General features: G+C 41.7%; 1 protein-coding gene and 1 long non-coding RNA gene across 8 annotated transcripts; one reads left to right on the forward strand and one right to left on the reverse strand.

The window, feature by feature from the left end:
• Positions 1–17652: 17652 nt before the first annotated feature.
• On the reverse strand, positions 17653–36789 carry C1D (C1D nuclear receptor corepressor). Its single transcript, XM_055328210.1, has 5 exons — positions 36702–36789; positions 23285–23432; positions 22502–22568; positions 22130–22185; positions 17653–19257 (listed from the first exon to the last, which is right to left on the reverse strand). The coding sequence occupies exons 2-5, from the start codon at positions 23420–23422 to the stop codon at positions 19093–19095; spliced, it is 426 nt and encodes a 141-aa protein (XP_055184185.1). The 5' UTR covers positions 23423–23432; positions 36702–36789; the 3' UTR covers positions 17653–19092.
• Positions 35594–47325, forward strand: LOC129511482 (uncharacterized). Of its 7 annotated transcripts, none has more exons than XR_008664838.1 (3): positions 35594–35797; positions 38543–38711; positions 40718–47325. It is a non-coding gene; the product is annotated as an uncharacterized LOC129511482 (long non-coding RNA). The 7 variants fall into 7 exon arrangements; XR_008664834.1 differs by having other exon boundaries at positions 35740–35810; XR_008664837.1 differs by lacking the exon at positions 35594–35797 and adding an exon at positions 36564–36577.
• Positions 47326–60948: the final 13623 nt, after the last annotated feature.

A 60948-nucleotide genomic window follows, 5' to 3' on the forward strand; every position in this document is an offset into this window, starting at 1 on the left:
TCCTTATGTTTTAGATGGATCTCTCAAATTTTTTATACAACTGATAATTTTAGTCCATTTATTTTTGATGCAATGACTGATTCTTTCCTATTAAGTCTACTATCTTACTAAGGATTCTTTACTTGTCCCGCCTGTTCTGTGCTTCTCTTTTTCTTCTTTCCTTTCAGATTCAATCTTTTAAAATATTTTTTATTATTCCAAATCCTTGCCCATTAGTTCAGAAGTTATGTACTCTTTTAGTGTGACTCTAGATAGCAACCTGCATCCTTTGACTTACCAAACTCTAATACTAATTGCTGCTCTCACCCTCCGATGGACAAAATACCTTAGAATACTTTAATTCCATGTTTCTTCCCTTAACAACTTACATGCCAATTTGTCGTGTATTTTACATGGTTTATTTAATTAATTTATTTATTTAAAACCCCATAAGACCATTTAATTATTGCTTTATTTTTATTTTTTAAATTTTTTATTATTATTTTATACCATTAGTATTCATTTATATTTACCAATATACTTTCTTTTGGGAGGAATAGTCTTCATTCTTCCCAAACTTCCATCTGAATTAATTTTCTTCTGCCGAAAGAAAACCCTTTAGAATTTCTTCCTGCATGAATCTGCTGACAAATTCTCTAAATTTAGTTCTTGCCTAGATTCTCTATATTTTTATTCATCGGTGATCTTTTCAAAAGGCTTAGAATTCTAGGTTACTAATGGGTTTTTTTCTAGCACTTTAAAATATGGTGATTTTGTCTTCTAGTTTCCATCATTTGTCAGCCATCAGTTTAATTGTTGTTTCTTTGAAGACAATTTATCTTTTTTTAACCTTGCTTTCCTTTTTTACCCTTGGTTTCAGTAATATTATCATAATATGCCTTGTTTCAGAGTTGTAGGCAACCTTTGTGGGCTGATGAATTTCATCAGCTATGGGAAATTCTTACATCTAGTTTATTCAGATTTGCTTCTACTCCATTCTCTTTCTTCTCTCCTTATTGAACTATAATTACTCATAAGTTAGAGCTTTTCACTCCATCCTCCATGTCTTCTATCCACTATTCCAATTTTCCATTCTTTTCGTTTCTACATATTTCACTCTAGAGATTGACTTTAACCCCTCAGGCAGCTCACTAATTCTCTCATCAGTTGTGTCAATCGACTGAGATATTCCAAATTCATTATTAAATTTTCTGTTCCAGATTTTCTATTTGGTCTTTTCTCGTATAGGTTCCACATCTGCCTAACTTCTCCATTGTGTCCTTTACCACCTTCTCCAAAGTAGGTATGTTTATTTTGAATTCTATATCTGAAAATTCTAACATCTGGCACCCTTGTGAGTCTATTTCCATAGCGTTGTTTCTGTTGGCTTTCATTCACGTCTCCTGTCTGTATATTTTTTATTATGCCTTAAATACCATTTTTGCAAAATTCCTTTTAGAAGTAATTTGAGGCATTGGATAATGATATTGTTTCTCCAGGACGGATTTATATTTTCTTCACTGGGTGCCTAGAAATACTAGCACCCTGGGCCAACTTCCCATTCACCCTTTTCTGCTCCTAGAGTGCAACCCTTTGTAGTCCCAAATCAATGTGGGGCAGGAGGCACTAGAACTCTTTCTCAACCTTGATGGGCCTTGGACACCAATCACCGCAGCATTAACTTCATAGGGCATCAAACTACTGCATGACCCCTGACCTCTTGGCCTCCTATCTCCAAGAACTGGGAGAAAAGCAGAATCAGCTCCAAGACCACCCTCTGAGTCTTGCCCTATCTCTAGATTCTGGCATTGACAATCTTTGCTATTTTGTTCACTTTCTGGGATTGTAACACAGTTTTTGTCTGTTTGTTTGCTGGTTTGGATCCAAATTTTCAGGTTGGACTCAGCAGGAAGGTCAGTCCGAATGACTCTGCCCACCATTATTAAAATAGAAGACATTTAAACATAATTTCCTTTTCTTTTTAGTCTTAAATAAGAGGAGCTAGGAAAACAAAGAGCTTGCTAATTCCTCCTATTCCCAAGTGGTTCCTCAATTTATAATCATTTAATCCAAAATAACCACAAACTCACTTGACCAAAATAATGTCTTTTAAAAGTATTAATTTAAGCAAATGGTTATATCATAATATTATTAATGTGACTTCCATTTTCTTCAAAATCTAAATAAAACTGTGATTCATAGCCACAAAGTTTATCATAGTTGATATAACTACAGGAATAACTAGATGGACACTCCATAGGAAGAACAAACTTGGAGTTCTTCATTGAGAGTACAGTTTTAATAAAATGGTTTAAAGATATTCTAAAGCTTGCTGTAACTTTTGCAAACTTCTCAAAATGATTATTGTAAGTTATTAGCCCAAGCACTGTCTAATTAAAAATTGCCATTTCTGCCCCATGATGTTTGCCCGGTTTCACCGTACTCAAATTTCAACCATTTAAGAAAATCCAAATCGAAAACATATTTTATGACCAAAAAAACGCCAATCTTTTAAAACCTCTTCAAATGAGTACTTGAGACTGAGAAATTGCTTTTAACCTTTCAAATTCACTCACATTTAACAAATATTTGTTGGGTACGAACTATATATCAAATATATAAGTATATTGCTACATTCTTTTTTAAAGTATGTCAGACTCTTGCTCATGTACTTTACTGATTTATGTGTCATATTAAACATTAGTGTCTATAATATAATCAGTGAAAAGAATATTTCCCAGCTCTCTGTGTAATGTGTCTAAGACAGTCTTGAAATTTAATCCAATGTCTGCATTATCTTCCTCATAAAAAGGGACAAATGCAATTGGTAGTAAATGACATCAATCTTCTTTTCTACTCACCCAGCAAATATTATCACCTGTGGTTAGAATTTTTCTAAAACAAGGCTATAGTTAATTGGAACTTCAAATCTCTTTGCAGCAGGGTTGATTTCAGAAGTGGATAAGGATTGTAGAAGTAGCAAATAAGATCTCCCAACTTGCCAGAATCATAGATGCAACCCCCTTTTATAAATAAGGAAACTGAAGCTACGTGAGGATAAAAGAAATGTTTAGGGTCCCAGCTAACCACGGCCAACCCAAGTCCAGAATCCCTGTCTATCCCCCAGGTCCACATAATGAGAGACTAGATTCTACAACAGATATCCTGCGAATGTGTTTTTGTTTGTGTATATATACAATTATCATTATTTGAATGTTTTGAGGAGGGCTTATTTTCCTTTCTTTTCTTTTCTTTTCTTTTTTTTTTTTTTTTTTTGATCATTTCAGAATAGAAAAACCACCAATTTGTTCAAACCTGTGGCAATTACTGAATGGGTTCATGTTCAAGTTGGGCAAAAGATTTCTTTCATTTTGTGCCAATACCTAAGAACTTTAGCAGTGTCTGAGACAACTCAGATGAATTTTATGTTCGTTTTTAAGCTCCTTTCAATGGCATGGTGAAGGGTAGGATGGAAGGAATCGCCCCATCCCTCACGGTGGCAGAGCCAAGTTGGAATTGTCCCACGAAGGACCACAGTTAACTGACAAGATGTGTGGACTCCGAGCACATTTTTGTTACATATTTTTGTTTCTCTTCAAATTATACGTTTGCTTTGAAAAAGTGAGATAATAAAAGCAAGAACAAAGGAATGGATGTTGAAGACTGTCCTCTCGTTTAAGACTTTTGCAAAATTGCTACTTTCCATTACAGTGTCTAGATCAGTGCTTCTCAACCTTGCATAGTCATGATACATCCTGAGGAGCTTCAGACAATACTAATGCCTGGGCCCCATGCCCAAAAGGCCTGATTTGTTTGTCTATGGTGGGGCCTGAGTCCAAGGTGGGGATTTTTTTTTTTTTTTTTAGCTTCAAGAATGATGCCCATGAGGAGCCAGTGCTGAGAGTAGCTGACTCCAGACATTGCTCTGAAGTCAAAAGGAACAATTTTCATTTGTAACAAATATAGGGAGAATCTCTTCCTTGTGGTGTGGCCTTCTTTCTTCAAATGAATTAGAGGAAGGACTGACACTTTCTCATATAATACACTGCCTTTTCCTTTGTTAGAAATTCCTCACTACCTGATTCTAAGGATTGGCCCATATTCTCAAACAACCTAGTAAAATCTTAAGTCTCCAGAGTGCGTAAGGCTCCAGGGTCAGGCTTCAAGCAAAGAAGCTGGCAAGTGCAAAGTCTGGGAGCCCTAACCTCCCCAAATGACCTCTTCAACTATTCACTTAGAAACCTTATTGGTACAAAGAAAATAAAGAACAGACTAGAAGAGAAACTCTCCGTCAAATCTGCCCAGTTTTGTAGTAAAATGTCATCATAATTTTAGTGCTGCCCATGTAGCATTTTAAATAGCATTATCTTCCAAAAACCTGAATCCTTGTCATTTGGATGTGTATAGTTGATGAGAAAAGATGGGTATGGCTGTGCCCACTTTGTACATGGAGATTTATACGTATAATTTTAGTGATTTATTCAAAGTCAACTGTCAGTGACAGAATCAAGAAATGGAAGCTGTGTTATAATATTCCTTTTGATGTTCTTCAATTCACACTAAAAAAATATTCTATTCAGATATTTACTTCAATTTTAAGAATTGGTGATTTAACACTGGGTTATCAAATTCCACAAAATGTAAAACAGCCGTACAAATGCTAAATCTGGAACAAAACAAATCCCGAAAACTCAAAGAGAGGGTCTCTATAATCTGTAAACACAACTACAAATTATGTTTCGCTTCAGCCTTTACTTTTACTATCTCTTCTTTTCAAAACAAACTTTCTTTCATCATATTCATAATTGCCCTTAGTATATTGAAGAACGTGATTATGAATTTATACATTTTATATATAAGAAGAAATTTATGGCCGATTATTACTGAGCAAGTGTATAGAACTTTCTTTCCCAGAAATTTCCCAAGAGGATTCACGACCCTCTGGCCCTCGAATTCTGCGGACTACAAGAAATAGCAAATGACTCTCATCATAGTGACTCTACATAATTTCTGAAGAAGAAACTAAGTACATCTCACGCAAACCTATCTTGCATTGGGACAATATAAATGCTTCCCCTTCCCTACTCCCACATCCCCCTCCAGCAACAACAACAAATCTGCTCCAAGGGGAGGAAATAGTGAAAATAATTATTTCTCGGTCCTTGTTATGGGTCCACAGCAGACACTGATGGCCAGAGTCCAAGCCCAGAAGCGTTATCACCTATAGTTTCAGATTGGGGTTTCGGCACCCACAAATAACCGCAGATTTCCTTTAACCCCTCCTTTGAGTCGTGTTAAAGGAAAAGTGAACATCAAGACTCTGGTGGCCCTATACTCAGTGTGGGGGAAAACGTTCCTATTTTTCCTAAACTTCATTTCCACTAAGGGTCAGCTAGCAGAAGCTTCACTGATCTATGTCATACACACACCAAGAGGCAATGGTCATGCTGCCAACAAGAAATAAGATCGAGCATGGCTCAGGCTCCAAGCACAACCGGAAGATCCGAAGCTCAACGGGAAGAAACGTACACACTGTTCTTCCAAGACCCTCTGGGAATAAGCCCCAGAATGACACCCCGTCTTGCTCAATACCCAGCCCTCTGGACAAAAGCAAACTTTTCATTCTGCACTTAATGTTTTGCATAACTCATTGAGAAGCTTTCAGATAAGCTAAGCATATTTTTGTCTAAAATTCAAAGAACAAGATTCTTTTTTTAAAGTATCTTGCCTTAAAACTTTGGGGAGAAAAGGGAAGCCGTGTTTTTCACCTAAACAGATTTCAAGTATACGTATAAAAATGAAAATAAAACAAGTGTTTGTTCCCTTGCCCCTGCCTCGGGACCATCTCACATTTTTAGCCAGAGCCTGTGCATCATACGTAAGGTGTGCTCAGCTTGGACCTGAGCCATTTGTGACTTTATAGGAACGGACGAAATCCTCCAAAGAGACCAGAACTACTAGTTAAAAGCTGCTTGCTAAGTGATTTTTTTCCCCTCTTTTTGAAAAGAAGAGGTAAAACAAACTTTTGTCTATGAGCAAGGACTCCAAATTCAATTAGTCTTCTTCCAAGAATGTTCTTTAAAACACACTGTCAAGAAAATGACTCCCTCCCATTGTTGTTTGACATTCGAAATCTCTGTTCACAAGTTTCTCACAAAACAAGTTTTTCTTAGTATCTGGCTTGGGTTTTTCCTCTTCACCCTTATAAACAGAAAAGCAACTGCATAGGAATCTTGAAAGATATGCTCATGACTAAAGGGAACTGAAAGGAGGATTTTATAACGTGGCTTTGGTAGCAGGAAGCACATATTTAATGTTTTCTACCTACAGTAACATACGTTTCGTGGTGAGGTGTGCTGGTGCGTCGCCTGCGTTGGTTACACGTCAAGTTTTAATCACCTATTTCTCTCCCCATCGCCCATGAAATTCAAAGAAAAGCTTTCACTGGATTTTTGTGCACACAAAAAGCAAGATAGAAAATCTTCTATGTTCTTTTGCTGCCACCCAGTGGTTCTGACCGGCCAACGCAACGATGACAACTGTGGAGACAGAAGCAACATCTCTCAGAAAATTCTCAAAGGCATGAAAATCCAAATTATTAACAGTGAGACATTTTCGGGAGGGCAGCTAAAGCATTCCATCGTGTTGCATGAATATTGAAGGGAAACCTCACCTAGTATGGAAATTCAAGCAAGAGTGGGGGGCACTTGGCTGGTTGGGCCGCAGCGGACGTAGCAGGCACCCAATAAACACCTGTTAATCTCAACCAACCACATGTTTATTTTTTTAAAACCGGTTACATTTTTTAATTGTTTCGTTAAAATCCTTTTTTTTAAAAAAATTGTGTATCTATGTATTTATTTGACAGAGAGAGAGTATGAGCAGGGTGGAGAGGGAGAGGGAGACACTGAGCAAGGAGCCCTACACCGGACCGGGCTCCATCCCAGCATCCTGGGATCACGACCTGAACCAAAGGCAGATGCCCAACCGACTGAGCCACCAGGGGCCCCTCATTAAAATTCTTATCCAAAAAAAAAAAATCTTATCATCAAGAGATAGAATAAAAACATGACTCAAAAACTATTCGCAGCTGAATATAAAGGGATAAGGGGCTGCAAGAAAGTATTTTAAATGTTAGCCAAGGGATCCCTGGGTGGCGCAGCGGTTTAGCGCCTGCCTTTGGCCCAGGGCGTGATCCTGGAGACCCGGGATCGAGTCCCACGTCGGGCTCCCGGTGCATGGAGCCTGCTTCTCCCTCTGCCTGTGTCTCTGCCTCTCTCTCTCTCTCTCTCTCTCTCTGTGTGTGTGTGTGTGTGTGTGTGTGACTATCATAAATAAATAAATAAAAATTAAAAAAAAAATGTTAGCCAATTATTTCTCGGCCAGGGAGGGGGTGCAATCTCTCTTTAATTTCTATAAAGAGCATGTTTTACACGGCCAGAGGGGGGATTCGATAGGTTAAATCAGTTAATTTAAGGAAAGAATTATTTTTGAGGCTTAAGCCAGGTGTAGCCGTGGGGGCTCCGGGACTAGCCTGCGGTGCTCTGCTCGTCCCACCTGGGCAGGTGCCGGCCCGGGGCGCACCCCTCCCCTCCAGGACCTCCTTGCAGGAGCCCGCGGGGGGCGCACCCCTCCCCTCCATGCAGGTGCCCGCGGGGGGCGCACCCCGCCCCTCCAGGACCTCCAGGCCGGTGCCCGCTGGGGCCTCCCTTAGAAGCGGGAAGAGGTCCAGGGGTGTCCCGGTCACCGCCCGGCCCGGCCCCGCAGGAGCTGCAAACCCCCTGGGCGGCGCTTCCAGGACAAGGGCCCGCGGGAGCCCGCGCTGAGCCCCGCCCCACCCGAGCCTCGCGCCAGCCGCCGCCCCCGAGCGGGTCCCCCCCATCCCGGATGAGGTGCCCTACGACGGCAGGTGTCCCGGGAGGGGCCCCGGCCGCAGGTGCCGAGTCCCCGAGCACCCCGGCCCGGCCTCGCGACTGCAGGTCCCCCCGGTGTCGCCGACCGGGTCCCAACCTCGCGCAGGAATACGGGCCGCGCGCCCCCGACGCAGTGCGCGGCTCCAGGAGGCCGGAGGAGACGCAGGGATGCGGCCGCGCTCAGCACCCCGCGCCCTCCCAGCCCTCCGCGCCCACCCCCCGCGCCTGCGCCCACCCTCCGCACCTGCACCCACTCTCTGCATCCACACCTACTCTCTGCACCTGCACCCACCCTCCGCACCCGCACCCACCCTCTGCACCTGCACCCACCCTCTGCACCCGCACCTACCCTCTGCACCCTCACCCACCCTCTGCACCCACCCTCCGCACCTGCACCCACCCTCTGCACCTGCACCCACTCTCTGCATCCACACCTACTCTCTGCACCTGCACCCACCCTCTGCACCCTCACCCACCCTCTGCACCCACCCTCCGCACCTGCACCCACCCTCTGCACCTGCACCCACCCTCCGCACTTACCCTCTGCACCTGCACCCACCCTCCGCGCCCACCCTCTGCACCTGCACCCACCCTCCGCACCCGCACCCACCCTCTGCACCTGCACCCACCCTCTGCACCCGCACCTACCCTCTGCACCCTCACCCACCCTCTGCACCCACCCTCCGCACCTGCACCCACCCTCTGCACCTGCACCCACCCTCCGCACTTACCCTCTGCACCTGCACCCACCCTCCGCACCCACCCTCCGCACTTACCCTCTGCACCTGCACCCACCCTCTGCACCCACCCTCTGCACCTGTACCCACCCTCTGCGCCCACCCTCCGCACCCGCACCCACCCTCCGCACCTGCACCCACCCTCTGCACCTGCACCCACCCTCCGCACTTACCCTCTGCACCTGCACCCACCCTCCGCGCCCACCCTCTGCACCTGCACCCTCTGCACCCACACCCACCCTCCGCGCCCACCCTCTGCACCCGCACCTACCCTCTGCACCTGCACCCACCCTCCGCACTCACCCTCCACGCCCACCCTCGGCGCAGGCCGCGCGCAGCCGCATCCACCTGCCGGTGCCCACGGGGCCTCGAGGGCTTCCCGCCTCCTGGACCCCGGGTGGAGGCCCCGCGCCGCTCCCTCAGGTCCCTCGCGAGCAACCAGGCCCGCGGCCGCCTCGGATGCAGGACACGGGACCCGAGGCCCGACCTGCAGCATCCGCAGCACCTGGGCTCACGGCCCCACGGGCACGGGGCGGGGGGGGGGAGACACCCGCACGACAGCCCTTCAGGAAGGGCGGACTGCGGATCCTTCCCATTCATCTGTGAGCGTTTTTTACATTGAATGACCTTCGGGCGCCCCGGCTCGGCGGTGGAGCTGCTGCCTGCGGCCCAGGGCGTGACCCCGGGTCCTGGGATGAGTCCTGGGTCGGGCTCCCTGCATGGGGCCTGCTCCTCCCTCTGCCTGGGCCTCTGCCCCTCTCTCTGTCTCTCATGAATAAATCAATAAGACCTTTAAAAAATAAAAAAAAATAATGAATTGAATACCTACGCTTTGGTTACAGGTACTAGTACAAAAAAAAGTGACCACTGAGCCCGAGTTCTAGGCGTGAAAATCACAATCCAGTAATCAGTCTATCTTGATAAAAGCAAGAAGATTTAAAACAATTGGTAAAGATGCCATTAAAAACAAAGACATAATAAATTCAATTGTATTCCCCAACTCACATACTCTAAGGTTACATTCATTCATTCATTCATTCATATTATTCATTCACAACACTTTGTCTTGTATAGGTTTAAATATGTTGAAAATGCTTTCCAGTAAGTCAGGAAATTTAAGGAATTTTAAAGATGCACTTTAAATTAGAGCCCAGGTTTCATCCTGAATGAAATATTCTAGTCGCCAGCTTTTCAGGATGTAGATCCTAGCTCTGTTCTAGTTTTATCATTAAGAAATTTAAGATTTGGGGCGGCCCGATAGCCCAGCGCCGCCTTCAGCCCAGGGCGCGATCCTGGAGTCCCGAGATCAAGTCCCACGTCGGGCTCCCTGCATGGGGCCTGCCCCTCCCTCTGCCTGGGTCTCTAACCCCTCTCTCTGTTTCTAATAAATAAATAAAATCTTAAAAAAAAAAAAAAAAAGGAAAGAAATTTATGGTTTTCTACATCTCCTTTGATCACTTTTTTTTTTTTTGAACCACAACAAAAATGTATGGCAAAATCTGCAAATAAAAGCTTTAAAAATAAATCACAACACCGGCAATTGTGGAATAGCAGGACGTGGGCCAACGGGAACCTTATTCACTGGGCACAGTACAGCTACTTTGGGACAGTGGGCAGTTCCTCACGACCCCAAACATACCCTTACCGTATCCCCCAGCAATCGCACGTGCTGGTCTTCACTAGACCAAAGGAGCTGAGAACCTGTCCATGGGAAAACCTGCACGTGGATGCGTATAGCAGCTTTATACATAAATGCTAAAACTTAGAAGCATCCAGGACGGTGAGTGGATAAATAACGTCGGTACATGCAGACAATGGGATGTTACTCGGCATCAGAAAGCAGCTGTCAAGCCACGAAGACGTGGAGGAGACAACCCATGTTACAAGCGAAAGAAGCCAATTAGAAGAAGCCACGTACCTGTGTGATCCCAACTAGGTGGCATTCTGGAAAGACACAGCTAGGGAGCCAGGAAAAAGATCGGGGTTTCCCAGAGGTTCTGGGGACGGAGGGAGGGAGGAAGGGATGAGTGAGCGGAGCAGAGAGGATTCTAGGGCCGTGAAACTATTCTGTGTGATGCTGTAATGACACATACCTGCCATCGTATAGTTGTCCAAATCCGTAGACTGTCCGGCACCCAGCGTGAACCCTAACGTAAACGATGGACTCCGGGTGCTACGGGATGTGTCTGTGTAGGTTCACCAGTGAGAGCGAATGGGGGATGTCGATAGTGCTGGGGGTTTACACGCTGGGGGGCAGAGGGTATGTGGGAACTCCACGCTTTCCACTGTGAATCTAAAACTGCCGTAGAAAATAAAGCTTATCAGTTGATTTGAGATCACATCTAAGCGGGGGGTAGAGGAATACAGGCCATGAGTGATCACACACAACTACAGCTTACGACGATTATTGCAATATTTCTATAAATTTCAAGGCAGAAGAGTTAAGCTTAACAAGTCATAGTCTAAGAAGGCATGTATTAAGGGCACATAGCACTTCCCTTCAGGGGATTAAAATACACATTAACTAACACTATTTCCAAAAGTTGCTTTGAACATTTCTTTTCAACGTTCTATATTTAAATTATTTTGTTACCTTAAATGCCTAGATAAGTGAGAGAATGAAATTTAATCAAGGGTTATTTCTAATGGTATGTATTTAGGTGATATAGGGAGGTAACGTTGAATATCAACTTGTGCTAAAGTTGTAAGCATCAATAATTAAGAAAACCACTGTTTAAATAAATAAATAAATAAATAAATAAATAAATAAATAAATAAAATTAAAAGTTAAAAGTTAAAAATTAAAAATATATAATTAAAAATTTAAAATTTAAAATTTAAAAAAAAAGAAAACCACTGTTAGGTCAGTCTTTATAATTAGTGTTTTCTACAAATTTTAAAAGTGGTAGATAAAATCTAGCCATTCCAATTCCTTAAACCCTGATTGTTGTTAGGAGAAACCCTAAAAAGATTTTACGCTTTGCTACACTTCTGACATGTATAACTTCTGTTATTGAACAATCAATTTCCATATATTTAGACTATAGCGTGAAATAAGGCCTTGAAAAAAAAATCTCTAAGGGCATTTCTCCTGAAGTTTCATTTTTTTAGTGGAAATTAGGCACAAGAGGGACACCCGGGTGGCTCAGGGGTTGAGCGTCTGCCTTTGGCCCAGGGCATGGTCCTGGGGTTCCGGGATCGAGTCCCACATCGGGCTCCCCACAGGGAGCCTGCTTCTCCCTCTGCCTGTGTCTCTGCCTCTCTCTCTCTCTGTGTCTCTCATGAATAAATAAATAAAATCTTAAAAAAAAAGAAAGAAAGAAAATCAGGCACAAGAAAACGTTCACACCATCACTTACTTATAACCCTACGGTTGTGCTAACGTTACCTTGAATAAAACTCGGAAGTTGAGAAAGACCAGGGAAGGCATGCTAGGAGAGCCACTTCAATGTAAAGACTCTTATTTTCTAGCTATAGCTGGAATGAAACTTGTCTAAAATGAAAATTAAAAATAAACTGAATTCAAATGTAGGAAAAAATTTAAATGCCTACGGACATTTTTATATACAAGTATTTAAGGGTTGTTTTTTTTTTAAAGACAATGAAATATATGCATGCACACTTAGGCATTCTGGCATCATTTCACTGATGTATTTATTTATTGTCTAACGTTTCAAAAACTGAACTACCATTCATTGGGTTATCCAACTGTTATGCTGCTTCTTTGAACAAATGTTTTGCTCATCAGTACAACTTTCTCACATCTTTTTACCAAACCATGTAAAACAAAACAAAACAAAACAAAAAAAAGCCATACTCTCACTTCATCTCCAAGTGAGGAATTATCACTTTCAAATCATTTCTGTCTTTGATTCTGGCGATTACCTTCATAATGTACATCTACACTACTAATTTTCATGGGACCTCATCTGGCTCCCCATCCTAAAAATAAGGATTTAATTTATACTACTCCTCCTTACTCCTTCCAGTTTTTCATTTAAGAATTTAAAAATAGCAGAGCTATTACCTTTACTCCTGACATCAACGCAAAATCATATTCATCCACCCGTGTTGTGCAGCATCTGGATTGCTCCCCGTATGAGGATGTCCTCTTCTCCCCATTTCAAACTCACTTTTATTCTATATGCTTTGACTTTGACTTTTTGTCAAGGCAGATTCTTTTTACATTCTTGTCTTCCGTGTTTGACCTACTGATTGATTCTAAAAGCTGAAAATCAATACACAGCATTTAAAATATTGAAAAATATTGGGACGCCTGGGTGGCTCAGTGGTTGAGTATCTGCCTTCGGCTCAGGTGTGACCCTGAGGTCCTGGGATCGAGTCCCATGTCGGCTCCTTGCATGGAGTCTGCTCTTCCTGCCTCTGCCTCTCTGCTTTCATGAATAAGTAAATAAAATCTTTAAAAAAAATAAAACATTAAAAAATATTAAACCAGGCCCAAACCAGTAAGCATTAAGTTCTTTAAAGAAAGAAAACTGAGGGATCCCTGGGTGGTGCAGCGGTTTAGTGCCTGCCTTTGGCCCAGGGTGTGATCCTGGAGACCCATGATCGAATCCCACGTCGGGCTCCCGGTGCATGGGGCCTGCTTCTCCCTCTGCCTGTGTCTCTGCCTCTCTCTCTCTCTCTGTGTGACTATCATAAATAAAAAAATTTAAAAAAATTAAAAAAAAGAAAAAAAAGAAAGAAAACTGAATCGCACATCACGCGGTTTAGAATTTGAAAAAATAATGATGTCTTTAAAAAAAACACTATCAAAACTGAATTCAATAGGAGACTTAAGTGGTTTGTGTTCTTGGATGAGCACAACTTGGGTACGATGTTCTAAGTATTTATTTTCACTACTTGAAGCTGACTGCTGCATCGTATTAGGGAAAGGCCACATAGCACATAAGAGGCCCGGTGAAAGCATCCTCTCCTCCGAAACCTGACGGGGCTTTCCTTCCTTCAGGGAAATGAGTTTCTTCAAACCAAGTTTAAGAGATGGCACACGCCATCAGAACCGACGCCTGCTAGGAAAGTCTGAGCGCCCAGGCTTCAGGAGTGTCACAGACCCTTGACATTTCAAAGCCTAAGCCCTGAGATCTCTGCCCAAGTTGAAAAATACTCCTGAATGAATTTATACAGGTTCCCGGTTTTCTCTTCAGAATCACACTTTCACCTTGTGTCCTAAAGGTTCCTACACCCACTTTCACATGCCAACCATTGACCTGACCCCCCTCATGGCAGGGCCTTCGTACTGGCCTGCCGGGCCTTGTGCAACGAGGCCTACGCTCTCAGCTCTGGAGGCTACGAATCCAGCATCGCAGTGCTGGCCCGTTTGTTCCTTCCAAGGGTCGTGACAATCTGCCGTGGGCCGCTCACTCCGCTTTTGGTGGTTTGCGGGCAATCTTCGGCGCTCCCAGGCTTGTCTAGTCATTACCCGGATCTCAGCTTTCATCTTCTTGTCCGTGTCTGTGTTCAGATTTCCCCCTTTTTATAAGGACACCTGTCCTTGGATTAGGGCCCGCCCCAAGGACGTCATCTCCATTACCTACACCTGCAATGACCTGATTTCTGGGTTTCATGATGAGAAACCATGCTGGGAGTCAGGACTTCAACGTACCCATTGTGGGGGAGCACCCTTCAGCCCACAGCAGCCATTTTCACGTAATAAAAGCCTGACACCTCCCAGTCACTACATACTGTCTGAATAACTGCTCGACTTCCCATGCCTACAACAGAACCTGGCACACAGGAGAGGCTCAACAAGTATTTGTGGAATGAATGGGTGAACAAATGCATGAGACCGTGAGGGAAGAAACTGTGGCTGCGGAGACATTTGCTAGGCCACACCACCAGCTGAGCGATGCCATTCTGCATGGCATTTAGTGGGAATTAGGACTATGCCTTGGCAAAATTGCAAAATACCATATACCCCATGGACCTGTGAGGTCACTCGTGAATAGTCAAAATCACGAATGTTAGAACTCAAGAATGTCAAAACCTATAAACCCTAGCAACTATTTTTATTTTAAGATTTTATTTATTCATGAGAGACACAGAGAGAGAGAGAGGGGCAGAGACACAGGCAGAGGGAGACGATCCCGGGACCCCAGGATCACGCCCTGGGCCGGAGGTGGTGTTAAACAGCTGAGCCACCCGGGCTGCCCAACCTAGCAACTGTTATACGTATTCTTAAATGAATTCTTTCTTAAGGAAAGATAGTAGAAAAGACAGTATCAGAAAGAGGGTAGTAAATGATCTCGATTTAAGTCATGGGATGCGTTTTTAGAGAGCAAAGGTCACTAAATGAACAATGCAGCACGGTTTACAGGTAATCCGTTGATGTCCGGTGAGTCCTTGTTACAGTAACTCTTCTGCTATTTTAATAACTAAACCTCTTTGGACAAGGTCCAAGATGAATTGTACACGCTCCAGTAAATTGTACGTAACAAGCCTCTATTCTTTTTTTCTTTTTTAAAGATTTTATTTATTTATTCATGAGAGACAGAGAGAGAGTGAGAGAGAGAAGGGCAGAGACAGGCAGAGGGAGAAGCAGGCTCCACGCAGGGAGCCTGATGTGGGACTCGATCCTGGGTCTCCAGGGTCACGCCCGGGGCCAAAGGCGGCGCTAAACCGCTGAGCCACCCGGGCTGCCCAGCCTCTATTCTTTTTACACTAACATTTTCAACACAGACTCTCAACAGATAATACCCCCCGCCCCCCGTAACAAGGGGCTGAAGGTATTCTTCTCTGTTTCTCCTAATCATCTCATTCAAATCATATCATTTCCTGGGTACTTGGCTTTAAAACAAACAAAACTGTATTACTGTAAACTTTTAAATTCAAGCCCTGAATAGGTCTAAATTCATTTCAGCAGAAGCATCTCGAAATGTTGAATTATCATCTTCAATTCCCTTCATTTATTGTAGCTGCCAAACTGAAAGGCTGCACCTAAAAGGCAACGCTGAACTGAAAGCAAATAATAAAAAAAAGTCTCTTAAATGTTTCATTTATAAAAGCTTGTTTCCCCCACCATCAAATTTTGTACACTGTCTGAAATATATCACTTTACAAAAGTGACATCTTGCATGCAGTAATTCTGCTACAATATACTTGCTTGACTTCAAGGTTTATGGGCTTTGGAGGGGGAGCTAGCATCTTTTCTCAACCTTTTATGAACAGAAGAATAAGAATAATACAGAGGTGGACTGGTTTTGGTTTCTGGCCTTTTGGGGGTAGGAGGGCAGAATTAAAATTAAACCTCAACTGCCAGTAGATATCACTCTAGGCATCTGCTAAATAACTTTACGAATCCTTCCTGGCTGTATTAAAAATTATGCCACAAAATAAACACTTTTAAAAGGCACATCAGGTCAGAGGGTGGCTGCTCCAGAGTACTCTAGGACAGCTCACTCTGACGGGAAAACGTATCTGCAAACCAAAAACATTCAAAAAGCATTTGCTTGAAATCCTGCTCACAAGTAACTTAATAGCAAATTAACCAAGTAGAAACAATCTACAGAATTCTACTATGAAGTCCTATAGATTTTTCCCCCAGCATAATTGTTAATGACAACTGTAAAATGCTAGTATACAAAATAAGTAAAATGTAGTTTGTGTTCCCAAAACTGAAGAGTTTTAGACCAGGATAAAAGGAAAAGGAAATGCTTTTTATTAGTAAAGTACATTCAGATCACATTTATATAAAATAGGTTGCTATCAAGGTCATTTGGTAAAAGAGCCATTGAATATATTTGGGCAAGGGCAAATTTATGAACGATGCTATGAGGGAAGAAAATGAGACGCCAGTGCTTCTTATTCTTCCCTTTACATACCAGACTTAGCTATTACATGAGGGTCAGCATCACTGTTCAAATCTTTCTCAGTTAATGTCACTTTGAAAAGCCAGAATTTCTGATAATTTATTGCAAAAAATTATCGTTTAACTATATCATAAACTGAGTGAGTCCTAGAGCATCTTTTTCTCCAATGACCTACTTAAGAAGTATCTATATTCAATACCTTGTCCATTTTTGAAGCATTTCCTACATCTCTAGTCAATTTTAAAAGCCTTATTTAGAAATAATACCAATCCATTTCTAATAGCTAGTAGGCCAATTTTTTAATCTGCAGGGTATCTTAAAAACCAATCAACTTGACATAACCTCCTAATTCCAGGAATGTAAACCATAATTCAACCTTCAATTTTCCTCTTAACATATTCTACTTTACTAAAATGAATTCCCATCTTGCAACTATGAACAAGAAAATTGTACTTAAAATAATATTAAAAGACAAAATCTCATTATTTAGTATTAGATTAATAGTCTATAATTCCAATCTTAAAAATATCTACAGCTATAACCTCTCCAACTTGTTAATTCCCAAAGAGATTAATAAAAGATGTGATTAACATCTAAACTTAGAGCAGACTGTCATTTGGAAAAAACTATGTTAACAATAACTACACTCTAGTCAAATAGATCAACCCATCACCCTTTATGGTTCTGACTAAGGTTAATGAGCACAATTTATCATCAATTTTCTAGTAACACTGAAAAAGTGAACAAAAAGACTACTTTTTTCCTAACACTTTATAAAAATAGAATAAAGACTGGAGTTGTCTTCCTTGGAACCTGCATAGTATTTGCCAATGTAAATGTCATTAAATATTTGTGAAATAAACAAACAACAATAAAAAATAAGCACCCACTGCACTACCACCATTCAACTCCTTATTATGTGCCAGGTAATAAGTATTTCAAATCCTACATTATAAAATGGAATGCACTCAAACTATTTTTAAATTTCTACTACTAAAATACTGAAATTTCTACTAATTATTCACCAAGAAACTTTAACAGAATTAAGAGTTGGATTTTCACAAACCGGTAACTTTGGCTAATGATTTTCTGCAGCTGTAGGACCTTTCTCATTTTTTTTTTTTCATGAAATAAGAAAATATACAGAAATGCAAGTTATTAAGTTTCTTTGTAATAAATAACACATGTACACTACACTTGCTCATAACAACCTTTATTTCTCTCATGAAGTTACTTTTTAAAAAAGCTAGAAATTTGAGAGGATGAGGCTGAAACGTTCTTCTACTTCAAAAATGGCCTGACATCTGAGCCAGAAGACTCTCTGCATCTATCAGTGACTTCCTCTTCGTGTGTCATAAAAAGAGTTCAACGTGCTTTACAAAATCCATTACATTTTAAGACCATTTCCAATATCTTCTACCATAAATCAAGAAATCCATTTATTCAAGGTTACTTATGAAGAATTAATCACACAGAAAATTTTAACAACTTCTTTTTCAAAAATTAAAGTACTTTACTGTAGTTGGCATTCCTATACATAATGATGTGGATTCAAAGACTGAAAGCATTAAAAGCATATAATTAAAATTCAAGGACTCATACACTAAAAAAATTTTCTGACACACAGAATTCTCTGGAACAAATATTCCAGAAAAATAAGAATATAAACACAATATGATCTCCTCTGGACTTGTCCTCTCCTTAAGTGGTTAGCATTACATAAACATAGAAAGTTATTTCAAAAAACTTGTATGTACTTGATATCACCTCATAAAATGTGTAATCAAGAGATCTGAAAAGATTAGACCAAGAGGTCTATGGGCATGATGCATAAGCAACAAAAACTCATGAATTTCTCTATTCCTAATGATTTCTAAAAACTATCTTCCTAATTTCAAGAGCAAATTTACACAAATGAGAAAAATAAACAGTCAGCTATACAACCTTTACAGTCTTTATTGACAGGGTATATGAAGCCAAAATTCAGTCATCAATATACAGCCTCATTTCCCATCTAAAGCTAATGAGAATATATTTTACTTTAAATGGGACATAGAGGCAAATTGCCAAGAACTAAAATATAACCCGAACGTCTTAATTTCACACTTTGAATATCAAAAAAAGCCATAATTCCCCAAATCATGAAAACATGATGAAGTAGCTACTTAGAAAAAAATGGACATTTAAGTCATTTCTTTCTTAATATTATATAGTGAAAACAGATGTATTTATAACTTTAGTCTTCAGATAGCATACTTCATAAAAGTCATTATTCATTTAAAATAGACAAATGTTTACAAAGAACATTTAACTTAAATTTCATAGTTGCTTATAAAATGGTACTTGAAAGATTGACCTGTATAAGGAAATAAGAATCTTGTCAAGAGAGATGATAAACTATAAATATAAAATATATCAGTGTTAAAAACCTCATAGTGCTCCACAGGAAAATCAATAAAGATAACTTAATCTTTCTAGGGAAAAGAATATTTAGCATTACAAATTTAAAATGTAAATTTTATATATGAATTCAATAAGGAATACATTTAAACCTTGCATTGCCACAGAGTCATCTATTGTGTGGAAAACAATAAAAATGATGTACTTTTTCAATATGTGTACATCAAAACCAAAAGGTTAATTTTTACTTTTTCCTTTATTGGCAACTTTGGATGAATTTTTAGGCTTTGGTTCCCAAAGGGCATTTTTCACAAATCTTGAAGCTGCACCTTTGTCCAGCTTGCCAGCCTTTTTCTTGTCTGTTATTTCCTTGACTCTGTTCATGTATACTCTGATTCTTTCCTTAAAGATAAAAAAAAAAAAAAAGCAACAGATTTACTAAGCCGTTCACCACCACTAAGTTTTATTATACTATACCTCAGTTAAATTCAACAGATAGATATTTATTGCCTATTGAGTGGTGCTAGTGAACAGGATAAACATGCTCCATGCTCTCCTGGAGCTCATAGTCTGGGGGGAATAGACATTAAAAAGTCATTTCAGAAGTGTTTGGAGTATTTCAAAAGAGGAAGAACAATACTAAGACATCACTACACAGATAAACACTGAATTGTTTACATGTGGTTATACATTTTTTATTTTAACATTAACCTAAGTCCACATAGTTAACTCTTCTGTATCTGAAGTCTATAATCTAAGCTAGAGCTTTCATATACTTGTATGCAACATAAAAATTAAACTCTTGGAATTTTTCTAAACAGGAAATGGAAGTAGTACTTAACTATTTTTTAAATTTTACCTTCTAGTATCACAATTAAAATAAGCAAAATGAAAATACAAGATTTTTTTTTGAACTTCAAGTTTTGATCGATAAGCACATGATACTTTCTAATGAAATATACAGTTCTAATCAGCCTTTGGATGAGAAACATAATAGGTTGCCATACCACTTCAAATCTTCTGAGACCATTAATCAAAATAAAGGGCTTTTTTATACTTTGACTAGAGAAATAAAAGGGATGAGAGCCATAAAATAGCATAGTAAATGATTGATCACTGACAAAAGCAAGTTTCATTAAAATAATCAAAATAGTTACAGAAAAATACACAGAAAAATGCAGACCCATAGAACTTAATTGTGAAAGGCTGACAGCTCTGCTCAAAATCCACTCACGGCTTTCTACTTCCCTTAGAGTAAAAGCCCAAGTCCTTCCAACACAACCTCTCCCCTTACCCCCACCAGCCTTGCTTGGAATGATCTTCCTCAAATATCTCCACAGCCACTCCCTCTTTCCCTGCCAGTTGGCTCAAACGTTAACCTTGTTCATAGGCCCAGCCTTTACCACTTAAAATGGCAATCCTACTCAAGCACTCCAACCCCTCTCATCCTATGCTATTTTTTTTATCCTATGCTATTTTTTTCCCATAACGTATAACTTTCTAACATACTATACATCTATATACATTTATTATTTGTTTATGTTAATTGCTTGTCTCCCTCCACTAGGTAGCCTGGCATCTGCCACAAGGGCAGCAGTATTTATCAGCTTTATTCACAGAGGAATCATCTCACTTGGATATAATGCCCGGCTTCTAATAGGCATTCAATTATTTGTTGAATAAATAAACTATTTTCTTTTTTTTTTATTTTTTTTTAAATTTATTTATGATAGTTACACACAGAGAGAGAGAGAGAGAGAGAGAGAGAGAGAGGCAGAGACACAGGCAGAGGGAGAAGCAGGCTCCATGCACCGGGAGCCTGACGTGGGATTTGATCCTGGGTCTCCAGGATCGCGCCCTGGGCCAAAGGCAGGCGCCAAACCGCTGCACCACCCAGGGATCCCTAAATAAACTATTTTCAATGCCTTTCCCCACTCATAATATATATGATAAATAGATTTCCTCTCACACAGTAACTCTGTGATCAATTAGTGATGTCTGTCAAGGTCAGAAAAGGGGAATAGGTTTATATGTGCTTTTTATGTGCCAACCATAATCCAGAATATGAATGTACTCCTCCATAAAGTGGGTTCTAACACAGAAAAAAGACAGATGATGATTTTATCCATTTCCAATGACAGAATCAAGTGCTAAGAAACTCCAAATAACTTTGTGTTAAAGGAAAAATGAGAAACTTTATAAATGTAAAGTCCATATTAGAAAGTTTAAAACAGATGATACTGGGCACACTTCTTAAGGTTTTAAAGTCAGTATCACTGGTCAATCAAGATCTGTGCCTCATGTTGTTTTACATTTTTGCTTGAAGTATTTTTTACAATTTCTGTATTTAAAAATAAATTTGTTTTCCCCCAAGAGCTTTCAAAGAAGAAAATGCCTTAATCCATATATTTATAAAACTGGTTTACTCATTTTTTTGTAAATAAATGACCAAATATTCTACTAAATTGTAAATAACATACATATCAGCCACCATAAGACTTGAGAACACTACTACAATGTCAAGCATATTTCACATATTTACCTTATATCTTATAAACAAAGAATTTATTAATATTCTTATTCATAAGGCCAAGTCAAGAAGGTAACCATAAGTTAGATTTCTAATTTTTTCCTTCATATTGAATGATTTAATTTTTGAAGTCAGCAAAAACTCCAAGATACTAGACCTTATATACTGTACTTATACATCTAAATGGAATACAAAGACAAACCTAGAAGATTTATTACAGGTTGTAAATATGTCACTAATGCAGAATTACTGGACAGTACACATACAACTGGTGCCAAAAAAGCTTTTAGCTTTGTTGCTGAACTGGATTCTTTACTGCTGAGAAAATGAATTAATGGAAGAATTGAAAAGGTGGGGGAGAAACTTTCCCGTCTTTGCTAGTAAATCAACTAGAATATACTTTTTTTAAGAATTGTGTAAGAGTTTTTTTTTTTTTTTAAAAAGGCAGTTGTAGGGATGAACAGGATTTCAAGAATTTATAGAAAAAATAATATGGAGGTTATAAATAATTACTTGAATTGTAACATTTTCCCATCCAGAGATTTATATAATATATGGAACACCATTTCTCTGACAAAGGAAAAGAAAAACTAAAGACATGATGAAATCTGGCTCATTTTCCTAATTTGGACTCTAAATAATGCTGTTCTCCATAACTAGTATGATAAAGGTACTGTGACTCTGACTTCAGGAATACCACAACAAACAGATAGTCAAATAAAAAGAAATTCACTGCAATCTTACCAATTCCTGCTTTACTGGATGTTCCTTAGGATTAACTCCCTGAGTTGCCAAATAAACTACAAGACAAAGATTTCATGGAATAAAATGGCATATATATTAATTAAGAGCATTAAATAAAGAAACTCTAGTTATAAAAAAAAGAAATGTCACCAAAAAAAATGATTTCTTAAATCTTAAATTATTCAACTTCTGTGTAATATTAAATGTTTATGTGGCTCATGGACATCTGGTATTCTCACTTAAAAGAAATAAATAACTATTAATATTGCCATAATGTATAACTAAATATAAATTGCTAGCATTTAAAAAATAAATTACCTTTGACACAATAAATAATATGCTTTCTAATTAACTCCAAATTAACATACATACCCCAAAACATTGAATTTAATGTGTAAGCAGAAACTAAATCCACTTTGGCTTGTTCAAGAGGGTCCAACTATTTAAAAAAGAGAGAGAGAAAAAATACACACAAACTTTGAGCACCATCACATTATTTTAAACTTTACCAATACAGTATATCAAAGAGACGTTTCTTTCACGTCCTAAAATCCAATAACCAAGTGATGTTGAAATAATTTGCAAAAAGAAGTAGTTTTGTTAACGGGTGATTTTTGCCCACAAATTTTCACGTCAGGGTATCATCTTTAGTTAGACAAGGAATGTGTATAACCCAAGAAAAATTCTTTTCAATTATTTTAATTTCAGGAGTTACGATCTGGGCTTTGTATGTCAAAAGTAATTTATCAATATAAACATTGTACATGATCCATTTATGTATAAGAGGCAGGCTAAAATGCTTAGGCAATACCAAAGACAGAAGAAACATAATGAGATTTGTTTTAGACTGTCAAAGTCAATTTACTCTTTTTGTCCTATAGGGTTTCCAGAAACCCTGATAACATCATTGTAATATTTAGAAGGTCAAAGATAGAATCCGTCAAAAAGAATGTTGTGAGTGCTACTTTTTTCTCAAAAACCAGTCAAAATATAGTTAGAGTTGTTTGTTTTTCACCCCCTAAAAATACCCACTTATAAATTTGAAATTAAGGGGGAAAGGAGCGTATGTCATTAAACTATGACTTCTTCTGTATATTTTCATAACACAGCACTGTTTTACAAATTACATTTTTAGAAACTGCATTTTTAAAATACCTTCTGCAACAACTCATTTCTAGAAACAGACATCATGGTCTTCAGCATCTCATCCACAGCACCAATGGAATTCTCAAATGTTGATAAATACTCATGAATTTCTACTGGGTAGTCTTCATTAATTTCTTCACTTGCCATTATTGACCAACTGGAAAAAAATTAAATTCTTAGAATTTGTGGGAGACAGACTTCTCTTTAAGTTTACAAAAACAAAATCAACAAGTTATATCATGTATTTAAAAAGTTATAAAAGAGTTAAAACCTGAAGATAATTAAACAAATCTTAGAATATAATTCTAGAGCAACTACACTCAAACCTCCCCTCTTCAATCTGTTTGAGGTGGTAGGGGAAGAAGAGAACCCACCATTCACTAATGCGACACATATCCGAGCCTCAATGCCTTTCAAGAACAAAAGACCAAATATGGATTATCAGTAATAAAAATCTTACATTTAAAAAAACTTTCAAAAAGAAAATCCTTTTTGTTGAAGTTAAAGTTCAAGCGAAGGGGGGATCCCTAGGTGGCTCAGTGGTTTAGCATCTGCATTCAGCCCAGGGCGTGATCCTGGGGTCCTGGGATCCAGTCCCACATTGGGCTCCCTGCCATGGATGGAGCCTGCTTCTCCCTCTGCCTGTGTCTCTGCCTCTCTCTCTGTGTCTCTCATGAATGAATGAATGAATGAATGAATGAATGAACAAATAAAATCTTTAAAAAAACAAAAAGATCAAGAAAGGTATGAAAGTATGAGTATATCCTATCCTCTATAATTGCTGAAAAAATAATAAGTTCTTTTGTTGAAAAACTTATGTATTCTGGCCCTTCTAAATTTAGGTGTTGATCTAGAAGCATGGTATATTAAACTAAAAAAATTAGAAAACCTAGGTCTGAAACAGCTTATGACTATCACTAAAATGATTTTTAAGCTCTATTTACATTTATATATATTCTTTAAGCCCCTTTTAAAATATTAACAAATTCAGAGAGTGCACAAATCATAAAGTCTACCAGCAGAAAAGAGGAAACTGGGGAGAAGTAAACTATATGATTTTCATTTAGGCTACAGTATATCTTGACAGCATATTCTTTTAAAATTCACACTTACATCATTATACTTAACATCTATGTGAGAAAAACCAAAATCTACAGTAACATATTTAATATGATATCTAAGGCCAAATTTTCAGAAGCAATTCCAAGCCAATACATACATACCATCTGTAGGTTTAAAAAACAAATATTAGCTGAAAATACCTCTTTCATTTCAAAGCTAAGTAGAACAACCAAGAACGTATAAAATACCATAGTAGAATTGAAGGAAAGAGACATGGACTTTAGAAAGTCTTGCTTGATCACCACTGACTTTGTCACCTGATCAATCACTGAAAATCTCAGGGCCTCAAATATTTCATCCATAAAATAAGGCAGTTGGTCTAATGATCTGTAAAGTCCTTTATAGTTCTAAATGTTATGACGTCACTTAACTTTAAAAAGTACTACTGGAATATTTATTGACAATATACATTTCTATTCAACAAGTATATTCTGCTAAAACATCTGGTTTCATTTTAAAAAAGGAAAAATAGCGAAGCCCATCTGACTATCACTGCTTGGGCTGTAAAATTACTATCAAACTACTGTGCAACCAGCAACTGAATAAAGGACTCTGATAAAACCACACAGGAAGAACTGTGACTCTCTATTTCAAAAATCGACCTAAGAGTATGTATTTGCCTCTCATCTCTCTCAAAATCTCTCCAAAATGACAGAAGAAATTGAAAAAAAAAAAAACAAAAAAGTCCACAGTAATGTTGGAAACCAAAAAGGGCATGTATCCATCGGGAGACCTCGACAGCACAAATTTCTGTAAGCTAAAGAGCAAAGGGGATCAGAGTGATAGGAAAGAGAGCCAAGGAGCCTGCAATCTCCCCAAAGGGAAGGAGAATATATGAATAACTCCAGGATGAAGGGCATTAAGAGGTGGGCTATGAAGGCTGAAAACAGTCAAACCAGAATCTCTAGATTTTGGAAACGCTCCAGCATCTGCTGCCCAGATAAAGGTATAAGTACAAGGGATATACTGCAAACACAGAGAAGATTTAGTATTTCTTCTTTTTATGTAGAATTTTAAGCCAATAAATTTGAAAATCTGGACGAAAAGAATGAGGTGCTGGGGGGAAAAAAACAATTACCAAAATTAACCTAAAAAGAAGTACGTAAACCAAATAGTTCAGTAACCAAAGACAAAAAATTTTAGGTCAAAAAATTTAAGGTCAAAGAACGATGCTCCAAAAAGGCTCCAAGCCTAGAAGATATAGGTAATTTCTTTCAAACCTTTAAGAAACAGGTAATTCTTACAGTATTTAATTGTTTAAGAACACAGAAAAGATGAAAAACTAAGATACCTATTTCATAAAGATTATTAAAGTTCAAAGTCGGCAAGCGTATACAATGAAGGTGGAATACAGATTTCTTAAAATTTACATACTCTTTGACTCAGGAAGTCCTTTTAAGAATCTAGCTTAATCTAGCTTAATCTGTCCAATTAAAATGGACAACTTGAACTCTTCTCTCAATCTCTCCCACTTTCTCTTGCATCAATTTTTCCCTCTGTTCTATCATTAACCATAAGCTTACCATATTTTATTTCTCCATCTTTGACAACAAAAGAAACATCTTGACTTTATATTCCCTCCAGCGAAAGCCCCATTTTCCAACCCTTTAAAGAGGTGCTTACACTAACAGTCTCAATTCTCCCTCCATCCTTTCTTGAACCGGCTACAATCAGGTCCCCTCCTCCTCACTCAAAATTGTTCGTCAAGGTCGCCCACACAGCTACACTATTAAATTCTACGGTCAATTCTGTTCTCATCACTTGACATCGTTCACTCCCTTCCTTTAGTTTCTAGGGCATCACATTTTCTTAGTTTCCCTCCTACCTCATGGCTGCTTTCTTGGTCTCTTGTGCCATCGTTCTCATATTCTCAGCCTCGTATCCTTGATATGCCCACGGGCTCTCCTTGATTCTTTTTTCCCCTCTAATTTACTCCCTCCGTGACTCCCAAGTCTTTATTTCCAACCCTGACCTCCCTATTGAACTTCAAATCACATTTCCAACTGCTTACTTACTGAATACCTCTGGTTGGTTGTTAATAGATTCTCAAATGTAATGTGCCCACACCAAAATCTTGCCTGCTATAGTCTTTCCAACTCCACTTTTCCAACCGTTCAGACCTGAAATTACAGAATGGGCCTTGACTTCTCTCTCTCACCCCATCTTTAAGACATATTTAGAATCCAACCATGTCCTATCACCTCCATTGCTGCCACCCTCATCCAAGCCAGTCCAAACTATCGCCGTATCTTGACCAGATTATTGCACTAACCTAAATGGCCTCAGTGCTCAGTAGCACCTGACATATTTATTTTATTCATTTACTGTTTGGCCACCTCCAAAAGAATGTAACCACAGGAGAGCAGAAATTTGTGTGTTTTGTTCCCTAGCACTGACAGTCAATAAACATTTGTTGAATGAAAAAAACTAACAAAATACTGGAAAGACTAATCTAAATATTCATCAATAGGGAAACAGGTAAATGAATTACAACACATCCATCAAAATATTAAAAATAAGTAAATCTTTATGTAGTAACACACAATGAGAAATGGTGAAAAAACTGATAGAACACTGGGTATAAAACAATATGCATCTAACATGTCACTGTTTTTAAAAATCTGTATAATTGAAGATCTGTAGAAAAAAGTCTGGAGGGAGATATATAAAAAAGAGACATTCTCTTTGAGAACGGGCAAGGTTTAGGGAATAAGATCAAGGCAGACTCACTCCGTTTTTTGTTTTTGTTTTTTTTTTAAGAGAGAGAGAACATGCATGGCCAGCAGGGCATGGGGGCAGAGGGAGAGAGAGGGAGAGAATCTTAAGCAGGCTCCATACCCAGCGCTGAGCCAAAGCGACACTCGATCTCACAACCCTGAGATCATCACTGAGCCACCAAAGCACCCCTAAATTTTATTATTTCAAAAAACATGTACTAAAATCATAGTAAAAAATAAACAATCATTAAATTCAAATAAAAGCATATTTTAACAATGTATTTTGGCTTTTAACAAATATTGCAAATATAAAAAAATAGTAAAGCCTTTATATAAACGTGTATTTTTTTCATCAACTTTTCTATTTGAAAATATTTTTCCTCCCCAGAATCATGATGGGGATTTTTCCTGCAATTATTCCTGGTCCCTAAGCCCCAATAAACAAGTAGTTCTTTATTGTTAAAATGGGTTAGGGTGAACACTGAAAGCAAAGCAGTAAGAATAATTATCCTCATTAAAATACAAACTGAACCATTTGCCTTTTTCCTAACTAAAATAATAAAGGCAAAGCAACCTACAAAATAATAGTTCTTCTATTATCAGAAATTCCCTCCAATTCCTATGATTTTTTTCTAACATTTTATACAGATAGTTCCTAAATATATGTTCCTTTCACAGGAAAAGCTACAAGGAGAAAACTGCAGAAACCTCTGTTCCTTTGCTACTCAGATCCCAGGATAAAGCCCTGAAATGTATGGTATTAGCAGCAATAGGAAACATTTGAAAATCACTGCCTATGAGCCAGGCACTATTCTAAGTACTCATTTACTGGAGGTTCAATAACTTGCCTATTTCATATGGTGAAATGTCCAAAGAAGGGAAAGAAAAAAAGAACTCAATCTCCTCTGCTCTTTACCCCCTCCCAAGGTCTACAGGTGCTTCTCACCTTTCAAACTGCTCCTTCTCAAGTACCAGCAAGCAAAGGTGGGGGTAGAAGAGCGCATGAGGAAATCTGTCTCTTCCATCCCTATGGTCCGGCTAAGACTAAAGCACAGATGGGAGGACTCTGCTCGCAAGCCCTACAGGATATTGTTGCCACTCCCCTCCTCTCACTGGTCAGAAAAACCATAACACAGGCGTAAAAGGAGGGGTGCACAACATCACGCGCAGAATAGAAGCCATGTCCCTACCTCCTGCCCTCAGTTCTCTTACTTCAAGGAGATCAATCCAGCCAGGAACACAGGGGTTACCCTCACCCCTTCCAATCAGCCTCATCAGTTTGGCCTCCTTAATGTCCTTGTATCACAAGCTTTCCTCCACTCTCACTGACTATATCATTTCAAGAGCCTTTGAGTAGTCTTCCTATTGTCAATTTTTTCTACTCTCAATTTTGGAAAGTTTCAAGATATGATTTTTCTATAAAGATGCTCTAGTCATCGTACACCTCTGCTTAAAATCCTGCAATAGCTCCCCGCCCCTCAGTATGGACACAGGCCTGTTATAACGTAGCCCTTGTCTAACCTCCTCCTTCATTCCCTCCCTCTTCCAGTCCAATGGCTGTAGCCACTATGGCAGTTTTCCAGATATGCCATGCTCATTCTCTAACCTTTCACTACATGGCTTTCTGTACGTTAACCACTCTTTCAACTTTGTTCAAACTCTGCTTATTTTTGGACGTAAGATCACGTTTTGCTTTAGCCAGTGAAGAATTCTCTGAGTGCCACCCTCCCATTCTGTCTGGATAAACACAACTACAAGCTGTCATATCACTTAAAACGCTATCTGGTATTGTCTGTGGATGTACTTACTTGATGTGCCTTTGACTACAAGCTCCTTGAAGGGCCTGTGTCACACTGAGATTCTATTACCAGCGCCTGGCACATAGAATGACTATGTCTCAATCTGCCCAAGACAATCCCAGGATGTACCTGCAGTTTCAGCTGGCCATCTACTCAGCTCCCCATTTATCTTTCAGAAGTTCCACTTTGAGCAATAAATCGTATGGTCACCCTAAACAATATAAGTCCTCTGACCCTTACCACCACTCCCCAACCCATTTTGTTAAAAAACAAGCATCAGGAGAGTTGCTCCTGGTACCAGCCAGGGCTAACCCGGGGCATCAAAACCAGCAGGAGATATATATGAAGAGATTTATTGTAAGAAACAGGTTTAAGCAAATGTGGGGACTAATTCCAAACCCTGCAGGGCAGGCTATCAAGGAAGGGCTTACTGCAACTCTTAGCTCCAAGCTGAAGTTGCTGCCCACAGGTGGAGTTTTCTTTTTGTCAGGGAAGCCTCAGCTCTGCTTCTAAAGCCTTTCAACTGACTGAATCAAACCCATCCAGATTATCTAGAATACAACCCCTATCTTAAAGTTAACTAATTTGTAGATTTTAATCACATCTACAAATACCTTTATAGCAACATCTAGATTGGTTTGGACTGAATATCTGGCACTGCAGCCTAGCCAAGCTGTCACATCAAAAAGACCATCATGCTCCTTTAAGCCTCCAGAACTACAGGAAAAAAAAAAAGATATATTCCTGGCATTACAAGTTGTTCTGATGCAAAAGAACTTCCCCCACAACAGCCTTGTTATTCCTGATTGTCAGGTCCCCAAGTAATAAAATCAGACTTAAAATTCCAGCTAACAAATGTGAAGGAATGATAATTTTTTTTAAAAATCACTATTTTGCAACCCCTAATGAAATTATAGATTCAGACAACAATCACTGACAGATAAAGGGGTGATGGGAAAGATGACAACACAGGAGTGGGACTGTCACTACTTAAGCCCAGGGATCAACCTTCACATCACTGAAAACAGGACACAAACATGTCATGAATCTCCTGATGTGAAGCAATAATGAGGTACACAGCACCATCTCTGTAGCATTTCCAACTTCCTAAAAAAAGTTGAATCTGAATCTAACTAAGCCTTTAAAGCTAACTTCCATTTTATAGGAAATACAGAGGATAGAGAAACAAGTTAACACCACAAGAAAGCAAACAGACAAATCTCAAATGAGAAATATTCTACTGGACAATTGACCTGGTTTCTGTAACAAATAAATGGGATGAAGAAAAATTAAGAAAAGGGAGAAGCAGAGGAAGAAGAAATTAAGGAGATTTGGGAGAGCTAACAAATAGAATACGTAGACTTTGTATCTTGATTCAAATCAAGTATAAAAAGAATTTCGAGGCAAAGAAATCTGAAGATGGATCAGGTATATTACATGATATTAAGAATTACTGATAATTTTGCTATGAAATGAGAATTCAGCTATGAAAATGGCATTATAGTTATATAATGATATCCCCCTATCTAAGGATGCATACTAAGTACATAGGTGCAAAATCATGGGACATCTTGAATTTGCATTTTAAAAAAAGCTAGCCTTCGTGAGTTAATTACACTGTTGAGGGCTGAGGTAAGAACCTATGTACAGGGGCACCGGGGTGGCTCAGCTGGTTAAGCGTCTTGACTCTTGATTTCAGCTCAGGTCATGATCTCATGGGTTGTGGGACAGAGCCCTGAGCTGGGCTCCTCGCTAAGCGGGAAGTCTGCTTAAAAGATTCTCTCCCTCTGCCCCTCCTCCCACATTGTGCTCATGCACTCTCTCTCTCTCTCTCTCTCAAAATAATAGAGCTTTTTAAAAAAGAACCTATGCACATTATTTCTATAGTGAAATTACATATCTAACTCACAAACTAATGTTTAGAATAGTTAGAACTAACTCAGTTCATAAACTGAGTAACACCTAAACATCAAGTACAGTCTGGAATACTTAAGCAGCTCTATTATCTCCCGTTTCAATTCCAAGTATAATTGTAAGGTAAAGGGAAGCTAGGTTATTGGGTGCACTCATCAGATCTGTAAGTTATTGAACAATACTTATAAAAACAAAACAGATACTGTGGCCTCAAATGAGGTCTGTATTACTAACATTTCCAACAAAGGCTGACATTTCAGAATGTCTGATTATTTCAGTAATGTCACAAATTTTGTTCTAAAAAAAATTCTGATGCCCTATACTTTATCTGGCCCTCCTAAAAATGTGTGCATGCAAAAATGAATAAATAAACCAACGAAACAAGTCGAAAATCATATGTAAAACCAGGGAAAATGTTTGCAACACAAAGAGAGATAAAAAGGAACCTCTACAAATCAATTAACAATGAAAAGAATATCTACAATCCAAAATAAAAAAGAACAAGAAAGTCAGGAGCTCAAATATAAAGGAATCCAGATGACCAATAAACATAAAGCTACTCAATCTTATAATCAAAGAAACATAAATTGCTAAAACAAGATGTCACTTTTCATCTAACAAGCAAAAATTTAAAAGATTGATAGTATCTAATATGCGCAAAGGTGAGGAGAAACAGCCTCTCATTTACTATTAACTGGAGTGTAAAATGAGTAAGGGGGTTGGTGGGAATCTGGCACTGTGTTTCAAAATTATGTATGTTCAAATTCTTTGACCCAGCAATTTTACTTCCCAAAGAGTACGTTTTCATACAAGATAATGTTCAAGGACATCTACGGAAACACTCTTTGAAGTACTGAAACTTGAAAGCAGAGAACAATCTGCATGCCCATTAACAGGAACTGGTTAAATAAATTATGATATAGTCACATTCAATAAAATACTCTGAGGCAGTGAAAAAGTATGAAGTAGAGAACAAATTCCTGAGATATATTAAGTGAACAAAAACTGAACAGCATATCTAATACAACCCATTTGTTTTTAAGAAAAAAAGGAGTATAGAGGCATACTTGGATATGCATGTAAATGTCTTAAAGGATATAAAAGTAGCTGCTAAGTATGGCTACTTCTGGGAAACCAAAAAGCAGGAAGATAAGGGAGCACATTTTATGTCATACTCTCAGAATCATGATTTTTAAACAATAGATACAATATAATAATTATATTTACATTTAATAATTTTTCCAATTATCTGAAACTTTGAATTTATTCCCAAATATGCCAGATAAAGTGTCATTTCCCCCAACTTAGCAGCTAAAATCAAACCTATATTATTTTTTTTTAAGATTTTATTTATTTATTCATCAGAGACACAGAGAGAGGCAGAGACACAGGCAAAGGGAGAAGCAGGTTCCTTGCAGGGAGTCTGATGCAGGACTCAATCCCAGGACCACAACCTGAGCTAAAGGCAGACACTCAACCACGGAGCCAGCCAGGTGCCCCTCAAACTTACATTCTTTAGCCCTATTATATTCATTCAAAACCATATGAATAGATTCCTTTTTCTACACATAAATTTTCTAGCCATTTTCTCCCTATTCTCATGGTACATACGCCTCTACAGTCTTGTTCTCTTAGAACTCCTAGAATTGTGAGGACTCCCAGTCACCACCATTTTTTGCCTACTTAACCCAGCTCGCTCATCACTCAGATCAAGTCATATCCACATGTTAGAGTCTCATGGCATCCTGGTTTCTCCTTATCATTGTTATAATTTTGTATTTCTGTGATTATCTGATGATTGTCCACCATCCACGCTAGACTGTAAGCCTGGTACAGGGCAAGTCTTTGCTCATTATTATATTCCAAGCATCATGGCAGCATGTCATAGATGCTACATAAGTATCCATTAAATAAACGAATCCTCAGTGCCCAGCATGTAGTAAGTGCTCAGTAAACATTATTCATTTACATGGCACTGTAGATTATGTGCTAGGAGGAATAGGGATAAATAAAAGAATTGTCAGGGAACAGAGCAAGGATCTGGTTGAGGATAACTAACATTAAATCGTGTCTTCTGTGAATTTCTTTAGTAGTGTTCTGTAGGCCTAGAGCAAGAATAGCTATCCAGAATGAGGGAATGGCTGAGCAAGGACTTGCAAAAGCATCCTTAAAACAACTGACTGGGAAGTATGGTCTTGAAGGGAAAGAGTAAGGCCTTTCCCCCTGGCTGGAGTACCCCATCCTCACACTGCACCCCTTGTATTCTGAGCCTGGTGAAACATCAATTCTTTAAACCAGCATCAAAAGGCTTTCATAGCTCCCAAACAAAAGTATCTCTTCTTTGCTCCCAAGGTTCTCCAGACTTATTATATATTCATCAGTCATACTCCTTCTAATGTATCTTGATAAATCCGATGGTGTCAAACCTCATTTTACTTGGTCCGTTTGTTCATTGCATTCGACAAAAATGATCACACTATTCAGCCCTGAATCCTACAACACTAGACTCTCAAAACTGTCCTTGTTTCTCACCAGTGATTCATTCATTCTGTCTCCTTTCCTGGTTCTTCATCTCCCCAAATCTATAAAGGCTAGATTGCCTAAGGACTCAGGTCTTGTACTACTTTTCTTTTCTGTACATTCACTTCTTTGGTGATTATCTCCAGTCTCCCTATTTTAAATACCATCTGCTCACTGACAACTCCCAAATGTTCTTTTCCAGCAATGAACTCCCTCGCCACAATGAACTCCAGGTTGAGTAACTCGACATCTCCACTTGGATGACTTACAGTCATCTCAAACCTAACATGTCACAACGGAACTTCTAATCTTCCCCCACAAACTGGCTCCTTAGTTTTTCACTCCTTAGTTCATGGCAATTCCATCCTTCTAGTTGCTCGAGCTCCAGATCCTGACAATTATTTCACTCTTACAATCCATTTTCAATCCATAAACAAATCTGTTAGCTTTACCGACAAAATACATCCAAAATTGAACTGCCTCTCACCGCACTCACTTCTTTTCACCCTATGAAGTCAGTATAATCTCACTGAATTATTACAACACCTTCCTATTTAGTCTCTTGGCTTTTGCCTACCACACTCTCCACCAATCTATTCTTAACATAGCAGCCAGAGTGATACTGTTAAAAGCTAAATCAGGTCCTGACACCCCTCTGCGCAGAGCATTCCACTGGTTACTTATCCTCTATGCTGTTCCTTCAAGGCAAGACTTACTTTGCATGACATTTGCATCTGCACATGACTAATGCAAGGTCTTCCCACATATTAGGTACATATAACTGTTTGCTACCTGTCCAAAACCAAAGAAAGCAAACTGGGGACAAACCTTGGGGAATCTTAATATGGATTAGAGTCTGTACTTAAAGATATTAGGAAGTCACCACATAGATCCAAAACAAAAATACACCATAATGTACATTCTGGGGCTACTTCCACTCCTATGCTAAGTAGAGTTACATATGATTATGAACTAAGCCAGAAAAAAAAATGCAATTTATAATTTTTTTGGAACTAGAGAGACATCTGCAGATGCTGCACCAGATTTCTATTACCATAATGACCTCTTTGTACTGCTTTATCTTAGAAAATAATGGTGAAAAGTACACACAACAGTCTATCAATAATGTTGTTCCTTTAGCAGACAGTCCGTGTCGATGCCACCTATAATTCTCCTTCAGACTTACAGTAAAATCCCTAAGATTGACTTTTTCCTTTTAAAGGTGTTGACCTCCAAAAAAGCCAAATTTATCCCAAAGTCCAATAACAGAAGATCTAAATCACAAAAGGTCGCTCAAAATTGAGATGAATAACTACATCAAATTACACAATGAATGTACTTCTATTATTAATGCTAGTGTTTACCTCAAAGCGTTTTCAAAATTAGTTATGAAGCAGCAAAACTACCTTCCAGAACCGGGGAATTTGCTTACTCCAACAGTCTCATCTCTAAAATAGTAACAGTATATAGGGCTATCGTAAAAGTGAAATGAACAATATTGGTAAACCTTTTAGAACAGTGCTTGGCTCGGTTACCAGTCAGTACATTTGCAGGTAGCAACAGTTTACTAATTTACTAGAGTGAAAAGGATCAAATATCCTGATCCAATGTAGACCATTCAAAACCATATTGTGGGGATCCCTGGGTGGCTCAGCAGCTGGGCGCCTGCCTTTGGCCCAGGGCGTGACCCCAGGGTCCCGAGATCCAGCCCCACGTCGGGCTCCCTGCATGGAGCCTGCTTCTCCCTCTGCCTGTGTCTCTGCCTCTCTCTCTCTCTGTCTCATGAATGAATGAATGAATGAATGAACCCATATTGAAAAAAAAAACATATGGAAGGGCCAACTGCTTGGAATCGGTGGCTGAGACAACTGTAAGGAACCGCTTGAGAGCGTCCTCCGAGTGGGACGCAGACAGCGCTGGCACCTGAAGGCCGCTACAGCATCCCGCGGCACCTTGGAGGAGCCCCGCGATGGAGCCCCGAGATGCAGCCCCGGGATGGGCGCCCCGGGATGCAGCCGCGCCCGCACGCCCGTTATTCCACCTTTCAACCAAACAGCAGCCGCAAGCGGCTTCCTGAGTCTCAGCAGGAGACTGCCTGCCCGACTCCTGGGACCCAGCGTCGTCAGGACACAGGGACTCCCGGCCGGGGACAGGATCAGGCCGCCCAGAGCTCGCTGGCGGGGCAGACACCTGCGTCCCGCAGACACGGGATCGCGGCCAACAGAGGCGCGTTCAAGGCACCTGAACCTCGGCCGAGGCACCTCGACCTCCGGGGGCGTGAAAATACATCAACCAGGTGACCTCGTGGACGTCACGAGTGCGGCGTTCGCTCTGCCACGGGGGCCCTGACAGCTGTGACGTCACCTCAGGGCTCCTCCCCCTGCCGAGGTGCCAGAGGAGCTGAACAGGGAGAAACACAGACAAGCCACCTGCAGGCTGGATGGAGAGAGGTGAGGGGCCCAGGTGAGCCGGAGGGGCGCGCCGGTGAGGGGCCCAGAGCCGGGGGGGGGGCCTCGGTGAGGGCCCAGGTGAGCCGGGGGGGGGGCGCTCCGGTGAGGGGCCCAGGTGAGCCGCGGGGGGCGCGCCGGTGAGGGACCCGGGGCCCAGGTGAGCCGCGGGGGGGGGCGCTCCGGTGAGGGGCCCAGGTGAGCCGCGGGGGGCGCGCCGGTGAGGGACCCAGGGCCCAGGTGAGCCGCGGGGGGGGGGGGCGCTCCGGTGAGGGGCCCAGGTGAGCCGCGGGGGGCGCGCCGGTGAGGGACCCGGGGCCCAGGTGAGCCGCGGGGGGGGGCGCTCCGGTGAGGGGCCCAGGTGAGCGGGGGGGGCGCTCCGGTGAGGGGCCCAGGTGAGCCGCGGGGGCGGGCCGGTGAGGGGCCCAGGTGGGCTCGGGGGGCGCTCCGGTGAGGGACCCAGGGCCCAGGTGAGGCCGGGGGGGGGCGCGCCGGTGAGGGGCGCAGGTGAGCCGGGGGGGGCGCGCCGGTGAGGGACCCGGGGCCCAGGTGAGGCCGGGGGGGGGGGCGCGCCGGTGAGGGGCGCAGGTGAGCCGGGGGGGGGCGCGCCGGTGAGGGACCCGGGGCCCAGGTGAGGCCGGGCGGGGGGCGCGCCGGTGAGGGGCGCAGGTGAGCCGGGGGGGGGCGCTCCGGTGAGGGACCCGGGGCCCAGGTGAGGCCGGGGGGGGCGCGCCGGTGAGGGGCGCAGGTGAGCCGGGGGGAGCGCGCCGGTGAGGGGCCCAGGTGAGCGGGGGGGGGGTGGCGCTCCTGTCGGCCAGCCGGGTGTGAAAACCGCGGGGGCTCCCAGAGGGGGCGAACTGTGCAGAAACACGAGAGAAACTCCCGCCCCAGCTCCGAACGGCCGTACCTCGCGGGCCTCGGGCGCCGGCCTCCGGGAAGAGCAGTCGGGCGGCGGTGACGTCAAAGAGGCGCCGGCGGCGCGGGCGGCGGGGCGATGCGGGCGGCGCCGCGTGGTGACGTCAGGCGGCTGGCCCCGCCCCGCGTCGGCTCCGGGGCGCCCCTGCGGGAGGCGGGCGGGGGCTGCGGGCGCGGGTGCGGCGGGCGGGCCCGGGCGGGAAGCCGCGTCCGCCGCCAGGCCCCGTTCGCACGCGGTTTTCCCCCGCGGCCTCCGCCTGCACCGCGTCGGGGCCGGGTCTCCCTGGGCCGCGGCCCGTCTCCCGGGGCCGGGAGGGCTCGCGGCTCCGCGCCGACTCCCGCTCGGCCGCACGGCGAGGCGAGGACCCCGAGACGAGGCCGAGCGCGGCAGGGCGCCCTCGGTCCTTCCTTACGGTGTCCGTGCGCGAAAAATGGGGCGTCGACACGCGCAGTGGGGCTGCGGCAGGAAGCGCGGCTCGCCGGCAGCGACCTGCTGTCGTCCCCTCTCGGCGCCTTCGCCTGCCTCGGCCTCGGCGTCGGCACCGGGGTCAGCAGGGGTCAGCAGGTGTCACCCGGGGTCAGCAGGGGTCACCCGGGGTCAGCAGGTGTCACCCAAGGTCAGCAGGGGTCACCCAGGGTCAGCAGGTGTCACCCGGGGTCAGCAGGGGTCACCCGGGGTCAGCAGGTGTCACTCAGGGTCAGCAGGTGTCACTCAGGGTCAGCAGGTGTCACCCGGGGTCAGCAGGTGTCACCCGGGGTCAGCCGCGGTCTGCAAGCACCTGCTTTCTTGTGATGAATTCGTAGGCCGGCAGGTGCCCACCGCCCTTCAGGCCACGTCATCTCCTCGCCCAGGCATTTTGCCATTTTGTGGCACCACCAGAAGGGCCAGCGCAGCCCAGGAGGGAATTTGAGAGACCGTATTTACATAGCTTTCATTACAATATATTGTCATAAGGGCGCCCGGGTGGCTCGGGTGGCTCGGGTGGCTCAGGGGGTTAAGCGTCTGCCTTGGGCTCAGGTCATGGTCCCACGGTTATGGGATCAAGCCCCGTATGGTCATGGGCTCGAGCCCCGCCTTGGGCTCCCTGCTCAGCGAGGGAACCTGCTTCTCCCTCTCCCTCTGCTACTCCTCGCGCTTCTGCTCTCTTGCTCTCTGTCAATTAAATAAATAAAATCTTTTTTTTTAATTTAAAAATATTATAATTGTGCTAATGCTGCTAATCTCCTAGTGTGCCTAGTTTACAGATTGAACTGTTTTTTTTTTTCTTTTTAAAGATTCTATTTATTTATTCATGAGAGACGCAGAGAGAGGCAGAGACACAGGCAGAGGGAGGAGCAGGCTGGATCCCCGACCCGGGGATCACGACCTGAGCCAAAGGGAGACGCTCAACCACTGAGCCACCCAGGCGTCCCCAGATTAAACTTTATCTTAGATGCGTATGAATAGGAGAAAACAGTACATCCTGCATATGTAGTATGTATGACATATGCAGTGTCAGGCATGGGGCCGGGTGTTGGGCCTCCGACCATATTCTCTAAGGACAAGGGGGGGGGCTACTGTAAACAACGAAGAGCATCATTTTTGCGTTTGTGACTTGTGGTATTTGATGTGCATATATGAAACCATTGTACCGTATGCCTTAAGTGCATACAGTATTGCAGGTCAACTCCATCTCAGTAAAACTGGTGGGGGTGGGGGAATGGGGAGGAGAAGAAAAAAGGAAACTCATCCAAAACCTCTGGTCACAAAAGGGGAAAAAATGCCTCCTGAGAGCATTTGAAAACCACTGCTTTGTGCTACATCACAGTTTCTGTTACGCTATTTCACATCAGAGACTGAATTCACCTCCGTGCTAGTTGAATCCTCCAGCTCGTGGCTGCACTGAAAGAGACTCAATATTTAACAGTAGAGCTGGCCTTGGAACTGGAAGCAAAGGCGCTGACCACATTCCCAGGGCAGAGCAATTCCTTCCCATTTGATTACTTCACAGCACAAACGATGGTGAGTGATGCAAAACTAGCTGTTCAGGACAAACTAGCTATGCGACCTTAGGCCGGGTATTTAACCTCTCTGATCCTTCCTATTCTCCTTGGCAAAATAAAGCTAATAATAACTGTGAGACAAATGAGGCACCATAAGTGCTTTCTATAGTGCCCAACACATAAGCATTTAATAAACATTAACTATTCATTACAGGAATTACCACTATGCAGTATTATCACTAAAAAAATAAAAGGAAATTAGAAAATTCTAATGTTGACAGAAATAGAAAATTCTGATGTTGAATTTAGGAAACTTCTTAGGTCTTAGTATTCAAATTATGTATAACAAAATCAGGCTCCCAATTAATAATTAAATAAATTTTTTTTTCTATCTTCTGGATAATAACAAAAGAGTCACCATTTTTACAGCCATCATAATAATAATAAACTCAGGTGAGATGCATCAGTAGATGCAAAAACTGTTAGGTGAAAGTTTGATGGAGAGCAGGACATCTATACCACCTTAAAACACCTCATCACAGGTTATTTTTTAATTATGAAAGTAAAAATGATTTTACAATGGCTAAATCTGGTAGATATAAAACCAAGTGTTCTATTTTAGCATCACTAATGGGACAAACTGACATCACATGCCTTCTTTCATGATGCTCTAAGACCACACTATCATTTAATGTATTATACCTGCCGAAAGGGTATTATCTTAAATCTGATCCTCAGGAAATACCACACACACCCAAAGTGAGGGACAGTCTTAAAAAAAGAAAAAAGAAAAAAAAAAAAAAAGCTCTATTTCAGAAATGTTTATGTCATGAAAGAAAAAATCTATTAAAAAATCTATTAAATCTATGTTAAGTTTTTTGTATTTGATAATTGCACTATGATTATGTTAGAGAATGTTGTCACTCCCAGGATATGCATGCTAAAATATTTAGATTAGGGGTAAAGGGCCACGTTGTCTGCAATTTACTCTCAACGAGTTCTGAAAAAATAGTAATAGTAATAATAATAGTAATTACATGTGAAGAGAGATACCAGATGTGGCAAAGTGTTTGGTTTATTTTTTTTAAAGATTTATCCATTTGAGGGATCCCTGGGTGGCGCAGCGGTTTGGCGCCTGCCTTTGGCCCAGGGCGCGATCCTGGAGACCCGGGATCGAATCCCACGTCGGGCTCCCGGTGCATGGAGCCTGCTTCTCCCTCTGCCTATGTCTCTGCCTCTCTCTGTGTGTGTGACTATCATAAAAAAAAAAAAAAAAAAAAGATTTATCCATTTGAGAGAGAGAGAGAGTCGGGGGTGGGGGGGAGTTAGAGAGAGAGAATCTTCAAGCTGACTCCCCGCTGAGCATGGAGCCCAACGTGGGACTTGATCTCAAGATCCATGAGATTGTGACCTGAGCAAAAACCAAGAGTCGAACACTTAACCAACTGAGCCACCCAGGCGCCCCAAGTGTTTGGTTTATAATCGGTGAATCTAGGTGAACAATATGAGACAGTTCATTGTATTATTCTTGCAACATGTCTATAAATTTAGAAAAGAAAAAGAGAGAAGGAGGGAGAAGCAAGGGAGGGAGATACAAAAGCATGATGGATGGGAGACCAGAGAGGAAGAGCCTTCTCTGAAATGCAGCCCTTTCGCTTTGTGGGTGTTTACAAGACTCGTGTCTTGTTTGTGACCTTTAAGGACCCGGGATGAAAAAACCACCACAGGTTATGGTCTATACGTATGAAATATTACTGTGCAGAATATCGCCCAGTGCCATCCCCATCGCCTCCCTCAATTTTGAAAAGTAAAGTGCAGGCCATACTAATGTTAACATTCCAGTAGCAAGCTTTGTTTCTTTGTTTCGTAAATCATGATTTCAAAAACAACAACCGTGAACTGGTCCGCATCAGCGTTTGGAAGTTTGTTCTTGTTCATTAATCAATGGGATTAATTGATTATCTCATTGACTAGCTTAGTCATTGAGCCGAAAAGTGGCTAAATCACTCTCTCTCTACTTCTCAGGCTGGATATTGAGAATAAACAAGCAAGTGAGGCAGCTTTACCACTCAGCTTCCTGAGAACTCCACTCCATCCTCCAACCTTGCAGGAGAGGGACTGATGGAGAGTAAGCTGTGCTCGGACAGGTAAGTACAGAGGGATGGAAGTGCCCGCATGTATGCCCAGCCCCACTTGGGGCTGACTTGCTAGTTCAGAAGACAATCTGCAATCTAACTCTGCCTGATTTGACTCCTGCTCTAAGAAACAGAAAAATTACAAGAATTTAGGAGCAAATTAGGCTAGTTCAGGGGAAGTCATTAGTGTTTTCATGACACCCTGAGGAACAATGCCCAGATGGTAAAAATATTCTATCTTGAAACCAAGGGTAGGAGAGTCTAGGTGATGAGCAATTGATGCCATCACTATCTCTACTGCTTGTCTAACCCAAGTAAATAAGCCACTTCCTCTTCTATTTTTTTGTGCTTTCTTTCTTTCTTCCTTCCTTTTTTTTTTTTTTTTTTTTTTTTTTGGTCGTTATTGCTGTTGTTTTGTTTACTGAGTGTTGTGAGTACTTGATTCATTTGAAACATCGGTGGGGTGGGAAAATTTAAGCTAGGTTGTCAGCTCATAAGTCATGCTAAGTACACAAAAAAGTTACATTTTTTTTTTCCCGTATTGTCCTAGTCCTCTCATAACAAAATGCCACAGACTGGGTGCCTTATAAACAATGGACAACTACTTCCCACAATTATGGAATCTGGAAGTCTGAGATCAGGGTGTCAGTAAGGTTGGGTGAAGCTGTCAACTTCTTGTCTTCTCACTTGGGGAAGGCAGAAGGGAGTTTTCTCAGACCTTGTTTAAAAGTCCTAATCCCATCATAAGGACTCCTCCTTCATGACCTCATCACCTCCCAAAGGCCCCAGCTTCTAGCACCATCACCTTGGGCATTAGGATTTCAGCATATGATCGGGGAAGACACAAAAATTCAGACCATAACACTCATCTTCACCTCACTCTGCTTTATTATCCTAAATTATTTACATCACAAAATGGAGTAAAGACAGGATTTTTTAAACCTCCCTAGAATTATCCATTTGGAAAAAAAGTAGCTGTGATAATTCAGTGCTTATTTAAGAAATTGATTCCTGTCATACCTCTTAAAAATACCCTGAAACCTTGCCACATAATAACATCCTTCAAAAAAAGTCAATGTTTATAGGTATGATGAAAATAAATACATTTATTACTCAGAATGAATCCATTCTCTGAATTGCATGTAGCCCTCTGCCTCCTGCCATTCCCACATGAAGAATAACCTGAATTTTCCGGAATGACGATCAAGGATATAAAAGGAAAGGGCATTCTTAGGTGGTCCAAGACTGAGAAATCAGTCCTCATCAGTGATGTGGGCATGTGTGATTCAGTTAAGTGCTAACTGGGTCTATAAAACCTGTAAATCATGATTTCCACCCTACTGATTGCTTTTGCTAAACCTTATGACAGAAGTTAGGTGCTGTATTTTGCAATTTCAGGCTTTGAAATGTTTCTGTATGTATTCCTTACAAACCCAGGCTGTACTGAATTTCCAACATTGTGACATAGGCCCCTGTTACGAGACGGCTAAATCCTTGAAAGAAGCTGGTAGTTGATCAATACATTTGCAGCCGTCTCTGTCTCTGTGCCTTTTTCCAGGTGACTTTGCTATTCCTCCCATCAGGATGTGGGATATATTTTCTCACCCTTTGATCAGAAGTTTGGCCACTTGCTTTGTTTTGGCCAATGGAGCAATAGTGGATGTGATGCAAGAGGAAGCATGAAAACCTGGGCTTGCTTTGTGCTTCTACCATCACAATGAGGAGGATAGACCCAGCTAGTCCATTAGCCCAGGAGGAAAGTGAGAGTCATGTGGAGCAGAACCCAGTCATCCCACTAAGCCCAGCCAAACCAGCTGCCTCATAGCCCGTGCCCAGACACGTAAGTGAGTTCAGGTCAAGATCAGGAGGTAGGCGAACTTAGCTGAATTCTTCAGACAGCAAAGACATAAATGCGTAGAGCTATCTGCCATATAGTACACTAGCTAACTGCCACAGTTCAGTAAAAATATATAAAGGGGAAGAGGAGTGAGTTTGGCTTCTTGGAAAGTGTTCATTTTCCTGGATATGACGAGTTATTTATTGAACCAAAAAAATGTAAAGGTTAAAAAAAAAAACTGTATTAAGTACCTTACCCCTGATATGTAAGCTACATATTCAGTGAGGTTTATTTCATGATATTATACAGGTGATAGTGGTGAAATATAATACTGCTGAAATAAATGAAAACTTTAGGGCAGCCCCGGTGGCTCAGCAGTTTAGCACCGCCTTTGGCCCAGGGCATGATCCTGGAGTCCCGGGATCGAGTCCCACGTCGGGCTCCCTGCATAAGGCCTGATTCTCCCTCTGCCTGTGTCTCTGCCTCTCTCTCTCGCTCGCTCGCTCTGTATCTCTCATGAGTAAATAAAATAAAATCTTAAAAAAAAAAGAAAGAAACTTTACTTTTTTTATCATAACACTGCATATCTGTTTGAAGGTATACATTTGTGTATCAAGAGGCAGGCAGAGAGTGATTACCATCTGACAGTGCTTTACTGTCCAGGTATTCATCTGAAGGTTCTGTAATGCATCAAAACTATTTTTGTTTTATCAATTTGTTAATTTTTAGCTCAAAGAATGGATGTGCACATTGTACATAGTTCTGGTTATACAGACATCAAACTTATTCTTTTTATCTATAGATCCTAATAGCCTGTCTTATGTATTTTTTTTTATTTTTTTTTGTCTTATGTATTTTAAAGAAACCCATCTAGCCAACTAGTTATCTAAACATAGTAAGAGGAAAAGACTAGTTAAAATTAAATTTCCATACTTAAAGTAAAATTAGATAGTAAATTGTGTAAGAAATGTTTTGATTTGTACTCTGATTTGAAAATTGGAAGAAAGGGTATTATTAAACATTTATTTCATGATATATTAATAAAACGTTTGTTGTAACTGCAACATACTAATTCTTAGAATGAAGAAGAATCAAATATTAGTTGAGATTTTTGTTTAAAATACTTCCGACAGGGGCACCTAAGTGTCTCAGTTGCTTAAGCTTTCAACTCATGGTTTCAACCGAAGTCATGATCTCTGGGTTGTGAGATCAAATCCTGTGTCAGGCTCCACACTCAGTGGGGAGTCTGCTTCTCCTCTCCCTCTGCCCCTCCCACTGCTCAAGCGCACTCTCTCTCTCTCTCAAACAAATAAATAAATATTTAAAATAATTATTTAATATTTCTGACACAATTATTAGAAGATAAATGCAGTGTGGTCTCCTGAATTGGATCCTGGAACAGAAAAAATTGGTAAAAATTGGTGAAATATGTATAGAATCTGGAATTTAGTTAAAAGTAATGTTTAAGGGCTGCCTGGGTGGCTGAATGATTGAGCATCTGCCTTCGGCTCAGGTCATAATCCCGGGGTCCCGGGATCAAGTCCTGCATCGGGCTCCCTACATGGAGCCTGCCTCTCCCACCGCCTGTGTCTCTTCCTCTCTCTGTGTGTCTGTCGTGAATAAATAAATAAAATCTTAAAAAATAAATAAGTAAATAAATAAATATAATGTGTAAATATCAATTTCTTAGTTTTGACAAATGTGTAAGTTAAGAATTGCCGTTAGTGGAAACTGGTAAGAAATAGACAAGAACTCTACTATAGTTGTGGCTATTCTATAAATCTAACATATTACAAAATGAAAAGTTTATTTCAAAATTATTTGGGTGGCATGACATGACATTCTTTTCTCACTTTGACAACATAACCACAAAGATATTCATTTGTTCAGAAACATGTGAAGGCTGTACCAGTTTTCCCAAGGGCCTCACTTAGCGCCTTAAGACAAACTTTCTCTTTTAAAGCACCTATCCCAACGGAATCCTCGTAATTTTTCAACATCATAACTGTAGGAATACAGATAATATTAGGAAGGCAGAGAATCCCTTATCTCCACTTTTTCTACACTGAAAATACATAAAAAATTAGGGAAACAAAACAGCCACTGAGAATTGGCAGCCAATGAAGAAAGGAAAAGACCCCAACATGGGATACAGACTGTATTTAGAGATTTTCTTCCTTCCGTGGAGTATATCATAAGACGGTCAGAAGCATGTGACCTTAATGACTAAATCCTTCTCTCGCCAAGTCTGTGGCTTCACAGGAGGCAGGAATTTACATAGGCAAAAAGAAGTTACAACACAGGCCCATACCCAATTATGATGTGATTCCGCAAACATGCTTATGTTAATTTTTTTTCAGATTAAAACAAAAGATAAGATCATAGAAAATGCTAATTCTCACAGAATTCCAGAGTCCCTGAAAATGTGTCTTTGGAGCCCAACGTTCCCTCTCTGTGCTTCATTTCCCTCACCCGTAAAAGGAGACAGTCGTCGTATCTTCCTGGTGGTTGGTTGGTAGGATTAAATGAGATAATCTATGAAAAGAAGGTAAGCTTGCACCTGGTACTTGATTCTTCTGACTCCGCTTGTACCCAGCCAGTCTTCTGCGAAGGAGGAGGCAGCTGACTAAGCAGACTAAGGAATCATGCATAGAGCTAAGATCCGGCTTACTTTTGTTATTTTCTTCTCTAAAGGTTTGAAGGAGCTCCTGATAACATTTTTGCTTTGTCTTCACGTAGTGGGCAGCTCCTCCTCTCCTGTTCCACGCTATTCCTTTAGTTCCCGTGAGGAGGCTATGTTCTGTGCAGGTAAAAGTGGGCATTCGTTTCTGGCTCGATCCAATCATAACCATACTGTCAACTCTACAAGATGCTAATTACGAAATAAGAGACAATTGGTTGTGTTTTACGAGGCTGTTAGGACATGCCCAGTATGCCCAGTAAGTGAGCCAGGAGACTGAAACGCAAGTGCTTTGGGCTGTTCCTCCGTGTGTGTTATTGGCTCAATTAACCATACCTTAAAGGAGCGCTGCTGCTGCTTCCACAGTGGGTGTTTCATAATTTGTTTTGTTAGATGTTGCCCCGAGCAAGTCCTCTGAGGCTGAAGGAGTTCTAAAGCTCTATTTCCAAACACGTTCCATGATTCCTCTCACTCAGCCCCTTACAGGGAAGGGGATCTGGAAAAGATTTCACCGCAAGATTTCACCCTGAGAATCAAGGCCACTGAGAAGCAGGGACATTTTTAAAGGAACTCCATAACTGCCCTCATAACTGATTTGGACAGAACAGACACACTTGAGTAAACGCGGGGGCGGCTCACTTCTTTGCAAAGGAGTCCGTCTCTACTATTTAAGTCAACACTGATGTGAAGATATTTCCATTTTTCTTTGCTCTCTAGAGCATCGTCGGTTCAGATCTCACGGCTGAAGTTCACACTGGAGATTCTTTGCACTATTCCTTTGTTGTTGTTTTTTTTTTAATATAAAGCAACAGAAAAATCTAGTTCCAAGTCAATGTTTCCAATATCAGCTTCTTTCAGAGTTAATAGCTACATGATGAAATCAAAATATCATTTTTAAGGGACGTCTGGGTGGCTCGGTCAGTTGAGCATCCAACTCATGATTTCGACTGAGGTCATGATCTTAGGGTCATAGGATCAAGGCCCGAGCTGGGTTTTGTGTTTGCTGTAGAATCTGCTTGAAATCCCACTTGAGATTCCCTGACCCCACCCACATCATGCTCATGCTCATTCTCTCTCTGTCTCTCTCTCTCTCTCAAATAAATAAATAAATAAATAAATAAATAAATAAATAAATAAATAAATAAATTTTAATGGCATTTTTAAGGAGAAAGAAAAAGAATAGTGTAAAGTTCTTGTGACCTTAAATTATTGTATTCACTACGTAATAAATATTTGGATTTGAAACTTTTCCTCACCGGTCATGTATGGCGGTTGCTCTGTCTTAACCCTGACATCACACTCTCTACTCAGGTCCCTCACCTTCTTCAAGGGGCGGAAGGGGAGATTTTCAGTAGAAAAGACTCCCTGACTTTGCCCTACATTCTCTACCCCTCTAGAACGGGGCCATATGGGACGTATCAGGACTGAAAGCACGAGTTTGAAACAACAAAAATAAGCAGATGTTTCAGAAGCATAACCTAGAAGCCATGACCGTCCACACTACTGCTCGCTCCCCACCCCCAAGTCGTCATCCTCAGAGCTCCGTGAACTACGCAGAGAACCCACCGGCTACAGCAGACACCAGAACCGCACATATCGGCTCACATCAAGCCCTCACACAACCTTTAAGGGCCTTATTCTTGGCATTTCATTTATTGAGCACCGGCTGTACGCACAGTCTTCTGCTATAACCTCTATAAGGAAATGCTCTGCAAACTCCCTCTCTCCCCTGAGTTTCACAAAACACGATGATGTATCCATCTTGGTGCCGCCCTTGGATCTGGTCTTCATGGAACCCGCAGGAATATACCCTGTTTTTCTCGGTGGTTCTGCAGAGTTCCCATCTCTTAAAGCTTTAGTGTCCAAGTCCTGCGAGTGGTTGCTTGAAAGACCTAATCATTTCACTCTGACCTAAACTTAGCCGGTTATACACACAAACCTGTTGAACCAATGGCTGGATTAAAGAACCCCTTTAACAGAATATCGTGCTACATTTCAATGTACTTTTTTAAAAAGCTGTTTTCTTTTATTTGGGCTTAGGAGTCTATTATAAATAATAATAATTAATAATAAATAAGCTTGAGAAGAAAATTAACTAGACAGTTGACCACGGTATGATTATAAAAATATGCGGAGTTAGTATTTGTTTAGAGAAAAGGCATTCTCTATTTAGAAAAGAGAACAAACATCCCATTTGTTTCATTTGATTTTCTTTCCAAAGGTCTAACTAAAATTCTCTAGGGGACATAGTTTTGTTTGTTTGTTTTAGGGTGTTTTTCTTCTTGAAACAGAATAATAGGCAGCCCACACACTTAATATTCATGTATATAGTTTATTAGAAAGGAAGCTTTAAGCGTTGTCATCACGATTTTGTGAATTTGGAAAACCTAGCCGCATACAATTGAGACTCTATGATCTGTCCTTAGCCAAAATGTGGGATACTAAAGTGACTTCTTACCCCCGGCAACACCCTGAGTAAGCACTCAGTGCTCCACACCGCCCTCTCCTGGTGGATTTTCTGGAAAGCTCACATCTAGGCAGCTCAGAGTCCCAAATCCTAGACAATTAAATGCATCCTTTACCTAAGCAGCAGACAGACGCATGAAAACGTCTGTTCGCTTCTGACCCAAAATGAAAACGTAAAAGAATGGAAAAAGGAGAAAAAGAGAAGAAAACATTTGGAAATGCCTAGCTTTGGCGACTCAAATAGTATTAGAATCATTCTTCATCTCCCCATCTACCACTTAGTTCCTCAGTTCCCTTTTTCCTTCTTTCCTCTCATTCCTTTTTCAAGAAATAAATTCCAGATAGCTCATCACAATAGCAATGAAACTACGTGGGTAGGAAGAAGGAGCCCAAGTCTGACGTTGCTTTCTTTGTTTTTAACAAAATGAAAAGGAAAAAAAAATCCTAAACCCAAACCCTATAATTCAACCCAACTTGTCACTACCCTCTGATTAAAGCATTTTTTAAAATAACAGATAGGAAGTTGAGATATGCATTCAGATAAAGATGGTTAGCACAGATCAAAAGGAATTGTACATATGTCAGTTAGATTAAGTGACAGGATATGGGGAAGTGGTAGGTCCCATATCCAGTTACTTTACGCACGAGTACATTTGCTGAATGCAGGTACCCTAACAGGCCAGCCTCGCGTCGACAGAAACCAGGGACATTAATGGAAAGCAGTCTATAATGGTTAGAGTGTTTGTTCTTATATGGATCCAAGACCACATTTCTCCTAATTAGTAATATTATCGCAATTTTTTTTATAACTGTCTATCTTGCCCTGCCCAGATAGTAAATTATCTTTGACTCTTTCATCCGGCATTTCTGAGGGGGTCAGCATTATGTTAAAGTACTCTATATCCCACATAGTAAACTTAGCAATTAGATGTGGACAATTTCCCGGGCCAGTTAGAGAAATTTTAAAATCTTCCCCCCCACAAAAACAAATAAACAAAAACCATGTAAGGCATTTTGAGAGACAAAAGGGACAAATGATATAGAATAATGTCAATATCCGTGGAGCCCAGAAAAGAATACTTAGCTGGTTTTGAGGTGAAGAGGGTTTTGGGAAGAAGAAAGGATTAAAAGCAGGAATAGTTTACTTGCTAATTAAAATGGAAAAATCACACAAGGGTTATTTTTCGGGAAGGGTGAGTTACGACGGAAGGGTATGGCCTAAGACCGCAATTAATGCCACATATTTCTTTGGGATTCCACTCATATATTACCATTCATAATGAAGGTGATCTTGGCTAATCAAGGCCAGGCTATAAATCAGAGAAATTAAAAACCCATGTGAGGGAAATTCTATGCAGCTTAATACAGGGATTGCTTCCTTACTTAACGTAGTCCCTAAGATCTGAAATTCTAGAGCTGGAAAGACCTTCTCATGTACCTTTGCCACACCTGACTAACCCCAGTATAGTAATAATCAAATCACAATTTAGCTAAAATAATTGCATACGCTTAATAATCCAACAGGCTAGGACTAGGATGAGAGGAATGACACACTGGCCTTCAGGCGCAGACTTCAAGGGGGCCAGGAGCCGGGGGTGGTTTCCCAAGCCTCAGTAATCAAGGTAAATAACATTTCAACTTCCACCTACCCAGATCCCTTCTCTGCTGAATCCTGTCTTTATTTAAAATGTCGTTATATTGTTCATCATGGATTTTTTTTTGCATTGATTTTGTTTTTTTTTTATATTATTTATCTTGATAACTGAGCTTTTTTGGCACTTAAATGTTGCCGCCTAAGGCAAATGCTTCACTCACCTCACACTAGTCTTGGACCTGCAAACCTATTCCACTATTTATATAATTTCAGAATCAGAGTGTTTTCCTTACGTCTAACTCAGGTTTCTCAAGCTTGGCAACTGTTATACATTTTGGGGCCAGATAATTCTTCGTTGTGGAGGTTGTCCTATAAATTATAGGATGTTTATTTTTTAATTATTTTATTTTATTTTTTATTTTTATTTTTATTATTTTTTTTAATTATAGGATGTTTAGCAGCGTCCCTGGTTTCTGCCTACTAGATGCCAGCAACACCCTCGTCACCCTCCCACCAAAAATGTCCCCAAAGTAATCCTGGCTTAGAACCATTGATCTTCCCAAAGCCTCTGATGCTGCAAACCGTCCCATTTCTTCCTGTTGTGTCCTCAGTAGAGATAGGAAGCAGCTTTTCATCATCTTCTAAATAACCCCATCAGATTCTTTGCTTTGTAGAGAGTGTGTTTACTTTATAATCTGATCAGAGTGATGGTAATCACGTTAGGGTGTCTAGACTTTCCAAGGCCAAACCCCTGGCCTCTGTATGGCTTATTCCTGTCTAATAATCTGACATCTCAGTCGACCGCGTGGCCGTCGGAAGCAGTAGCTTCTCCCAGAAGTTCCAAGATGCCTTGTAATTATAACCCCCTCGTCAAACGGCAAACTCCACTCCCTTGTTGAATTAGGCCGGAGAGATTAGTTACACCCAACCACATTTCATTTTCTTCAAAGTGAATTTCATCTGGGAATGTATCAGTGACCTCTATGTAAGCTATCATATCCTCTTCCATCTCAGAAACCAAGGCTCTAATGAGTCAGATTATATTAAATAATTCAGCAATTCAACTTCCCCCTGTGATCTTAGTTTTTTGTTAAGTGCTACAGTTTGGGGAAGCCATTTTTCCTATAATGAGCAGGAAAGATATTTAGTATTTCTTTTTCTTATTATTACTCAAAAGCTAAATTCATTACAAAATGTTTAAAGCTCACAGTTAGACCTGGAATTCAAATTATACTTGGAAGGTAAAAATCCATTTCTGGACTCTAAGGGCAACACACCGTAAGGTCTCGTATTCATCCATGCAAACGACAGTGCATCATAAGTAAGTAGTCAGATAGATGAGCTAGAAAGTCCTCCCGAAGATACACAATTTGCCACCTTCATCCTCCACTCAGTTAAACTTTCATAAAATTCTGGATCCATATGTGGGTTGTTGCTGTTTTGTTTTTTTTTTTCCAGATAGGAATGGGGTATGTGGTAGTCATCCTATATTCAGGATAATGGATTTGGATATTATGCCGGCCAGGGGTCTTAGTTACAAGCAACAGAAACTAGCTCTGGTTGATTAAGCAGGAAAAAAAGAAGAAAAAAAAATATGTATAAATAAATAAACAAACAAATAAATAAAAATAAACTAAAACTAAAATAAAAATATAAATATATATATTTGTTGCTGAGTTATTAAGTAATTCAAGGAGTTTCCAACATGATTAGAACCAGGCTAGAAAAGGAGACCAGACAAGGGAGCTAGGCAGCAGGTGGACCCCCGCCAAGAGCACGCCCCCGAACCCAGCCAGGGAGGAACCACCCCTACCACTGAACAGTGGATGCTGCAGGTCATGTGGCAGCCACAGACACGGAGCTTTGGATGGTGCTCCTCCTGCTACTACCAGCTCGGTACCTTTGGATTCTCCACCGTCTCTGCCTCCTTACGGCGCCAGCTCCCAGTTCAAAATCACTAGTGGGTGAACCTCTTCTGTCAAGCCTAGGTCAAGGGCCTACGTGCCAGCTGCAGTGGAAGCTGAGATGACATCTGGACTTGTCAGCTTCTAAAGTGGGAGGCAGGCAGCCAAGAAAATGGGAGCGGCCCCTTACAGGTATGACAGAGAGGTAAGTAGTCATAACAGATCACATCTTGGGCTCTGGAGTCAGACCACCTGAACTGGAATTTATGGTCCATCACTAGCTACGTGACCTTGGGCAAATTACTTTAAATCCTTAATCGTTTCTATCTTCCACATGGCCACGCAGAACGCCCCCGGCTGTTTCAAATAAAAATTAACAGACAGGGGATTCCCCGGGTGGCTCAGCGGTTTAGCACCTGACATTGGCTCAGGACGTGACCCTGGGATCCCGGGATCGAGTCCCGCGTCTGGCTCCCTGCGTGGAGCCTGCTTCTCCCTCTGCCTGGCTCTCTGCCTCTCTCTGTGTCTCTCATAAATAAATAAAATCGTAAAAAAAAAATTAACAGACGAGATCCCTCCCAACGAGGGAGGTCTTTTTGGTGCCCTGTCCCCAGACACTGTCCTTCGGCACCGCTGTCCCATCACCAGGGTGATGACACGGTGCCAGGGGCTCAGGAAAGGACAGTTGTGGAAACATACAGCTGTGGAGAGATGGTGCCATCTGCTTTGGGAAGGGCGGCGCGGGCGGCGCGATTCACTTTGTCTCCTCCTCTGTGCACCTGCTGGCGCTGCCTGGCCTGAGGCTCAGACAGGGAGAGGCCGGAATGACCAGGGGTCACGACCACAGGCATCAGCCGGGCCCAGGCGGGTAGTGTCAGTGAGTGAACCGGGTCAGGAATAGGCAATAAAGATGGCTGGGGCCTAAGGAAGGAAAAGAAAAAAAGAAAAAGAAAAGAAAAGAGAAAAGAAAAGATGAGAGAAAAGAAAAAAAGGAAAAAGACATCATCCACTATGTTAGGGTTTGTTTGGGTTTCGGGGGTTTTCTTTTAATAAAGACAGCTTTCTGTTTGTAAAGAGACTGCACTCTGAAACAAAAACAAAATTAATTCCTCTTGGTAAACTATTACACTTTCTTGTATGAGGCATGACGTCTGTTGTTCCCTTTTCTTCCCTTGACTGTCAGGAGGCTCAAAGCTATATGTTGTGCTTCCCTTTGACTTTTTAAAGATGTTTTTGTTTTTGTTTTTAATAAGCCCTACACCCAACTTGGGGCTTAAACTCACAACCTTGAGATCAAGAGTCACATGCTCTACCCACTGAGCCAGCCAGAGGCCTCCCTTTGATTTTCTTTTTTAATATGATATCTTCTTCTCCTTCCCATTCCTTTCCTCTTCTCTCTCTCTCTCTCTCTCTCTCTCTCTCTCTCTCACTCTCTCACACTCTCTCTCACACACACACACACACACACACTTGCCTGGTGATCTATAAAGATGTAACTTAGATAACAAGTGTAATACGGATTAAATATTCCAGACTTTTTAATTCCTTAGTGTTAAGCATTAGTATGTGCCAAGTATGTGCCAATACATTCCTTCTGTCTAATGTATTTTCCTCTAAAACCTTCTATGAATGGCTGAACCCAACATAAAGAACCATTGTATAAATTTTAATAAATTCTGGCTTTATCAGTGAACCCTAAAGGGATCCTAATCCTAAATCGTCTTGTTATTCTCATTTTAAAGACCTAAAGTGTTTCTCTCTGGGAGTGTTTTGGTTTTGTTTATGGTGTTGTTTTTCTCCTTCTTTCTCTCTCTCTCTCTCTCTCTTTTTTTTTTTTTTTTTGACTCACTACCATCTCTGTCTGCAAGCCAAGATTATGAAAAGTGATGATATACTTTAGGAAGGGGCCATAGATCCAAAATTAATCTCTACCAGAGTTAATTCCTGCATAAATTAAGCTGAATATGTTTTCCAACACCATAAATCAAGTGTAATAGGTATAAATAAAACATGAACTCAGGCTTCCTCATTTATAACTTCAGATTTATGACACTTCGGTGTGGAAAGGGGCAAAGTCGTTTTCGTTTTTTTCTTCTTTAGAGCCGTTGGGCTAGCCACCTCAAAGATTGTAGTAGATACTGAAAAATCAAATAGATTTCCTCTTAAGGTGTCAAGATGATCCAGATGAGAACTAACCTAGAGTGGGCGTTGGGTTGTGCGTCATCCCCTTTACTCGGCCAGTACCCCTACCCCTCAGCTGTGTGCATGTCCCCTGCCAACAGCCTTGCCTAGAGAATCACGCCCTATCCACCCCCCACAAGGCTGGGGCAGCCCACAGGCAAGGAGAGCACAGGGGCCAGCCCCCTCCTCCCTGCTCCGTCTTGAGGCTTATGCTACAGAACTCCATTGTCCAACATGGTAGACATTAGCCATGTGTAACTCTTCAAATTTAAATTAAAGTTAAAAATAGGTTTGTCAGTTATGCTAGCCATATTATGAATACTCAGTGGTCGTGTGTAGCAAGTGGTAACTATACCGGACAGTGCCCGTTACATAGAACATTCCCAACATTGTAGTAACTTTTATTGGACAGCACAGCTCCAGAGTCCACCCACCATGGATCTGGCTAAGGTTAGAGTTCACCTAGGTGATGTCCATGCTCAGCTCTTTCCCCCTCCCTATCCTGCCGTCCTATCTTGCCTCTCTGACTCCTATTTATTTATTTTTCTGAAGAGTACTCCTTCAATAAATTATGTATACCCAAGTCCCTGTTTTAAGCTCTGCTTCTAAGGAATCCTGTCCAAGACACCATCTATTTGTTTTTTTTTTAATTTTAAAAAAATATTTATTTATTCATGAGAGACAGAGAGAGAGAGAGAGAGAGAGGCAGAGACACAGGCAGAGGGAGGAGAAGCAGACCTCCCACAAGGAGCTCAATGAGGGACAAAGTCCCAAATCCCAGGATCACACTCCGAGCAGAAGGCAGACGCTCAACCGCTGAGCCACCCAGACGTCCCCAAGACACCATCTAGATTGATTTCAGCTTTAGGCTCACTGTAAATCAACTAAACATTTACATATGGAAGGCTGTGATTTCCTTACAAAAGATACTGGTGCATGATTGTTTTCTAAAGCATAAGCTCACAGGGTCAGTGGGCCAGGTATTCACAAAAGGAAAAGGGCTCTGAGAACAAAATGAAGTAGTCTTAAATCCTCTAACTTTGTGACAATTATATTTAGCCCAATATACCCAAAATATTAAAATTTCAACATGCAATCAATATAAAAACTTACTAATGAGACACATTACATTCTTTTTTTCATATCAGGCCTTCAAGATCCAGTGTGCAGTTTACACATATGCTACATATCATTTTGGACTGGCTGTATTTCCACTGCCTTTAGATTTTATGCATATATTATCTATACAAAATTAAAAACAAATTACTGCTTTTTAAGTGAGATTAAGAACAAAATAATTTAGAACCAAAGTTTCCAAACAACTGAACCCAATGGTCTCCCTTGCAGGTCAATTGTAAGGATCAAATAAAATTATTCACGTTGATGCCCTGCACGGTCTGACACTTAGTAGGTATGAAATAAATCATAGTCTTGAATTAAAATCACAGCTACCCTCATTAAAGCTTAAGAGACACAACCTTAATAACTAATTGATGCAAAATCTGTGGTGTACAACTGCAACGAAACTTTTCTTTGGAAAGAGCATGATGGCGGGGAGCGGGGAGAGGAGGAGAGAGCTGGTGGGAAGAGAGGGTTGGGCTAGCACTCTTGTCACTAACCCAGCATCCTGCCTGGGTTGCTGTGTTTTTGTTTTTTGTTTTTCAGAACAGTATGTTACATCCATGTGATGAAGGCTGGGTTTGTTAGTGGGAAGAATGAAGAAATGGGTAAAGCGAGTTGGGTTAAACAAGCAACAAGAGCAGTGTATAGCCAACGGTTATCTGGACAAAGAAATGTCCTATTCGCCAGCCCAGGAGAAATGAAATCTGGATAAGTAAGACATTAATGAAATCTCCTCCTACAGAAGGAATAATTGAGAGGCCTTTAATTCTGTTGGCTACACGGTGAACCACCCTTATCTCCACTGAGGTCCTCCCCCTATCCATGGTCCCATGGCCCCAGCTGTGGAGCAGCTTCAGTCCTGTGGAGTGTGGTAGTGTGGTTCCTTCTGCCTTTAGACTGGACTAGAGAGGTATGGAAATCAATACACTTTTCCAAAGAGGTGGTCTGAGACCACACGAAATGCAAATGTGTTCAAAAACTGGGAATAATAGGGGCGCCCGGGCGGCTCAGCCAGCTAAGCGTCTGGCTCTTGATCTCAGCTCAGATCTTGATCTCATTGGTTGTGAGTTCAAGGCCCTTGCTGGGCTGCATGCTGGGCCGATTTACTCCCTGCTTGAACTGATACATCCATCTCCTGTCCACTAAAACCGATGCTCCTGGTTCTCAGGCCTGCATGTTGGGCCTGGAACTAGACCACGGGCTTTCGTGGGCCTGCAGCTCAGCAGCTGCAGACCTCTCGTTCTCCATGTCATGCGAGCCAGTCCCTCATAGTACATCTCTCTGTAGGTATCTCTATGATTTCTGATTAGTTCTGTTTCTCTAGAAAACCCTAATACAGACTTCAACACACATTTTAGGGGAACACAAATCAACCCATTGCATGATAGAACGGCAGGAGCCAGGGAAGACAGAAGTATGGGAGGGACCCAGGAGCTGACAAGCATGGACCCAAGAGCCGCATTAGGCATCAGGCCAGGGATTGCATTTACTGAGAGTCAGAGGTGTGGGGGAGAGTGAAGGCAGCTAGATATGAGCTTCTCTTCCCACCCCTGTTTCCCGCCAAGGAACCCAGCTGCAATCTCGGAGAACACAAAGGGAAGCACTCCAAAACGTGTTGCAAAACGCCCGGTTCCTGAGCCAGATGCAAGCGGCCTTGCCACACTGGAGCGAAAAAAACGAAGAAAGTCGAGGCAAAGGGTGACTTTGTACTTACTTCTCTGCAGTCCCTGGGGCACAATGAAACAGAGGCTTCCAGCTCAAGACTTCTGCTGCCAGGATTCTAGCACGGTTTGTCAGCCTGCCCTAACCAACTGTGCATTCCTTATTCCTCGGGAATCCCAGTTCTGGAAGCATTTGCCACAAGCCATTCAGACCCCATCAGCATCCAAGTCTCCCTAAGCGGATCTTTTTGTTTTATTTGGTCGGACTTGAATGTCCAGGTTGCAACCCTAAGGAAGCATTGCTCAGACATTAGTCGTTCAGGGTTGTATAAAGGGCCAAAGAGAACCACCCAAACACATTCTGAAGCACAAGCCACATCGGCCAGGCCGCGACACAAAGAATATTCTGTGCCTTTGTGCTCAAGATTCCCTTCTTGGCATCCGTATACGTGCTTTTCAGTGCTCTGTCACACCGGCCCAGGATGCTGCTCACGCTCACGTGTGTGTGTGGGGGGGGGGGGGAGGGCAGAGGAGCCGGGAAGGGTTTGGGCAGAAAAGAGCAAATGCGCTGGGGAGGTAGAGGCGAGAGTGAGTGGTAACACATGGGCAGAGCTTAACTGCACACAGTGACCAAAGGGAGGCTGAAGCCCAGAATATGAGTCATCACAGTATTTGCTCCTTACATTTCCTGAGCATCTACTAAGTGCTCCACAAGGATTATCTTATATAAGCCTCACCTCGGGGGCGCCTGGGTGGCTCCGCTGGTCAGGCGTCTGCCTTCAGCTCAGGTCATGGCCTCAGGGTCCTGGGATCAAGCCCCCACGTTGGGATCCCCGCTCTGCAGGGAGTCTGCTTCTCTTTTGCTCTCTCTCAAATAAATAAAGAAATCTTTTAAAAAAAAAGGAAGAGAAAAAGGATGAAACTTTATTTTTAAAAGAAAACCTCATAACAATTCTGTGAGATAGAAACTAGGATTGTCCTCATTTTAAGAGTGAGAATCCTGCGATTTAAGGAATTACATTCAACATTATGTTTGTCGAATTGGTCCCCATTGTACCAGTTGACTGTGTTGTCAACATTTCCACTGCCGAGCTCCATTTGTGTAAATAGATCACAATCTACTCCTGCCTTCTCCCACTGAGGGGCACTTGGGTTGTCTCCAGTTTCTGCTGTTGCTGACAACGGTGTTAGGGACATTTTTGAACTTGTTATCAAGTCTGCATATGCAAGAACTTCTCTAGGCTGTTGCAGGGTCAGATTATTTTCCAAAGTGTTTGCACCTGTGGGCACCCTTCAGCTGCGTGTAGGAGTCCTTGTTCCACATTGTCACCAACTCCAGGCCTCTCGTGTTTGCTAAGATAGTGGGTATGTAAAATGGGACCTCGTATGATGCCAACTTGTATTTGAATATCATCATATTTGTATTATATTATTATTATTAATCACATCCAGCTAAAGTTTGTTCACATCTACCTCAGTTTTGCCTTCATGTTTACCGGGTATTTTCGCGCATCATTCCTCCTTATATTTCTGACCTTCTTTTTTTAAAAAAAAAAAAAAAGATTTTATTTATTTATTCATGAGAGAGAGAAAGGGAGAAGCAGGCTCCACACGGGGAGCCCGACGCGGGACTCAATCCCGGGTCTCCAAGGTCACGCCCTGGGCCGAAGGCGGCGCTGAACCGCTGAGCCACCCGGGCTACCTATTTCTGACCTTCCTACTGAGATTTCTTTTTTTTTTTACTCTGAAAATATCTTTATTTAGCCTTTGTTCTTAAAAAAAAAAAAAAAGACCTTTGCTGGAATTACAATCTTATTTGGACAGTGTGTTGGAAGATATTCTTGCCTGTTTCCCCTTGTTGTTATTGAGAAGCCTACTGTCGCCCCACTTGCCTTTCCTTTGTAGGTGATCCCTTTTCTCTGGCTTTTTAAAAGATCTTTGGTATTTTGTGGAATCGTACAAAAATGTGTCTGGGTGTAGAATTTTTTTTCTATTCTGTTTGATGTGTGTTGGTCTTCCTGTATCTGTAGATCCATGGCTTTCACCATATTTCACCACTTTGGACATTGTCTCTCTTCTCGTGCCCCTTCTGTCTTCCACACTGTTGACTTACCTGTCATCCTCATCGCCCCAGGTCTCCGCGCAGGAGCGCCGGTAATTTCCTCAGCTCTTTCCTATAGTTTGTCACTTCTTCTCCCAGCCATTCCTAATCTGGCATTTAACCCATCCATCTGTTACTCATTGCAAGATTATAACTTTCCATTTCTGAAATGGATCCCATTTCGGATTTCTAGGTCATTGTTGGTAGTCTCTTCTGTGCACATTTTTAAAGTGAATTTTGTTTTTTTGTTTTTTGTTTTTGGTGTTCAACTTGCCAACATACAACACCCAGTGCTCATCCCGTCAAGTGCCCCCCTCAGTGCCCGTCACCCAGTCACCCCCACCCCCCACCCTCCTCCCCTTCCACCACCCCTAGTTCGTTTCCCAGAGTTAGGAGTCTTCATGTTCTGTCTCCCTTTCTGATATTTCCTACCCATTTCTTCTCCCTTCCCTTCTATTCCCTTTCACTATTATTTATATTCCCCAAATGAATTTTTAATCTTTAAATCATCTTTAAAGGTTCTTTAAAGTTTTCGGTATCTGATCATCACAACATCTGAATTCTTGGAGGAGCATTATAGTTGTTTTTTTTTGTTTGTTTGTTTGTTTCTTTCTTTCTTCTGACCCTCACTCTTCATTAATTTCCTATAACTGCTATAACAAATTGTCGCAGAATTAGTGATTGAAAACAACCCAAGTTCATTCTCAGAAAGTTCTGGAAGCCAGACGTCCACAATCACTTGGTTAAAGCCAGGGTGGTGGAAAGGCTGCTTTTTCCAGATGCAGAATCAATTTCCTTCCCTTTTCCAGGTTCTCAGAGCCACGTTCATTCCGGGGCTTGGGACCCCTTCCGTGCCTCGCTCCAGCTTCTTGCTCCCATAGTGATGTCCCTACTTCCGTAGTCCAGTCGCCTTCTTCTTCCCTTTTATAAGGATACCTGTGTTTGCATTGAAGGTCCACTTGGATCATCCAGGATAATTTCCCCATCTCGATATACTTAATCACAGCTGCAAAGTCCCTTTTCTCATACAAGGTAACATTCGCAGGAGCCAGGGATTGGGACTGGGATATTTTGGGGGTTCATTATTCAGACTATGACACACTCCCAATGTCAGAGACTGCTGGTTGCCAATAAGTATCCCTTCCCCCATCCCTTCCTAGAAATGAAAATATGGATTTTTTTAGCCAAGCTTCTTGTCAGCCAGTTAAAACTCCCTGTTTTTTGTTTTTTTCTTGTTTTGACATCCTGACGTGGTCCATGGAATTAAAATTTTACCAGTAAGAAAAAAATAAATAAATAAAATTTTACCAGTAAGTTATAAGTGGAGGGGCTGTGTGCAGCATCCAGAATAATGTTTTTGAAGAGACTAATCATACTCTTCTTGTCCTTCCTTCCATAATGGTCTGGAAGATGGGTATCTGGGGCTCTGGGAGCCACCTGGGATCACGGGCACAGTGATCTTAACCAAGATCTCAGAGGATTCATGAACCGTAAGAAAACCGGTCCCTGATGAATTTGTGATAAACCTGCCCTGGATACCTCCTTCTCGGTTTGTTTTACAGGAAAACAAATAAATGCACGTTTAAGCCACCTTTGTTGGGTTTGTTTGCCATGGCAGGCTAAATTTAGTCCTAAGTGGTATCATCATCACAGCTTGTTTCTTCACGTGTCTGTTGACTTTTTAAATATTTTTATTTATTTTTTTATGAGGGAGTGTGAGGCAGAGAGGGGAGCAGTAGAGGGAGGAGCGGGTGCCCCGCCGTGCAGGGACTCCGATGCGGGACTCGATCCCAGGGCCCCGGGGTCATGACCTGAGCTGAAGGCAGACACTTAACCGACTGAGCCACCCAGGAGCCCCGTTTGGTAACTCTTTATTGTGATCTTTTATTTGGTTTTACATAATCCGTGGGAATCCTGAAAACCTGAACTAATGACACCCTCCTCCAAGATGGATCTGCACGGACTTCTTCCTGGAGTCGTCGTGTATTCACCACCAACAGGAGACAACTTCAACCTTCTTAAGAGGGAATGGGCTCCAGCAGCAGGCTGAGCGTGGCCTCCAGCGCCCACATTTGTGGCTGCCACTGACGTTTACCTTCCAAGTTTGCAGCTTTCTTTCCTTTCTCAATCCTGGTTTTAGCTTACTTTGCATGTTTATATGCTGTTCTTTTTTTTTTTTTTTTTTTTTTTTATCATTGGAGATCTCCCTTTGGTTCTGGTAAGAGCTCAATGTAATAGAAATCATGTCATCACCTGGAGGCAATGCCACAGTAGTAGAGCATTACCCCAGGTGTCTTGTTCACCGTCCTGCCAGGACCCCCCCACTCCACCCCACCCCCACCCCGCCCAGTGTCACCATTAAGATGTGCCACAGAGGCCTTACATCTGATTGGCCCACCCAGTATCTTGGTGCTGATTTGGTGCAAGCAGAACCCTTCTGGAAGCCAGACTGGTGGCACTTTCTCTGACCCCAGACTCGACTCATTTGTTCATCCTCAGGGCTTCGGCTCACAGTCGTTAACTGTGATTCTCTCTTTTAGAGTTTCCGGCAGCTCCTTCAAATTACGCAGGCTCC

This window comes from Nyctereutes procyonoides, unplaced genomic scaffold (assembly GCF_905146905.1).
Source record: "Nyctereutes procyonoides isolate TBG_1078 unplaced genomic scaffold, NYPRO_anot_genome, whole genome shotgun sequence".
NCBI lineage: Eukaryota > Metazoa > Chordata > Mammalia > Carnivora > Canidae > Nyctereutes > Nyctereutes procyonoides.

Coding starts and splice junctions, on each gene's coding strand:
- C1D (XM_055328210.1), bottom strand. CDS start 23,422: ATGGCAAGTGAAGAAATTAATGAAGACTACCCAGTAGAAATTCATGAG. Junction 22,186..22,501: donor ATTAAATTCAATGTTTTGGG/GTATGTATGTTA, acceptor TTTGTCTTGTAG/TTTATTTGGCAACTCAGGGA. Junction 19,258..22,129: donor ATCCAGTAAAGCAGGAATTG/GTAAGATTGCAG, acceptor TTTATCTTTAAG/GAAAGAATCAGAGTATACAT.